The 72,089-nt window shown below is 33.2% G+C and overlaps 5 protein-coding genes across 12 annotated transcripts; 2 read left to right on the plus strand and 3 right to left on the minus strand.

Moving 5' to 3' along the window:
* Positions 1 to 2,195: 2,195 nt before the first annotated feature.
* On the minus strand, positions 2,196 to 9,894 carry LOC142551419 (uncharacterized). Of its 5 annotated transcripts, none has more exons than XM_075660652.1 (14): positions 9,763 to 9,894; positions 9,549 to 9,636; positions 8,169 to 8,268; positions 8,000 to 8,073; positions 7,790 to 7,861; positions 7,583 to 7,660; positions 6,898 to 7,022; positions 6,451 to 6,523; positions 5,912 to 5,973; positions 5,456 to 5,833; positions 5,075 to 5,177; positions 3,701 to 3,933; positions 3,421 to 3,495; positions 2,196 to 2,347 (listed from the first exon to the last, which is right to left on the minus strand). In XM_075660652.1, exons 1-12 carry the CDS (start codon positions 9,849 to 9,851, stop codon positions 3,733 to 3,735), a joined length of 1,443 nt encoding a protein of 480 aa, XP_075516767.1. In that variant the 5' UTR covers positions 9,852 to 9,894; the 3' UTR covers positions 2,196 to 2,347; positions 3,421 to 3,495; positions 3,701 to 3,732. The 5 variants fall into 5 exon arrangements, with proteins under 5 accessions (XP_075516767.1, XP_075516768.1, XP_075516770.1 ...); XM_075660653.1 differs by lacking the exon at positions 2,196 to 2,347 and adding an exon at positions 2,387 to 2,670; XM_075660651.1 differs by lacking the exon at positions 2,196 to 2,347 and adding an exon at positions 2,682 to 2,941.
* A 1,133-nt stretch (positions 9,895 to 11,027) lies between these two features.
* On the plus strand, positions 11,028 to 16,166 carry LOC142551421 (uncharacterized). Its single transcript, XM_075660656.1, is given in 8 exon segments — positions 11,028 to 11,213; positions 11,831 to 13,347; positions 14,041 to 14,096; positions 14,243 to 14,333; positions 14,335 to 14,474; positions 14,628 to 14,919; positions 15,437 to 15,633; positions 15,898 to 16,166. Coding segments are annotated over 7 exon segments (2,337 nt in total). The 5' UTR covers positions 11,028 to 11,213; positions 11,831 to 11,940; the 3' UTR covers positions 16,052 to 16,166.
* Positions 16,167 to 17,047: 881 nt separating this feature from the next.
* On the plus strand, positions 17,048 to 44,899 carry LOC142551422 (heavy metal-associated isoprenylated plant protein 24-like). 2 transcript variants are annotated; one of them, XM_075660658.1, is made up of 3 exons: positions 17,048 to 17,249; positions 43,636 to 43,803; positions 44,170 to 44,899. In XM_075660658.1, exons 2-3 carry the CDS (start codon positions 43,638 to 43,640, stop codon positions 44,463 to 44,465), a joined length of 462 nt encoding a protein of 153 aa, XP_075516773.1. In that variant the 5' UTR covers positions 17,048 to 17,249; positions 43,636 to 43,637; the 3' UTR covers positions 44,466 to 44,899. The 2 variants fall into 2 exon arrangements, with proteins under 2 accessions (XP_075516773.1, XP_075516772.1); XM_075660657.1 differs by lacking the exon at positions 17,048 to 17,249 and having other exon boundaries at positions 43,273 to 43,803.
* LOC142551423 (uncharacterized) lies at positions 44,659 to 47,355 on the minus strand. Of its 3 annotated transcripts, none has more exons than XR_012821573.1 (4): positions 47,178 to 47,355; positions 45,535 to 45,670; positions 45,032 to 45,093; positions 44,659 to 44,898 (listed from the first exon to the last, which is right to left on the minus strand). XR_012821573.1 is itself a non-coding variant. In XM_075660659.1 (3 exons), exons 1-2 carry the CDS (start codon positions 47,271 to 47,273, stop codon positions 45,536 to 45,538), a joined length of 231 nt encoding a protein of 76 aa, XP_075516774.1. In that variant the 5' UTR covers positions 47,274 to 47,355; the 3' UTR covers positions 44,659 to 44,898; position 45,535. The 3 variants fall into 3 exon arrangements, 1 of the variants encoding a protein (XP_075516774.1); XR_012821574.1 differs by having other exon boundaries at positions 44,659 to 44,936; XM_075660659.1 differs by lacking the exon at positions 45,032 to 45,093.
* An 800-nt stretch (positions 47,356 to 48,155) lies between these two features.
* Positions 48,156 to 59,063, minus strand: LOC142551424 (low affinity sulfate transporter 3-like). Its single transcript, XM_075660660.1, has 12 exons — positions 58,682 to 59,063; positions 58,564 to 58,612; positions 58,266 to 58,473; positions 57,996 to 58,170; positions 57,056 to 57,121; positions 56,741 to 56,971; positions 56,211 to 56,337; positions 55,591 to 55,877; positions 50,972 to 51,168; positions 49,859 to 49,941; positions 49,160 to 49,236; positions 48,156 to 48,445 (listed from the first exon to the last, which is right to left on the minus strand). The coding sequence occupies exons 1-12, from the start codon at positions 59,012 to 59,014 to the stop codon at positions 48,293 to 48,295; spliced, it is 1,986 nt and encodes a 661-aa protein (XP_075516775.1). The 5' UTR covers positions 59,015 to 59,063; the 3' UTR covers positions 48,156 to 48,292.
* Positions 59,064 to 72,089: the final 13,026 nt, after the last annotated feature.

Below are 72,089 nucleotides of genomic sequence, written 5' to 3' on the forward strand. Positions count from 1 at the left end.
CCCTCAACCTCCTTATCTCTTTCCACATCTCTCCCATCTCACTAATCTCCCCACTCTGGAGGGGTTGCGTCTCTTCAACCCTGCTATGATGGACCTCAACATTTTCCTCCCGCTCCTGATGGGCGGCTTGTTCCTCTACAAACATAGACTCTTGATTCCTCTTCATGGCCTCATCCACTGTTCGGGTGATAAATTGGCCCAGCTGTTCCAGGGTCAAGTTTCCCACATTCTCATTGGGACGGGTTTGCTCGGCCCTCGTCTCGTGGATGGGCTGCTCAGTTCTGGCCTCTTGACGAGGTTGTTCTTGTCTCGTCTCAAGATGCGGTTGTTCCTGTCCCGCCTCAGCGCGAGATGGTTCGGGTCCCCTCCGAGGACGCGATGATGCTGAGGTGGCTCTTCCACTCCCTCTCCTCCCTACCATCTCTACGTCTTAACTCAAAAGTTCCCACAGACGGCGCCAAGTGATACTCACGGGAAATTTAGGGTCCGATCCACGCAAGCGTCACTAATCCAGACACGGGCTCCAAAATTACCCTGGGCCTGAAATCACAAATAAGACCGTTAGGAGGGGGCCAGGAGGGTATCCTGGCGTAGCCCCTCCGACGCTCAAGTCAGAGACTGAGGATATATGGGGGAGCAGCTAAGGGCGCTGCTGAAAATAATATAGTGAATGCCATATCGTACGCTCAAACCTGGTATTTATAGGAGAATACCTGGGCTTGTCATGGGCCCTTCACCTGTGGGCTACCTGTGGGCCTTAGATATGGGCCGGGGGTTTGGGCCAGATCTTGATGGGCTCATCCATGGGGTATCACATTGAAATTCGAAGTTGTATGGAAATTTTGGACTTCCATTAGTATCCATATCCTTGGTCATCAACAATTGGCTAATGTTTCGACGGGTACTATTGGCTCATGCTCGAACTCAAACTCAAGCGGTCATGACTAGCTTGATCGTTGGCCTAAATTCGACGCACTTGGTTCGAGTTTGATACTAACTTGAAAGACAGTCGAGATCTCGGAGTTCGAAACTGAATAGTCAATTAGTCTTGTCAAATCCTTGGACGTCTTATCTCGAGACATGGGTCTTTTGAGCCAAAGAAAAAAAGATAGTATCGGTGTTATTGCAATTGTACTCTGAAAGGGAAATCACTAGTAAATGAAACTCAACCATTGATGATGCTCTTTTGAGAGGCTTTACAATGAATTAAAGGAAGCAAAATGTATGACATTTTTGGTCCCCACAACCTATCAAAGAGTGAGCAACCACGCACATAAATAATACAAGAATCTAAATAAATACCAATCGATCGATGATGAAAAGTTACAAGAAAGAAAAATGGAATCATACGAAATTTGGAGCACGGTTTTTATTACCAAAGTAAGAAACTTAATCGATTAACCTGGATGATGTCGGAGTAAAAGATCATCAACTGTGAAATATATAGTTGTATGTATTTTACTTGTGAAATTCAGAACCTTAGAGGCCAAGTTTTTCCCCCAGTTTTGAATTAACTATATATCGAAAGTTTCCACCTAAATGATGGTGTCACTAACTGAGAGGAGGTTTGTCCAAGTCTGTATATGCAATTCTTATGGATTTTATTCAACCGATGTATGACAACTAATATACCCTCCTGACACTCAAAAATGAACAATTTGGAGCGTGAAACGAACACGTGGTCCAATTATGGACAGTTCAACACATAACTGTGGAACATGAGCTCCGATATCATGTTAAGATGAAAACTTGTATCTAATTCAATCACAAAAGCTAACTCAATAGAAGACGATTGTCCTACTCCATATATGCAACTCTCAAGAATTTTATTCAACCGATATAAAACAATTAACAACTAGAAGTATGATACAAAGATTTGTGCATCAGATAACATATTCTGATAAAAATGTATAAAGAGATGAAATAAAAAAAAAAAAAGATTGATGGGAAAAGGGGGGAAAACTTTAGGTTGTCCTTTCGCTGCATTATTCAATATTATATGGGATCCCGATTTAAAAAAAAAAATGATTATCTACGTCCAAAATAGGGATGAAATCCTTGCTATATTTAATGTTCCAAATTGTGCCTATATTTTGCTCAAACAAACTATGTTTACACACATTATTAAAAATTAAATGTATTAAATATCATGGATGAACAAAATAAAATTACTCATTGATAAAATATTTGATTCAACTATTTGAAAAATGCCATGTTTTTTCGTCTGTTACTAATAAAAATTAATCTTCGTACATCATTTGGATTAATGTATTTGAAGAACGCTCGGGTCTCGTAATCCTAAATGTTGAATTTCGATCAATATTTGCTGGCACACACGAACCAATTGCTGCAAAATATGAAGAAACTTAAAATTACAAACATCTTGCTCAAGAAAAGGAAGGTGAGTAAACAATTTAGTAGAACAAATATATCTCATTGGACATTCACTTTTTGTTGCTAATGTTACCATCCAATTAACCCAACCCATACAAGCATGCATTTTGTGACCATATCGGCCTGCATTGCTTCAATATCATATTTGTGTTCCAGTTGATTTCTTGTTTGTTTACAGGAAGCATAAAAAAAGGTTAAATTCGATGCCAACATGGGCACGAAGATACCAACTCAGAAGAACCAGTTCAGAAGCATAAAAAACCTCCTTCCTCCAATCTAGCAAGCCAAAATACTTCATTATACCATCTACAAAATACTTCATTATATATAATCATAAACAATAAAACCCATTTACTATAACATTGCACTGAATTTTCAATCTGCAATGCGTAGTGGCTTTCTACAGATTGATGAGTACGTAATAGGTACATATTACATTGCTATTATCCTAGAATAACTAAGTGCATCTACAATCAATGAACACTGAATCACTTTTAAGAACTTCACAATATCTTCATATCACATAGCCTCGTCGGTAAACCAATCTCTGCATCTCAAACACATGAGAGGCAGCGTGTCACAGAAGTCAAATATTTGGTTCAGATCAAATTCATTCGAACATGGTCAGCATCAATAACTCAAATATTTAGTTTATGACCGACCACTCAAAAAAAACTATAGAATCACATTCGTAGTTAAAACTGAATTAAACTAAATGCAATATGATTCTTAGAATAACGACGGACCAATATGTTCACAAAAAAGAAAATAGAGATGCCTAATTGAAGAGATCATGGATCATTTTGCAAGTTCACGGTTGTCTTGAGTACCCACATTTCTGAAGCGAAAGAAAATATATTGTGTTGTGTATGATGAAATTATATGGTAACATGAAAGCAAAGAAATTTCAAAAACCATTTGGTTTCAAGGGAAAAAGAATCTGCAACAATTTAGAAAATTCAAGAATACCATCACTTTATTTTTAAAACTTCATTTAGAAAATATACAGAGGTCAGTTAAATTCACACATTTGAGGACAGGTGAGTTCTGCAAAGAGGGATTGAGCTTCTGCGGATTTTAGGACTCCAGAATTTTCTATACCTGAAATTGTCAAGGATAAGAGAGAACCAAGTTATCTCTATCGTACTCAACAGTTTCTTAAATAGGAAGCTGAATTAAGAAAAACAGTATGCGTTGTCTTCATGTCCTTGATGAAAGGGATTTCCAAGATAAAGCAAATTTGTGAAAAACCCCAATAAAACCAGAAAATCAAATTATATGGCCATTTTAAGAAAAAATCACTTACAAAATTAGGTTGACCGTTGACCAAAATTCAAATCATCTCTTTGTTGCATCAATAAACATAGCTCGAGTCCAGTGTTCCACATCTTCATTTTGTGATGGAGGAGGAGGAAAAGTCGGGTGTTCAATGATATCCCATCCTTCAATTAAGTTTTCGCTCTTTCCCGTATCAAAAAACTCATCACCATAAAGAAAACTGGCAGCAGAGCTTGGAAGATAATTATCATATGCAGTTCTCTGCAATAAAGAAATCAGCTTCATGTAACTTGCAATACACAATGAGCTACACGAGACCCTTCCATAGAATCATTTTCATGGAACTGAAGACAACATAACTTCTTCCATTCAATCAGCATCAATCAAAAAGACTGAAATGTCAGAAAGACTAAACCACATCATTCCATTCTCTACATTTACGACACAATAATATATATCCTTAGGATAGATATTTTGACAAAAGAATCATAAGAAGATATGCATTTCTAGTACAACATTGATTTTCGCTCAACTACATTTTGCAGTTGAAAACAAATCCACCGACGAGGCAAAAGACTAGATGACGTGCATGACCACTTATACGTTCAATCATCCTAGAACGACCATTTGTAACCATAAATCCTATTGTTGTAGAGGAACTATAATTTATATTTTTGTCTGCAATTTGAATGATAACTGTCAGCAAGCTAGTAAAGAGATTGGAAATGGATTACAACAGCATGTTACGAATCTGTGTCCACTTGTGAAAACAGGATCTGATCCATTAAATACATGGAGTGTAGGTTACTAGATATTAAAATATCAGACCCTAGATACATTTTGCTAGAGTTCCTTGACCAAACAATAAGCTGCAGAGGAAGCAAACGTTAAATGCATCCAGCTTTAAACATATTAATGAACCAAGCTACATCAACTCTTTTGTCGGGAGGCGAACTTGTGACAAGCAAGGAAAAAACCCTACATTCTTCTTGGCTAAATAAGAAAAACGGAAAAGGGAAAACAAATTCAACCCCAATTTAAAAGATGGAATAAAACCAAATTTATAAAGCAAATATAGGAAAGTCAGCAGTAGAAGAGTTGGCTTGTGATATCTGATTATCGAAATCATAACAAACTTACTTTAACACAGAGCTTACTCGCAAGCAACTTAACGTGGTTGATCGTAAAGGTTAACAAAGAAGCATGGAATACAAAATGAAGAAAAAACTCGCGAGCGGGAAAAAGATTATAAATCTGGAAGCAATTACTGGCAACCAATATCACATTTCCTACTATCTGCATGATGTTGCAACTATAGACTATAGCTATACTTTTCTCATTGCATATTGATCAGAATAAGTGGAAACATCTGGAAAAAATCAATTGATACTTAAACACATACTGTTACAGGCACCCCATGGGCACTTTCTATTAACGTGCTTGCCGAAACAGCTGACTCCACATTCCACACGGACTTGCCCACTTGTTGGCCTTGCTTGGGTGATCTGCAAATTGAATTAAAAAAAAGAAACATAATGCAACTTTTTCCATTACATTGGCCAAAAATTAAGGATCGTGTAAACAAAATTCGTTGTGACAATATGATTCTGCCAAGTTCATATTCACATAGGTAAGTTTTAGGTGTAAATGCCATATCAAGAGGTTTCATGGGCTAATATTTGATCAGAACATTGAGAATATTGACAGATGAATTGAACTTACTTCAGTTTTCTACACGAGGGTAAATAAATCGATAACCGAGAGGAAAGTGCCAGTCTTGTACCTTGATGATGCTGTTCTCAAAGATAAAACAGCTCGAACCTCCTTGGAAGAAGAGAGTGTAGCCAGCAACCTTGCAAATGCCTCAAAAGTAGAGACTTCCTGGGGAACTTCTAACGACAATGAATTATAACAGTATGCAGTTATGCATGCCACACTTCTCTTGAGAAGTGATATGCCTTTCTGTAAATCCTTATGCATTTCAACTGAATGAGGAAAACCAGATGAATATTTGAAACTATTACTGCCAGAGGAATCTAAACGAGGTCTCCTCTCTGACTCCATTGAAGCTACACCAAAACTACTAGAGCTTTTCTCAGACCATGAAGTGTCACCACCAGTGGAGCAAAATTGTTGGCCCGGAATAAAAAGAGGATATTCACTGCATAATAGAAAATTTTGAGTTAAGGATAGCAGTTATCATTTTATTTAGTTTATTATATAAACACAAAGCTAATACCATCTGGATGATGGACGAGCGTCCCAATATGAGTCCCGCTGCCATATTCGAGAACATGAACCCTGACACAATAGTCAATAACCAAATATAAGAACTCCTGTTTCCCGCCAAAACATAAAAATAACCCACCCTCCAAATAAATGAGGTAAGAAAAAAAACTCCAAGATTACAAATAACAAGTGCATCTGGTAGCTTTCAAAAGAAAACCACAAGAATATCGAAAAAATCAATCATCATTTTTAAATCTCAGATTTGAGCAAGCACCGATTTTTGTATCTCAGGTTTGATCGAGCACCATTTATCTCCATGCAAGATTTGAACAGTTAAGTATTGGCCATGCAAATTCATGCAATGTCAGTAGTTTTACATGCTTTATCAATCATCCACACCCAATTTTTCCAAGCACAATTTAAACTATGATCATTATGATAGGTATTCATAAATTTTGAAACTTTGCTATACGCTGTTTCAATGATGAGCATACATCAATTAAATTTCCTTAAAAGATCAGAATGCAGAGAAAGTACTTCTGAACATACCGCAAATCCTGAGTTATGAAGCGCGGGGACACAAATGCAGCGAACGAGAAGATTTATAAGATGCACCATGTATCTGGGTCATCAAACATTGAGCAAAACAAGTTGGTAAATCACAAAACATTAAGAAACCAAACTATAATGCCATTTTCACTTCAGAATATAGTCGATTTCCTACAGATATTTGAGCCATGCAGATTATTATTTTTTTCCCAAACAAGCATTCATAGACAGTTGGAAACTCAAAAACCTTATTCTGATTTGATAAAAAAACTAATTCCGGATTAGCCAAGAACCTAGTTCTCCAATGGTTTGACATTGCTTTTATGACCCATGGAAGAGAGAGAGAGACAGAGACAGAGAGAGAGAATCTACTTAGTAGTTATAACTTTCATTGTGATTATTTCGGTAATATATACATGGATACATTGCTTAGAATGTGAATTTTACCCCAAAGAAGCAGCAAGCTCTGCAGATGGAACTGAATGAGGATCTAAGCCTCTTGGCAAACGTGCATTGCAAATAGAATCATAATCTTCTTTGTTTCCATCTTTTCTCTCCTCTTCTACATTCACCTTATGTAAATATATGACATCTAATTGTTAAAAAAATACCAACTTTATGAAGAAAACTCGGATAGAACTGTTGCAATTGCTTGGGCATGATATTGACAGCAACCACTGCATATATTTAGTTACTGACACAAATGCAAAAGAAATACAGCTTAGCAAAACAAATATATAAAATTTATAGGTAATACTGCTGCTGAGTGTTGATTAACAGAACCTGAAAAGGTAGGACAACTAACTAGGATTCAAGAGTTCATATAAATTATACAAACCTACAAAGTTGACAATAACAAGACCATATAACATATCATAATCGATAGACTTTAGAAGACAATCACACATAAAATTACAGTCTGAACACGGTAAAAGGGACCATCGGGGCACTACTGTTCTAGAAAACGGTAATCTTAAAATGTTTACAGGTTTGGATGTTAGTGATTGAAATCAGTATATAAAATGCCTAAGCTGAATCCTATATACGCTAATGACTGCCTCCGCCAAATGAAAGACCTATTCACTCATAAGAAAAGCACAACAATGTAGCATAAAATAAATTCTCGAAGTACCCGGCTTTGAGGAAACAACTTGCATATCTGTTTTATGATGACGGCTTGCTTATGAAGGCGCTCAGATGTAATAGCCATCTGAAATTCAGAAATCTGGAGCATTAATCTTAGTTCATATACAGCATGTTAGCTAGAAAATTTTGATTGAGATTAAATAAAGAATGAATCATGAAAAATTTATTGAAACCACTTTAGACTGAGTCTTACATGTCCCAATTTCTGTGTGCAGATAAGGTTAGGGTAATATTTTTCAAGTTGATCCACCCGATTCTTTTCCAACTGCGATTACATGTGAAAATAAAATTCACTTAATTAATCTGGTAAGTAATTCTAATAAGTTGAGAAGGAAAGACTTCGAAAAGGATATCTCAACTAAAACAGCCATCAAAGGTACAGGAAGGAGCAATGCTGGCATACCGTATTCTTTGCTGATTGAAGCAACTCATATTTGACTTTAAGATCATAAGATATCTTCTCCATCTTAGCCTTTCCTACACATAATCATTTACTATTAACTGTAACATGACACAAGTTCAAAAGCATGGGCAACTGACATTACATGTTATCAAAATCGAAGACAATGGACCTGTTGAAACTTGTTCTTTACAAAGTCGAAGATTATCACTCAACCTCGTCAAGTTCTCATTCTGAAGGACCCTCCACCTGTGTTGATCATCAGCCTTGCCCTGAAAAATGTTTCATTTCAGTCAAAATTTGAAGAACAATATAAGGTGTCGCGAAAGTTGCTAGCCCAGTAAAATAAGACAAGAATTGCAAAAAAAAAAAAAAAAAGAGAGAATATGTTATGACTTTACCTCTTAAGATTCAAGATCCACGAAAGTGTTCATCTCAAAAGAACTAAGTTTTAGGCAGGTGAATTTCTTGAACTTAAAATTTTAAAGTCACCCACCTATTAGAAGCCAACGCCAGCGCGCTGTTCTGGACTGTTTTCACTCAACTACAAATATTAGGTGCATACACCTTAATTCATTTTGTAATGTGAATACCAAAATGATTATAAAACTGATCTGTTGTAACTCTTTGCATATAGTCTCTTCTGTTACATCGGCTTCCAACAACTGAGTTAGCGATAAACCTTAAGCCCAAGAAGAAAGGCCTCTCAAACTTAAGTCACGCTCTATGGTTTTTTATATAGCCGGAAAGGAAAGATAAGTTAACATGCGACAAGTCATGAAACATGAACATACAAAACGAAATAACATCACGCTGCAGTTATCTAAGTCTGGACAACTCCTTATATAAACTTTTCAAATTAGTTGCATCCCACCATGTTCTCCGGTCATGAACCTCACGTTCATACAGTTTTGCCAAAAATTAAAATAACAATTGTAGCTTTTCAATCTAGCTTCTCATCTATGCATTCATTTTTCACACTATTCGACATGTGTTTGTTGATACCTAATCATTGATGCACAGGACCAAATCCTTTCATTGCCACAAACATCTTGATCTAGTGGCACCAACTCTCCCAAATATGATAGAGGTCTCAAGTGCAAGGCCCATATATCCCGACCCAAAGCTCAAAAGAAGATAAAAGATCAAACCCATTCATTACAGAGCAGATAAAGATTTGAACATAGTCATATCACTGATAAAGATCAAAAAACCATAACTAAGGAAATAAAACAACAATGATCAAGACCGTGAACAAAGCTAATAAAAAAGGAAAAAATATTATGTGGTCGAGTAATGCTATTGGACATAATTTACATTCCAAGTTACACATTTTAAAGGGATTTGTCAGTCGATCCTTTCTCACTTCAACAAAGGATATAATTTTGTGGATTTTGATGCTTACGTTTACAAAAACATTATTAAAAAAAAATCAAAGCTAAACTGTACTTTTATAAAAATTAAAGCTTGGCCACAACTATGTTAATTCACATCCGTCAATCCTCAGTCAAAATTATTTCTTGCATGCCCACCAGTAAGGGTCAAAACATACCTTGGCCACGAGAACTTGAGTCAATTTCGAATACAGAGCGTCCCTCTTACTCTTCAACAATCTCACATGACAACTGTACTCATTCAATCTGAATATATCGCACCAAAAACCAATCGATTCGAGAATAACAATTAAACGCAACACCCCAAATAAAACAACTAATTTTTTTTTTTTGTTTTGTTCACAAAAAATGGAGCATTTGGTTGAAGTTCACCTGTAATTAACGCAAATAGGGCAAATTGAAGCGAGGTTGGGGTTCTCGCAGAGAGCACAGCAACTCGATTTCCTCGTGGCCTTCATCATCTGAAGGTTTCGTAAGGTTCAAGGTAAGCGAAGCTAAATTACGTAAATGTGTTGGGTGCATAAAATTATAATCATGTTACATTTTTTTTAATTTTATTAAATACTTAATTTTATGTTTAATTCAATAATAATTAAAAAAAATTAATTACGAGTCATAGTTCAATTTAAGAGAGGTAATATTAAAAATATTTTACAATAGCAAATTTGAAAAAAAATGTCAGTGCAACGATAATTTGAGAAATAAAATATGATATTTTTTAGGTGACAGATTTTGTATATAATAATATTGTATGAAATATCTGAGGATCAAACTAAAAACAACTCGAATAATACAACAAGCAAGAAAATATATATATCAATATTTTGACATGTGAAAAAGGTTAGAAAAATTAATTATTGAAAAATTTATTAACTTTAAAAAAGAAATGGAAACAATACCTCAAGTCTCCAACAACAAAATTTGTTGTTTTTTAAAATACCTTTACATTTTTTTATTGATTTAAATAATTTTAAACTCAAATTAACATATATTTGGTAAAAAAAAATTGTTTCCAATTATTTTATACTAGATGTTTTTTTTTTTTAAATTGAAATCCTATTCTAAAGGGTGAGAGGACTCGAATCTGAGTCATTACAAAAGAGAAATAAGGTGAGACCATCAGAGTTAAAGCTCGGTCTCTATTTTACTAGAGGTTGATTAATAATGAAAGTGATTAATCAAATACCATTTTTATTATGAAAACTTGATCTCGAGAGTTTTTTTAAAATTTTATTTTATAAATTTCCATATTCTCTAATTATCCTAAATTATCTTTTTTACAACTTCTTTTATCAATATTTTATTGTATTTAAAACAAGGGGCCCAATCAAAACATTTTTTTGGGTTCACTCCCTACCCACAAAATTGTGGTAGTATGTAATACAAAATGTGGTACACTTCATGTGGAAATGTGGTACTAAAAAAGTACACAGGGACTGAACACAAGACTGAAGTCAATTTCGCGTTAAAAGAAACTATTTTTTTTTCAAAAATTAAAAAATAATTCAATGACATTGTAACAAAGCAACTCTTTTGGGCAAAATAATGAAGTTCAGAGGCCAAATTCGAATACAGATATAGTAAGGGTGGATCGGTAGAATACCCAAAATTTTGCAAGTACAGGTACTTCCCGCTTCTGCAGTGAAAGGCTTGTTTTCCTCTCTCTTCTTCAAGAAACGGAAGACCCATAATATCAAACAGCGGTTTCTATTCAGCCTTCATTTTTTAATTCCAATTCTCTCCGTTTTCCACTATAAATTTTTTTTTTCCGAAATATTACTTTGATTAGAAGCGGTAATCGGTTTCGTTTCTTCTGAATTGAGGTGGGTCAGATCTGAGTGAGTTTTTTAATTTTGTAATCGATGATTGTTGGGGAAAAGAAAAAACACCCATTTCATTTTGATTCTCGATGGTGTAATTTTTTCTAAAAATTGGTTAACCATCGTATATGTGGTGGTTTTTTCTCCCTTCTGTTTTCTTGATGTTTCCTTTGTTATGTCCAAGTTCCTGTGCTGATGTGTTTTTGCGTTGCCATGGATTATGGATTCTTTTTTTTTTTTGGTTATTTCGGTTCCTTCTCTTTCTCGAATTACTTCTTTAGCATGTTGGGTATTATATGTTGTTTATGGATCCGTTATTTGGCCGTCGAGTGCATTGATGGATAGTTCTTTTTATCATTTTTCTTGCGCTACTATGCTGAATAGTTTGAGCTTGCATAGGGGTATATGGTAACTCCTAAATTAGCCATTTATCACTCAAATATGTATTTGCAGGACATAATTATGTATATATTTTGAGTTCTTTGAGCTTGGATAGAGGAGTGAAAAATGAATGTCACACGTTGAAACTTTGCTTGTTGAAACTTTAAGTTTTGTTCCAAGCAAGCAAAGTTTTTACAGTTGAGAACTCCTCCCAAATACTAATCTCGTTTTTATTTCAGGAATGTGCAGATAGGATCTTCAACATGCATTCTTCGGCATAGGCAGTCATAAATTCTTTATTTAGAACAATGTTTCAGCTGGATTTGCATAGTTTATAGGTTCTTGTATAATGGAGAAAGAAGGCTTTGAAACAAAAAAGGGGATTCTTTTGGATTCTTGTGAGCGTGACAAATCGGATGGTGGGGCAGAAAGTAGTGATATAAAGGAATCCTCAATTGTGAATAATCAAACTGCTCTGTCACTGGAGGGCAATAAATGTGAAAAGGAGGAACTGAAAAATGTAAGTAGCCATGATGGAGAAGTTTTGAAATTGCAATCAGAGGTTAGTGAAGTGGATGTGCCTCAGGTGCTCAAAGATGGTCTGGAAAAAGAAAGTTTCTCTGAGGTTAGAGAACTGGATGCTCCAACTGATAAAAAAATGGGGGAAGAGACAGTTGATGCTTATGACAAAAATCAAGCGAAATTACCAGGTGTAGGTAATTCAGTGGACGTCAGGGAAAAAAGTAGTGACCCAGAGAGTGGAAAGAGATCACATGAATTGAAGGAGGGAGTGCATAGTGATACAGATTCAGATTCGAAGATACTTGAGCAAGGTTTTGATGAGGGAGAAGAGGAACCCGTATTTGATGGGACCGAGGTATTCGAAATGGAGGGTGAAAGGAATACGTTTTCACAGTCCTTGAACAATGACTCCGAGGGACAGGTTTCTGCTTGGCCTGAAAAAGCTGTGGCACTTACAAACTTTGTCAGGCAAAAGAGTTTAATTGCTGTGTCAACTGTTCTGCGTCGTCTATCTGGGAAAAGTGATGATGGTCAAGTTGATCCTGATGAATATAATAACTGGAAAAGAGAAAATTCTAGCAAGGAAGACGGAAGTTTTTTGGCAGAAAGTGATGCCCAAAAAGTTTCCAATAAATCTGCTGAGAAATCTGTCTGGAATCCTCTTAACCTTGTCCGAATTTCACGGGGTGCTAGCGGAGAAGACAAATCTTTGCAAGTGGAATCCATAGAAGATTTAACACATCCGATTGCAATGAAAGGACGAATCATCTTGTATACAAGGTTACGGTGCCTGGGCTGCAAAGAGACAAGAAGGTATCTGCATGGAAAAAGACTTAGATATGTTGAAATTAATATTGATGTCTACCCCAACAGAAAGCAAGAGCTAGAGAAGATTTCTGGATCTTCTGCGGTTCCCAAAGTGTTCTTCAATGAAGTTCTCATCGGAGGCTTGATGGAGCTGAAAATTTTAGAGGAGTCTGGGAAACTTGATGAGAAGGTTGAATATGTTATCACTGAACCACCACCATATGAAGCGCCTCTGCCACCACTATCTGGTGAAGATGACTTGTCAAGTAGTGGAGCTATTGACGAGCTAGCTCTAATTGTTCGGAAAATGAAAGGATCAATTTCTATTAAGGATCGGTTTTACAAAATGCGCAGGTTCACTAATTGTTTTATAGGTTCAGAATCTGTAGATTTCTTGTCACAAGATCAATACTTGGAGAGGGAAGATGTAAGTTACATTACGCATTGCTGTCACTTTCATCTAGTTTTCTCTTTAATGTTTCCTATTCTGTAATTCTAACCATTCACTACCTCCGTGACTCCGTTATTTTCGTCCTTTTATATAAAGAGAACAACATATTTACATGTTATTATTATTTAAAAAAATTCATATTGCAGTCTTATAATTTATAAGTGCCTTGGAAGTTTTGAAGGGTTATTTAATTGCATATAATAAATTTAGGGAAATATGTAGCTGTATGTACATGCTTTGGAATTAGAGCTTAAGTTTACTCGCATCTTTTTCTTGTTTCTTGGGTTTGGACTTTATAATTTGTTGCATTAGGTTTTTCAATTGTTTTTAGCGATACATCATGTATTTTGAATATCATGCTAGAGTTAAATTTTGATTCCTTAACAATTTTTGGCTGTCAAGCATAACTTTCACACCGATTAATCTTGTAAAACTTATTATACGTTTCTGTTATATATTCTCAAGTAATTTCTTAATTAATTTTCAAGAAGCCTGAATGGCTAGAATCCTGAAACAATTAAATCCAGTTGTACTACATCAACGAGCTTCACAGTGGCAGGGGGAAAAACTGAGCACAAGCATTATTAGTTTATTATTTTGTGTAATAATGTATTTGGGTAGCTATCTATTTTTTATTTTTTTATAACTGTTTATTGTCGCTTGAAACAGGCTGTTGAATTTGGTCGAAAGCTGGGAAACAAACTCTTCTTTCGACATGTTACCGAGTGAGTTTCCTAGCTTTCTTCTTCTTTGGATGTTACTTGTTTTCTGTCCTTAGTTTTCTCTGCATTTTTTGTAATATAATACCTATGTTCTTACTGATATCTGAACTCTGTTAGTCTTTTCTCATTTTATGGTGATAACACTGTAGTGAAAATACCTTTGAAGATGGAAATCACCTGTATCGGTTCTTGGATGACGACCCATTAGTCTCTCAATGTCAAAATATAACAAGAGGCATCAGCTGAAGCGAAGCCAAAAGCCATCACGGAAATTTCATCAAGGCTCAGATTTTTGTCTTGTGCAATATTGGAAGCATATGCTTCGGAAGATGGAAATCATCTTGATTACCGAAGCATCCATGGGAGCGAAGAGTTTGCTAGGTTAATAAAAAATTTCAAAATTCTCGCCATGAGATACAGTGAAAAGTATTCAATGGTTTTGTTTTTTTCTTTATGCATCGAGTTTCTGAGTTAGCTCTGCATAAAGCACAATCGTGATCTAGGCTTGGCACTGATTATTATACTCATTTCCAGGTATTTGAGAATAACTGAAGAGCTTCAACGAGTCGAGTTGTCTGATATGACCAGAGAGGAGAAGCTGTCCTTTTTTATTAACCTATACAATATGACGGCCATTCATGCAATACTGGTGTCTGGTCATCCTTCCGGAGCTCTGGAGAGACGAAAATTTTTTGGAGACTTTAAATATGTCATTGGTGGATCAACATATTCGCTTTCAGGCATTTACAATGGCATTTTGCGGGGTAATCAGAGGCCGCCATACAATCTCATTAAACAATTCAGAATGAACGATAAGCGCTTAAAGGTAGATGCTGGCCACCTCTCAGTGCTACGTATGATATTTTGTTGACTTTTGGATCGAACTAAGTATTCTCATGTTAATTAGCTTCAGGTGACGCTCTAGAATTTGTCCAGAGACCAGGCTACACTATATTGCATACTTTGATTTTTAATCTGACACCAATTAACTTTGGCTTGGGTCAATCCGCTAATCTTGCCGCATTTGTCCCATCTGGTTCTATTGTGCAATGAGAACAAACTTTTATTGTTTCTAAAGTGTAATGAATCATGACTTCCTCGGAGATAGTATATTATGGTACTTTGTAGAATGTTTAACGGTGACATATTTTATCTTGCTGGCTGATTTGACTTATCCAAGGGCGATTCCCACCTTTTGAAATAACTTTCATGAAAAGGCATCCATAATTGAGTTAATTAGGTATGAAAAATCCATTTGTCTTTTAGCCATATTGTTTCAAGTAATTGTGATTATATGTTAACCCAAACTTACTAAAGCTCTTCTATTCTCACTCGTATTTCAGGTAGCTCTTCCTTATCCAGAGCCTCTTGTTCACTTTGCACTTGTTAGTGGAACACGATCTGGACCAGCCCTTCGATGCTACTCACCTGGAAATATCGACCAAGAATTGATTGAGTCTGCCCGCAATTTCCTCCGTACTGGGGGGCTATACATCGATTTGACTGCAAACGTTGCATATGTCAGCAAAATACTGAAATGGTAAGCTACCATCTACTTGAATTCTTTTGGTAATTCCTTTCTCCTTCACTTTGGCACTTGTGAATAAGAGAGCCTCTTGCCAGGGCCATTTAATGGATCCGGGGAGGGGTGGAATTCACATATTTTAAATAGTTATGTACAACAAAGTTTATTGTTTGAAGCGGTCCGACACCCCGTTGAATCCATCTAGTCTGCCAAACATATTAATTCATCTTCAGACGACTTGGTTGATTTTTCAGCGTTATGTATGTTGGTGGTTTTCAGGTATGGTGTAGATTTTGGGAAGAATGAAATGGAGGTGTTGAAGCACGCTGCCAACTATCTTGATGCTACTGAGTCTCAGGCACTGCTGGATTTGCTCTCAAAATCTCAGCTTAAAGTTATATACCAGCCTTTCGATTGGGGATTAAACCACTAGAAATTTTCCTTGGTCAACAAAAATTTTCAATGGCTGGAACGTAAATTGTCAAAAGAAACATAGATATTTGTTTAAAGCAGAAATATGATCATATTAATGATCAAAATCATAAATAAATAAATATCTTTAATGTAGGTTTCATATACTTTGTTATGAGGTAAAAAAATAATAATTTCTTGCCTTTTTATGCCATTGGTGAATGCATGGTTTTAAATATGCTTCGAATTTTTTTATTAAAATTTAAGATTTTTATTTTAACGATTTCACTTTCATGATTCTAACCATGCTATCCATAAAACTACCAATATTTAATGTATGTATTTCGTATAAAAAATTAGATAAATAAGAAGTTTTTTAACAAAAAAATGAAAGTTATTAAAAATTATTCAACTTGCATATTATTAAGGGGAAGTTGGTGAAAAATCCTCAATCAAAACATTTCTTTGGGTTCACTTCCTACCCACAAAATTGTGGTACTATGTCATACAAAATGTGGTACACTTCATGTGGAAATGTGGTACTAAAAAAGTACCTAGGGACTGAACACAAAAAAAATCGACGGCTGGGGACTGAATGCCAATTTCTCATATTTTTAAATGTTTTTCAAAATATTTAATTTGTTTTTATGAAAGATTATTTTTGAGTATCTTCCACTTTATTTGAAAACCAAACTCAATTAATTAATTGAATGTCAATATTTCAAGCTTATATCCTGGAACATATCAAACAACATTTGAGATATTACTTATTTCTTGAAGAGAACGGAGCTATAGCTTATTTCCTCATTTTGTTCCATAATTAATTATTTGACAATTAAATGGCGTATAAAAGTACCTTAAGTCCACTTTACTTGAGCAACACAACATTTTCCTTGCCTCATCTTTTATGCATTCTCAACTAACTCTCCCCATTCTTAAGCTCTCTAATATACCCCAAATGCTCTAATTTGGTGCTTTAAATATTCCACTTTCTTTTTTAGAGTTACAAACCCAACACTTTTCTTTTTTCATTGATTTAAGGGAAGTATGAATTTTATGTTCATTGAATTGATAATTTGGATAGAAAGATTGTTAGTTTCTTGAATACTGACTTGAGGATGCTTTTGAACTCTCTATCTATATCGTTGAGATTTTTCACCTTGAAATTCAAACTTCAAACTAAGCTGATTCTCTAAACCGTTGAAGAACGATGATTTAAGGTATTGTTGGTTTCTTAACTTTGAGGCCAAGAATCCCCAGGATATATTCTTGGCTATTTGGTTTTATAGTTGATGATCATCGATGATATTTTTGGTCCTTTAGCGTTGTAGTCATAGATCTTCTGCCATATACCGAATTTTCTTTGATATAAAATGCATTCTTTCTCTTATGAACATGATTCCATATGCTAGTACTTTTTTTGTACCTATCATTCGCCTAAAATTTTTTATCTCTAGGCATCCAACATTTTTTTGTGGATTTCTTGAGGCAATGATTAATTTCCCACTTTGAACACGAGTAGTATTTTGTTTCAAATATCATTTTTTTGGGAAATTCAATACATTTTCTTCATATTTCTTTTCCTCCATCTTTGTTTCCGTTACAATTTTTCTTTTTTCCTTTGATTAAACAATGTATCATTTTTTTTTTTGCCCATCGAGCTATCAACATCACTCAGTAAAATCTTGGAAGCATGCAATTCTTCATTAATCTTATTTACTTAGACTATCTTTTTAAGCAATATTTTTTCATATTATCATTATCTGAATTTTGGACATCTTCTTCCAGGTTTGTGTGGCTTGAAAATAGTGGTGATGAGAATTTCTTGATAATTCTCCTACCTCAATATTTTGTTTGTGATCATTATTCTGGTCTTCTTTGCTATTCTGGTCGTCTTTGTCTTGACCAAAATTCTTGTGGTATCCAACAACTTCTTCCAATCCACTCTTTCTTTCAAACAACTCATGACTCGTTCTAAACACCTTATGACAAAATCAAAATTTTCCGAATCTGAAATAACATGAAGTACTTCATAGTGGATGTGGGATATCCTCAGTTATTGGAGGCCGAGGATGACTAAACACACACTTCATCGTACGGCTTAATCGTTCGCTTCGCTGTACATGCTTTAAATAGAAGAACAATCTCACTTTCTTTGATGGAAGATTCTTCTCATAATTTGAAAATTTGGGCCTTTTTTTTTTTTTTGCAAAAAAATGTTAATATAGGATTAAGAAATTGTGGTTCTCTGTGAAACGGGTAAGGTCAAAGTTATTATTCAAAATTTTCGATTCCCAATGCTTCTCGATATATTATTGGGTTAATTTGGAATCAGTACATGAAATGAATAAAGTTAGTATTTGGAAAGAGAAATTTTATTTAAAAATACCAAAAATACCCTTATTTCCTATTTGATTTTAATTGATCCCCGCGCTTCATCAAATGGTATCAGAGTCTAAAGTTAATTTATTTCAAACACATGATTTATTATTTATAAAGAAACAGAATGTTTGAGGAGGAGAATTTCGAAAAAATTATGAATCCGAACTTAGGTTCGAGAAAAATAATTTACAAGATCTATTCCAATATTTTGGAATATATACAAGTTCATCTAACTATTGTTAGATATCAAAAGCAGAAAGGGAAGCATCAGCACCCTCAGGTAAATTCTCAGGTAAACTTATGATTCAGACAAATATGTTTCTGGAGATAGTGCCAGATTCCTCTAAGCTCTCTTCAGATCTTAGGGAAATCCAGAAAACAGTACAAAATTATGGCAATATGCTATACTTTGTACCCCAACGAGTTGAAGAAATCCTTAAAAATCAGGAAGAAATTCTAGGAATATTAAATGATATTGAAACAAGAATTCAAAAACTAGAACAACAACCAAGTTCTAGTAAAAGAACTTCAGGAGGATGGTTACCACCATCATTTGGCACCGAACCTTTGTTACATCAACAAGGGAAGGCCAGAGTGGTGTCAAAACCATTGACTGAAGAAGAAAAGATGATCAATCTAATTAAATCTGTCTCAGAAAAGAAATTAATCTGATGACAACTTTGGAAAGGATTGGGCTGGAGGATCTACAAAATTTGGCATAATCTTTCGCAAATCTCAAAGTTGTAGATCTAAAGATGAACACGGCAGGAGGTGAAATACCTGCTATAATCTGGTCATCAACTCAGGAACCACCAAGGGAAAGTGTCGGATGTCAGAATGTTAACATGAGAGAACCCCAATTTGATTTCCATACTGGTGGAGGATCACACCCAGCGGGTATAAGGACAAGGAGAAGTCAAATTTCCTTGCACCAAACACCCTACGGGAAGACTGTTTTAGATCCTATACATCCTTACGGGGTTATGCTTAAACTTGATGTATTAGATTTCAAAAACAGAGAAGATCTCATAGATGATTGGACATCTGCTATGAGAATCGCAGCATGAACATTTGATCTCAACAAAGAAGGATTCATTAAATTTTTAGAAATGAGTCTTATGGGATCAGTGAAAATTGCTTGGGACATGACTTCATTAGAAATGAAAGAGTCAGTCCTGGCCGGAGAATCTCTGAGCGAGATAGCCGAAAAAATGGCTACCCTATTTAAAGCACAATTTATATGGGTAGACTATTTTAACAGTCAATATACAGAGAAGAGGAAGAAATATACTCAGGCTCTGTATGGTCTTGAATTACATGATATATGTTTAGTGGATGAATACATTATGTTATTCACTAAATATCGATGGAATTCAGGAGTCGAAGAAGATATAGCTATGCAGCTTTTCTTCGCAAAAATGCCAAGTCCCTGGAGAGAAATGCTCATAAGAGAATACGTACCTGGTAATCCAGATACGTTGGCAAGAAGAGCCTCTTTCCTTAAAGGAAAATTGGTAGAATGGTGTCATATGACAGCATTACAAAAGAATTACAAACGCTTAAGGGGTATCAACAAAAGAACTCCTTTGTGTTGTAAAGAAAATGATCTTCCAACAATTATTGGAAGTAAACCACAGAAGCATAAAAGGAAAAGTTTCAGAACTCATCTTATGCTCGAAGTGGAAGAAGTTGTTGGAAACTAAGAACATTATGGTCTAGACAGAAAGCCAGGTCTTACAAATCTGGACAAAGAAGTGGATCATCAAAAAGTAGGATATCATCCCAAGCATCGAATACATCTCGAAGCACAGGAAGAACACCTACGAAGAAAACTTTCAGAAGAGCTCATACTAGAGCTAATGAAAGTTTCAAGGATTGTAATTACTGGACATGTGGAGCAAGAGGTCATATCTCGACCAACTGTCCAGAAAATGAAAAAAGAGGTACTAAACACTTCGATCCAACCCCGGATATTGAAGAAGCAGGTTATTACTAAGATTTTATACAGGTATACCGATTCGAGGATATTGCCTCATATGAAAGTGTATATGAAGAAGAAGAAGTCTTAAGTCAGGAAGAATCCGATGGAACAGAATCGGAATCTAACTGAGGACGGGGTGTTTCGACACGAAACACATGAAGATTTGTCTGGGTTTTTTAGCCAGACAACAATATCCCATAACATGGTCCAAAGGATCATGAGAGAAAATCCTAGTCTACAGAGATATCAAGGATTCTCTGCGGGACATGTAGAAAAGTTCTTAGGAAGTCTTGGCCTAAGAAACAGAAAGCATCATCTAATCTATAAAGTCTCTAGAAGGGAAATGGCAATCCCGATGGAACTTACAGGAAATAGAATGGAGATGCGGTTAATTCCTTCCGAAGAAATTAAGGAGGAATTACAAAAACTCAAGATAGAAGTAGCAAGGACTATGTCCTGGATTCATATCGGAGCCATCCAGATTATGATAAAAGCTACTTTCAAATAAGGAATAGATTCGCCTATTGATATTGCTATATGCGATAAAATAATGGAGAATCTACAAGATTCAGTACTGGAAACTATCTCAAAAAATCTCTGTGCAGGAAAAATTGTAGGAGTAATATATCCAAGGATAGCCTACAACCTGGCAGATCGAGATTTCAGCCGAGCCTTGACATTGCATCAAAATTTCAAGGAAAAAAGGCTGATGAAAGAAGGTAATAGACCATACTCTATTACTTATCAGATTTCATATGCTCTATCTAATACACATCATTCTGAGTTGTTTATTAGAAACGAGTTCATTGAATACCCGAGATATTCGGAAAATTTGCTCAGGCAATTTATCCAGAACGAGTTGAGTTTCCTTTAATACAGGAAAACAGATATCCAAATACAAGACAAACCGATTCTACAAAGGAATCAAAGTCTTAGATTGGAATCAAGAAGACTATCTTTTCAGGGAGATAGAATTACGAGTTACAGATGGGGTGTGGGGACCCGGACGCTAATTCATTTCTTAATAATCTTTGGGAATAATTGAATCAATTAAGATAAATAGGGTCTAATTTTTTTTTAAAAACAATACAAGTGCGAAAAACATAATGGAATCAATTTGATATACATATCAAAAGTAAAAGTACATGTCTTGTACTAAATACATTTCTGTCAAACTAGGGTTCAACTACTATATATCAAGTAATGAATCCTAATCTATTTCTGGGCCGGATCTCTACGCTAACTGTAATCTCTCATCCTCTTCTTGACCCTGATCCTGTCCCACCTGTTGTCATGCACACATACAAACACAACAACAGCCGGATAATTCCAGTGAGAAATACATTCCCAGTATAAACAATGTGTACATGCAATCATATAACAGATGTAAAAGCATGAAACAGATATCAATAACATGTATCAAAATCTGAAAGACATGAATCGATATAAATCTGTAAATCAACTAGTGACTCATCATCTCAGACTCCACTCATCTCTAATCTAGGGATCCCGGTTCCTGGACATTGGCACAATATACCGAATCTCAGCGATAGAAGCTGGTCCGCTCCTAAGCAAACATCGATATAAACCAACATTCAGTGTCTTGGCATCTCCGCCAAAGACTTGGCACCTCCGCCAATGACTAGGCACATCCGTCCATGACTCAATACATGCTATGCTATAAATCAATAGACTAAGCATATCAATCTCATGAATTGCAAATATCAATGTAATAAAGTAAAGTATGTGGTTTTTGGGAAACTCAAGTCAAATCAAACTCGAGTCGTATCTTCCCGGTTCGACATTGATTTATACATTTCTTTTGTCGGTTTCTGGTTCTGTCGAAGTCTTGAATTCGAATCTGTCAATTACTCAATCTGGCAATGACAATATCGAGGAGTACAATATCAATATACCACTCAAATCAAAACTCGATATAATCAGAATTCAATCTAATTCTGTTTCAACGGCATAACTGCACAATCTCAATATACCCAGCAATACAAATCAACTGATATCAATTCCCACAACTCATAATCGATAATAATACAAATCTGATATCAAATCTCAATCAATTTCATTCTAAAAATCATAACAATTTCATACGGTATCTGTTCTTTAATCCGGTTTCGATTATACGATGTCTAATATCGCAAGAACACCATATATGAATCATATCTGATTCCTTCAATATCATATTTTCAAATCATAACAAAATGTAGTAAAACTTACGTCCAGTTGAAGTCTTTGTCGATAGGAACACAGTATTGAAGTCGGATTGAAATTCTGACGAGCGGATCTTGCACAAACTTCAAATTCCTAAAATAAAAGGCGTAAGGATTTCTGGCAATTCCTCTGAACCTTTCTCGATTCTTTCTTCTGTTTGAGGGGAATGAAGGCTTGATACATACACACACACACACACACACACACACACATATATATATATATATACATATATATATATATATATTGCATGTTAAGGACCAAATGGCTTCATCTTGGTGCAACACGTCTCGCGCATATGTGCGACCTCTTTCGGCGTATATGCGCGAGGCACTTTCTTGGCATATTCTGAAATCCTCAGCCTCGCGCATATGCGCGCCCCCTTTCGGCCCATATGCGTGAGGTTCTCTGCCATACTCGCGCATATGCGCGGGTCCTGGTCGAGCATTTGCGCGAGGTTCTCTGCCTACCTCGCGCATATGCGCGCTCATCCTCTCCCATAATTCCAATCTTCTTTCATGCTTTTCCGTTCCGATCCATTCCGTCTATAATCACATCAATTATCAGTAAATCATTTCAAATTACAATAAGAAAATTCTCGGGCATTACATGGGGAAAAACGCATGTCATAGAAACCCAACAGGAGCCGAAATTTTTTTCTACAATGGGAAAACTTAGATGCCGAGAAAGGTGGAAGGAAATAGAAATAGTATTTAATATTACAAAGCAAATGAATCAATTTCCTTGTAATTCAATATACAATTTGGAACAACCTGTGATAGGAACTTACCAAGGACTGATCAAAATCAGAGAATTGGAGGTTCATATTCAAGGAATTCCAGCGAAAGAATCAGATCGACTGATTCTTGGACTAGAGTTTCTCGAGGAACACAAACCTTGGAAACGTCTAGAGTATGGAATGGAGTTTATGGCAGATGATAAAATGTGAAAAATACAATGACCACAAGTCCATTCTCCATATACATTCCAGTAAGAATGTTGTATGAACAATATAAGGCAGAATATTTTGCTGCTTATATTGATTCCGGTGCTGGAATATGTACAGCAAAACGAGGAGTTTTTCCAAATAATTTGGAAGAAGAATTACCAAAGATTGCTGGAAGAGATTTTTCCAGAAGAATCTTAATTCTATGTAAAAGAATTAAGATGACTGAAATCATGATTGGCGGTGCTGGACAAACACCTTGGCATAAGGTAAAGAGACCACCAATTTATTTTGGTGATTCAGGACAACTTCTGAACCCAAAAATGAAGGATTCTAGACGATTTGGAGAAACAATGCTTCAGTTAAGAGCAGATCAAGTACTCCAACCAGAAGATATAGAGTGCCTCAAGATAACTCTACAAATGAATAAAGTAGAGTTCGAATCTAAGGTATCATTGGAAGATGTCAAGAAAAGGATCAAAGAAAATTACAATGAAGATCCCTTGGCATGGTGGGACAGAAATCAACTCAAAGCTTGCCTTAAAATTAAAGAAGGCAAAGAGTATGAATTTGTCCGTTGCAAGCCTATCCCAATGAATATCATTGATCAAAGGGATATGCTGATTATAATCAAGGAACATTTGGACCTTGGTTTAATCAAAGCAGGGATGTCACCATATAGCAGTCCAGGTTTTCTGGTAAGAAATCATGGTGAGATAAAACGAGGTAAACCCAGATTAGTTATTAATTATCAAGAAATTAATAAGATTCTGGAGTTTGATGGGTATTTTATACCTAGTAGAGAACATTTGATTAGTTGCATTCGCAATGCCAAGATATTCTCTAAGTTCGACTGTAAGTCTGGATTTTATCAAATTCGGATGCAGGAAGAAAGCAAGAAATTCACAGCTTTCTCCACACCTCAAGGACATTATATTTGGGAAGTATTACCAATGGGATTGGCTAATTCATCCCAGATATTTCAAAGAAAAATGGATAATCTTTTTAAAGATTATTTTAAATTTATGTTTGTTTATATTGACGATGTTTTAATAGCATCTAAAAATATGGATGAACATGTTAAATACTTGGAGATTTTCTCTAAGGTTTGTAAAAAAGAAGGACTGGTTTTATCTGAAAAAAAAGCAGTCATTGCAACAAGAAATATTAAATTCCTCGAATTGAAATCGATGAGTCAGGAATAATTTTGCAAGACCACATAGTCGAAAAAGTGCAGAATTTTCCAGAAAGTCTCAAAGACAAGAAACAACTTCAAATTTTTTTAGGAGTTGTTAATTTTGCTGGGATGTTTATTAAAAACCTAGCAAAACACAGGAAGGTGTTCAGTCCATTATTGAAAAAAAATGCAAGATTTATGTGGACAAAAGAACACACAGAAGGACTTGTCTATTTAAAGGAGATTTGTAAGAATCTTCCAAAAATGGCTATTACTCAAGACGAAGATGATCTGGTATTATATACCGATGCCAGTGATCATTGGTGGGCAGTCAGTTCTTACTAAGCTTACACCAGATGGAGAACAACCATGCAGATATTGCAGTGTGTTATTCTCAGATGCAGAAGCCATCAGATGGCATATCAACGAGAAGGAATTCTATGCAGTAAAAATGGCTTTTGAAAAATGGCCATTATTTTTACTCGCAAATAAATTTACTTTGAATGTTGAGAACACACAGGATAAAATCTTTCTTAAGGAATAGAATTGAGTCTAAACCTGAGAAGGCCAGATTATTAAGATGGCATGCACTATGTCAGAATTATATTTTTGATATTGTGATAATAAAATCTCATGAAAATATTCTTGCAGATTTTTTAACAAGAGATGGACAGCGGTGATATCGATGCCATCATCAAGATGCAGAGGCATTTGAGAGAACACCTTGAAATGCTTCAAAACGAGTTTAACAAGTTGGTCTTAAACACAGAAGTTGCGGGAAGACTACAACAAGCCGATAAGAGAGTTGTCTCTGATCGAATTACAGGATGTTTACAGGCTTATACTCAGTTATGGTTTGTAACGCAAAGGCCTATCCTCCAAGGCATTGAGAAGCCATTGGTTTCCCAAATAGAGAGTTTTCGAGTACATGACTCTATACCTGGACCAGGGGATTCAAATACCCCTAGCACAAGTGTTAAGTCGTGATCATCTCCAGATGAGTCGGCTGAAACAAAAATTGAGACTCAAGTCAACCCTCCACCTCGGGGATGGAAGAGGGAGAGATCAACCTTATGCATCGTACTAATAAAGGCAAATCTAAGGTTGGTACTAATGAAGTTGCAATTTCTCCATTTCAGGTTTACTAACAGAACTGGGAGAAACTAAAAACAAGAGTTGGCATTAACCCAGCTACCAATAGGGTTGATGTTTTAGGAAAATATCATAGGATATTGGATGAAACCTAATTCATATCCCAAGGAGGTCAAAGTCTGGTATGAATTCGGGGCTCTTGCCTCAGTTTATACCACCTCACTCAGCTTTCCAGAAATTTCAGGACTACCTAAATGGATTCAGGAAGCTGTTCATGAAACTTGGGCGAATAATGATTATTTGTCCAGATGAGATGTTTTGGAGCTATACTTTTTCAGTGCAGCACCAGAACCAGCAGGAAAAAGCTCACATGAAGCCTTTCATTTCATCAAGTTAAGGAGGCCAAATACAAATATTCAGAAATTTATCAAGGACCCTCCGACAGAAGAAAAACCCCTGGTTGCTTCAATAACTGAAGACGATATTTCAACTAGAAGAGCATGAGGTTTATGAGTCTGTCTCACTGAGTTGGACAAAGTCAAGTTTCCATTCAAATTTTATCAAAACACTTTGAATGGATCGTTCCTGTTAAATACAATGACAGGAAAAACCACAAGTTTTGCAGAAGAAATATTTGAAAAGAAAAGAAATCTTCTGTGGAACAGCAAGCTACCGGCAAGTAAAGAAACTCGTCGGAAATTCTGCAATATGGCACATGTAGGAAGATGGTTAGAGAACATCTGTCCTGAATGCCAGAATCAGAAAGAACCGGAGTTCAGTAAAGGTTTCAAACCGAGATCTGATCGGAAACATTTTACCGAAACAAGGACAAGCATGGAGGGACCACAATCACATTTTCCTCGAGGAAGCAAAAAGCCAAAGATTCCTCGACAAAGTTAAAAGAAACATGTGATCATCCCACCAAGAAAAGAAGGACCACCACGTGAAAAATCATATGAGTGGAATTCAAGGACCACCAATAATCGGTGGAAAAAGAACAAGGATCACCAATAATAAGTGGGTAATGACAAACGACATTGGATTCCTTATCTTTAAAGATAATGGAAATCTGATAAAAAGACAAAAAAACTGGACCCAAGCATCATACTATAAATAAGGGTAAATGGGAACCAGTAAACCACATCAGAAAGAAACCTAAAGAAAATGTATTACACATATCTAAAGGTTTTAAAAAGAAGAATCAAGTATAAGAGAAAAGAGGCGGATTCTCTTAAATGGATAGTCCAACGTTTCCAGGAAAAAGGAGATGAGATTACCGTAGATCTCTTACAAACTCATCGTTACTATTATCTCGGAGAGGTAAAAGAAGATGATAAATTAATTTCTAGATTAATAATCTAGAAAAAGACATGAACATATCAAGGGACCACTCAACCACTACATGGTCCATGAGCAAGCTGTAAAGGTTTATGAAGATTTTAAATCCGAAGTTTAAATCTGAAGAAGCCTTCTATAAATAAGGCAGGAAGAAAGAAGTTAAGATCATCGAACATTTTTCTCATTTCTTTCTACAATAAATTGTAATAGTTTTTCTTTCTAGTTTATGTGTTTAGCAAGTTCAGCTACTATCAGTAGCTAAACAAGTTCCTTCTCCTCTACAGGAGATCTCAATGTATTAATAAATGCGTGTGTTTGAATAAAGAGATCTTTGCTCTTAGCCTCTCTCATGTATTATTTTCAAAATTTTATTTTCTACTGTACACTCTAAGGTAGGAAACGAATTAGAGTTGTGCCAAGTGCTGCTGAAGGAATCTGCGTCAGTAACCATCGGTTGCGATCGCGTGGTTGGACTGTGAGGAGCAGTTCGTAAAATACAGTGGATATAACCCGTTGGTACTCCGGTCAAAGAGGTATAAGATTTAATTTATTTTACGGAAGCATGATGGACCATTATTTTAAAAAGAAAAAATCAATTACTTAAAAATGGGTTGAGGGGTATTTTGGGAAACTGGGTATTGAAAACAAATTTTTGAAGATTCGGGTACTGATAAGTAAGTTACCCATTATTGTTCAAATGTTTAGATTCCCCATGCTTCAAATTCTCGATATATATCTCATTTACATGTGTTTTTGAATTAAGGATTCTGATGGTCGTTGTAAATATGAAAATATGCCACAAATCTGAAGGTTACTAGTTTTATGTATTAACTAATTTTTCACCCGTGTGATGCACAGACAATTATTTTATATAATTAATTATTAAAATTAATATGCATGATAATTTGTTTACTTTCTCTATATCGCTATCAAAGTGAAATGTTTATTGTTTTCATATACATATATATCTTAACAATGAAACACTGAATAAAAGAGCTATTTTTGTATTTCGACAGAAAATTAATATCACACTTGTATTAGACAATGAATGACATAATGTGTTTATCAATTATATTGTATTCACATTTAAATTTATGTATTATGTAGAAAACAATAACTGTAACAAAATAAAATGATAAACATGATACAAACTTTTATTGTGGTTTTAATTTCAATAAATAGTTTAAATTAAAATACAAATAAACTAATCATACAATTAGAAAAAAAAATAAATTACAAATATTGAAAAACTTCCTTAAATACAACAGTTGTCGTTGAATTTTTCGGGTTGCTATCACTATCACATATCAGAATTTTTAAACCCTTAGGATTCGTAACTCTGGATACAGCAACGTACAACTGACCATGACTAAAAACAGAGTTCTTCAAGAAAAGTCATAAATGAGACAATGATTGTCCCTGACTTTTGTTGATTCTCATTTCATATGATACAATCAAAGAATACTGTCTTCGTTGAAATTTAAAAGGAAGCCTTAGATCAGAAGACATCAATGACATTCTTGGAATAAGCACTTTATGACCTGAATTACTTCCAGTAAGAATTTTCCTTTCAAAACATGGTTTCCGAGCCTTGTCACTATCAATCTAGTGTCATTGCATAATATAAGAGAATGATATGTTGGAGATAATGTACTTTATTTAATTAAAAGAAATCATACCATTTCTAATATCACTTAACATAGATATTGATGTTGGAATCAGCAACTTGACTGAACCATGAAAACTAAATTGTTGAGATACTCTGGCTCTCAAATCCATATTTTCTGTTTAAATATTTACAACAAAAAATAATTAAAATAAATGGAACTAATTTTAAAAGAAACATTTATAATGATAACCCACAAGATAAATGTATTAAAGTATTAAAAAAATAGTAATTGATATTTAATATAAATTTATTTAACAAAGATTATTAACAATAGCCTACTGTACAACTCCATAATCAATTTTGGTCTTGAAATAATTTAACTAACAAAATTTGCATGTTGAGCATGTCAAATTCCATACATATATTTTAATTCTAAATATGTTAATTAACAATTTTTCTTTGTTTATATTATTTTGCATGAATAAAAAAATAATAAAAATGGTAGTTTATGTTAAATTGACATACGATTATTTTTTAATCATCTATAACAATTCGGGAATTGTTGGTCTAAGATTAAAGTTAATATATTGAAGTGAAAAATAATTTATACTATCATTGAAATAAATATATTAAATCTCAAAAATAAAATAAAATTAAAAATTAGTTCATCTAAAATATTGATGAAATTTTTTAATTATAATAACCTTATAATATCTATATATATGTGTGTCATTAATTTTAAATTAACAAAATGATTTCAATACAATTTTTGAAACATGTTTCAAATTTTCAGAATTCATATTTAAATTTTGAGTAACAATTTGAATTTGGTTTATAATTCTCAGAATAAAATTTAATTTCTGGATTTGAAATTTGAAATGTAATTTAATTTGGTTTGTAATTTCTACGAGAGATTCAATTTTCAAGCAATTATACACACATACATTAATATACAGTTTTAATAATGAATTGAATATATTTAGACATTTATTATAATATATATTACCACATTTTTCGTTTAGTTCTTTTTTTAGAATGTCATTTAGGCGGGAACTTATTAAATTTAGCAACAACTATACAAAAAACAAAATTATAAAAATAGAAAAAAAACCATAAGATATATAGATGAATTTATAATATAATAAAAAATATGTATCTATCAGATAATCAATTACGCATATTGTGTAAGGATGTAATTGAATCAAGCTGATCTGAATTCTTGAATGCTTGAGTTTGACTCGTTCATCATCGATTCGAGCTTTAATATTTTCTTGACTCACAAGCTTATTCGAAATTTTATCAAACCTAAATGAGCTTAAGATATATAAAACATAAATTAAAGCAATCATTAAATTCAATAAAAATTAAATTATATATTTAGAGAAAATAATAATATTCTTATTTAAATTTGTAATAAATTTAATATAATTTTCTATATTTATATTTGTTATAAGTAAAAATTAAAATCTGTAAATCAAATATAAATATTTTATTTATTTTTATCTAAGAGTTGACTCGTGAGTCTATCGACGAACTTGTTCACGTCTATCGAAGAACTTTGTTCACGTGTTAACAAGCCGAATATTGAAAAATTTGAGGTTGATTTGTGTATCTTAACGAACAACTGATCTCAAACAATCTTTTATTCAATCGATCTCTGAGTAACTTATGGACAACTTAGTTTATTCACATCTTTAATGCTGTATTAAAATGCATAACAACGTCACTTCAGGAATAACATAGAGTGACCCGAAGACGTTGATGTTGCACAATATATCGAATGTTGCAGTACATAAAGATTTTAATAAAGAAAACCAGCGATCAATACAGTGAATAAAATAGTAGAGAAAAACTTAAAATAAACCAAACTGAGGCCTGTACGAAGTACAATGTCCTTAAAACAGATTCGTCCCCTCCTATATGTGCTTCGAAGATCGTCTTGGATGTCTGTTTTCCAGGTTACAACGGAACAACCAGCAGTGACTTAGCACGAGACACTACTACAGGCGAACTGAAAACGTACATTTACTTTATCATCGAGATTTAACGGAGGCCAAATGAAAGCTAACAATATGAAATGTAAGAGAATACTTGAAAGAGATAAGATTTTCATAAGTTTGAAATGAGAAAATGAACAAACTATTTATAAGCCCCAAAATGCACACCAAGAGTCATGCAAGATTAATTAACTCAATTAATCTTCTCATTAACTCAAAAATATGAAGAGTCAAAACTCTTCAATTAACTCAAGAATGTGGAAAGTCAAAAGACACTTCCACAATAATGAGTCACAACTAACTCAAGAATGTGGAGAGTTAAAAGACACTCTCACATTCATGAGACATAATTTTTATTCAAACTCTAAATTTGATTCAAATTTCGAACAGTTGAAGAGGTCAATTGTATATCACAATCCAAGTAAATATGAAAATACCTACGAAGATCACTGAAACTAAGCAAGTTTAATCCCTCACCATTTTTCTCGATTACAGTCTGACCCTAGTTTAAATATAAACCAAATCTTTTATAAAAAAAACTGTACAAGCACGCAACGAATGCCAAGAGTCATTAGTTTTTATTATTGTAGTGGAGCTGATTCTAGCTCGCATGTTGTGTTGAATTTTTTTATGCAATGAAACTCACATAATGATATAATATTGTCCATTTTAGGCATAAACACTCATGGATTTATTTTTAACTTTATCCAAAAGACTTCATATCAATGAAATATCTTACATCTTATAAACTCATGGTTTCCTTAAGGTATTTCTAATGTGAGACTTTGGTTTCATTCCCAACAATTATCCCCTCAAACAAAAGGACCATCATTATGGTCAGACATCAACTCAATCACATTTATCTATCCTCGAGGCCACTCCTCTACGCCGCATTGGGAGCACACGTCTTACGTGAAATATTTGTAGCACTTCCTACCACGATCTCATCACGGATTTACTGGGGATCCTCACTTTCTTCGTTTAAATATCCGAGGATTCCACCCATATAGCCCGATCTCAAATTAGCTCTGATATTACTTGTTGTGCAATGAAACTCACGTATCTTCACAATGGTATGCTATTTATTCACTTTGGAAATAAATCCTTTGAATTTATTTATGGACATTCTCCAAAATCTCATATCAACGTAGAAATCTTCAATCTTATTATAATAGAAATGAATCAAGCCACTAACGAGCTACTCACAGCTCGTCGTTCGTTAAGTTTATTGAATCGAGATTGATCTTAAAAATATTCGGCTCGTAAGCTCGCAAGCCTGTTCGCGAGTTCGAACTCAGCTCGTTTATGTCTAACTAGATCTCGACTAGTTTGTTTGCTCTTGAGTGTACAATAATAACTTGCATTATCCCACAATGAAATTCGAATGTAAAAAAAGTCATTGAAAAACTATAAAATGAGAAGCCTACACGAACAATGAAAAAAAGCTCGTTTAATAATTTTAAAATGAATTGAGCTTGTATATACTTTAAAATGAAAATGACTAATATAATCATTATTATACCAAAAATATAGAATCAAGTGAAACAAACAAAATTTCTTTTTTTTAAGAAAAAATCCTAATGAAAAAGTTGGTCCTAGTTCAAGCCACGTTGACAATTTTAGGGTGCCCAGCTGTCTAAATAAATTTCAGATTTTTAATGGGAAAATAGAATTTCATGCCACATATTGGTATACCAACAATTTTATTCACCAGCCTCTCGATGGCGGTTATTCAATAAGTCGAGCTTTTTTTGTTTTTTTTTTTTTGTTTAATTAAATTTGATATGATATATTAATTAATAAATTCGGAGATAATAAATATGAGTATGTTTCTTATGAGATAATCTCATGAATCTTTATCTGTGAGACAGGTCAACTATATCAATATTGACAATAAAAAAATAATATTTTTAGCATAAAAAGTAATAATTTTTCATGGATGACCCAAATAAGAATGTGAGATCGTCTCATGCAAATTTTTGTCATTATATTTTTAACTTATTTTATCAATTGTATTCGAAATTAAGAGACAATTTAGTAAGCTTATAAGAAAAAATAATATATAAAGTTGTAATATGTCATTTATGTTATCATTATTAATAAGCGGAACACACAATCAATAAATCTACCATGAGTTTTAGATTATCACACAAATCAATTTTCGTGTGACAGATTTTTAATAATAAAGATTTAAAACTTAAAAATATTACTTATTAAATACAAATCAAGTTATCTTATCTCACGAAAGTATATAAATAAAATCGTCTCATGAAAAATTTATTCATAATAATAATTTTAACTTATTTATTATTTATCAAATATACAAACATTAAACTAATTTTTTTTTTAAAAAAAAAAAGAAAATTTGGGGGATTACGCTGTACGAACAGGCCTCGAAAAAGGCAGCAGGTGAACCTCAAATCCGCCACAAGGTTTTACTTTTATCCCAATATTGTTATACTTACTACGCTCCACCGTCGGATCATCCATCTCTTCATCCCCGCCTCTAATTCCCTCGCCCAATTTCTCCTCCTGGTCCCCTTCAACGGCGTCGTCTAACGGCACCAGATCGAGCGTGAGTCGGCCATCGGAACGGTGTGCCTGCAAATACTCGTGGCGCTTCACCTTCTCTTCGGTGATTATCAGCCTCCCATCGCCGGTGTAGTACTTGTGCATCACCCACGACGGCAGCTGCTCGGTACTCGCTAGCGATGGGATCGGCGGTGGGTACTCCTTGCCCACCGCTCCCCGCCTTCCCCCGCTCCGTCGGATATTGGTAGCGCCGCCGTGCGACGGCTCCACGTCGGGTTTGAGATCGACGCAGCTCTCCAGCCCAATGTAATCGCCCATTTCAGGGATCCTTTGTATGTAGAAGATTAGATTTTATTACAGATCCGGGATCTTAATTAGGGCTTTGCATGCGAAATTGTGTGTGTTGGAAAGCGGAGGATTCAGTTGTTTATAATCGAAGAATGGCAGAGACAGCTGCATGGGGTGAGTCATGCGATCTCTCGGATGATTGGGTCTCAGTTTTGCGGTGGAGGTGTCAGAAAATGTTTTTAGGACAACTTGGGATTCAGTACCCAATTTTTATCAACTTTGGTTTTAATACCCAATTCTCTAAAATATCCTTCAAACCTATATTTTAATAATTGATTTTTTTTTTAAAATATAAGGCACATTATGCTTCCGTAAGATAAATTAAATCTTTTATCTCTTTGACCAGAGTACCACCGGGTTATATCCTATCGTATTTTACGAACTGCTCCTCACAGTCCAACCACGCGATCACAACCGATGGTTACCGACGCAGATTCCTTCAGCAATACTTGACACAATCCTAATTCGTTTCCTACCTTAGGGATGTACAATAAAAGATATAATTTTGAAAATAATACATGAGAGGGGCTAGAGCAAAGATTTCTTTATTCAAACACAAACATTTATTATTAGATTGAAAAAAATGAGGAGAAACGTGTTTAGCTACTTATAGTAGCCGAACTAGAAAAACACATAAACTAGAAAGAGAAAATATTACAATTTATTGTTGAAAGAAATTAAGAAAATGCTCGATAATCTTCACTTCTTCCTTCCTTACTTATTTATAGAAGGCTTCTTCGGTTTTGAAATTCGGATTCCAAATCTTGATAAGCCTTTACAGCTTGTACATGGACCATGTAGTGGTTGAGTGGTCCTTTGAGATGGTCCTTTCTTGAAATGTCTTTTTCTAGATTATCAATCTAGAAATCAACTTCTCATATTCTTCTATCTCTCCGAGATACTAGTAGAGATGAGTTTGTAGGATATCTGTTGTAATCTCATTTCCTTTTTCTTTGAAATGTTGAACTAACCATCTAAAAGCTTCCAGCTGATCCCTATTTTTCTTGATTCTTCTCTTTAAAACCTTTAGATATGTGTAATACATTTTCTTTAGGTTTCTTTCTGCTGTGGTTTACTGGTTCCCATTTACCCTTATTTATAGTATGAATTTTGGGTCCAGTTTTCTTGTCTGTTTATCAGATTTCCTTTATCTTTAAAGATAAGGAATCCAATGTTCTTTGTCTTTTTCCACCGATTATTGGTGGTCCTTGCCTTCCACTCATATGGTGGGTTTTTTTTTGGTTAGTGGGTTGATCACATGTCCACTTTTAACTTTGTCGAGGAATCTTTGGCTTTTTGTATCCTCGAGGAAAATGTGATTGTGGTCCTTCCCCACTTGTCCTTATTTCGGTAAAATGTTTCCGATCAGATCTCGGTTTGAATCCTTTACCGAACTCCGGTTCTTTCTGATTCTGGCATTCAAGGCAGATATTTTCTGAACATCTTCCTATATGTGCCATATTACAGAATTTTCGGCGAGTTTCTTTACTGGCCGGCAGCTTGCTGTTCCACAGAAGATTTCTTTTCTTTTCAAATATTTCTTCTGCAAAACTTGTAGTTTTTCCTGTCATTGTATTTAACAGGAACAATCCATTTAAAGTTTTGATAAAACTTAAATGGAAACTTGAATTTGTCCATCTCAGTGTGACAGACCCTATAAACCCCATGCTCTTCTGGTTGAAATATCGTCTTCAGTTATTGAAGCAACCAGAGGTGTTTCTTCTGTCGGAGAGTCCTTGATAAATTTCTGAATATTTGTATCTGGCCTCCTTAACTTGATGAAATAAAAGGCTTCGTGTGAGCCTTTTCCTGCTGGTTCTGGTGCTGCACTGAAAAAGTATAGCTCCAAAACATCTCCTTTGGACAAATAATCGTTATTCACCCAAGTTTCATGAACATCTTCCTGAATCCATTTAGGTAGTCCTGAAATTTCCGGAAAGCTGGGTGATGTGGTATAAACTGAGGCAAGAGCCCCGAATTCATACCAGGCTTTGACCTCCTTGGGATATGAATTAGGTTTCATCCATACCCTAAGATATTTCCCTGAAACATCTACCCTATTGGTAGATGGGTTAATGCCAACTCTTGTTTTTAATTTCTCCTAGTTCTGTTGGTAAACCTGAAATGGAGAAATTGCAACTTCATTAGTACCAACCTTAGATTTGCCTTTGTCAGTACGAGGCCTAAGGTTGATATCTCCCTCTTCAATCCCCGATGTGAAGGGTTGACTTGATGACTCAAGATAAGGATCAGGAGTCTCAATTTTTGTTTCAGCCGACTCAACTGGAGATGATCCCGACTTAACACTTGTGCTAGGGGTATTTGAATCCCCGGCTCCAGATATAGAGTTCTGTACTCGAAAACTCTCCATTTGAGAAACCAATGGCTTCTCAATGTCTTGGAGGATATGCTTTTGTGTTACAGACTATAACTGAGTATAAGCCTGTAAACATCCTGTAATTCGATCAGAGACAACTCTCTTATCGGCTTGTTGTAGTCTTCCCGCAACTTCTGCGTTTAAGACCAGCTTGTTAAACTCGTTTTGAAGCATTTCAAGATGTTCTCTCAAATGCCTCTGCATCTTGATGATGACATCGATATCACTGCTGTCCATCTCTTGTTAAAAAATCTGCAAGAATATTTTCATGAGATTTTATTATCACAATATCAAAAATATAATTCTGACATAGTGCCTGCTATCTTAATAATCTGGTCTTGTCAGGTTTAGACTCAATTCTATTCCTTAAGAAAGCTTTTACCTGTGTGTTATCAACTTTCAAAGTAAATTTCTTTGCAAGTAAAAATAATGGCCATTTTTCAAAAGCCTTTTTCACTGCATAAAATTCCTTCTCATTGATATGCCATCTGATGGCTTCTGCATCTGAGAATAAACCACTACAATATCTGCATGGTTGTTCTCCATCTGGTGTGAGCTTAGTAAGAACTGCCTGCCCACCAATGATCACTGGCATCGGTATATAATATCAGATCATCTTCATATTGAGGAATAGCCATTTTTGGAAGATTTTTACAAATCTCCTTTAAATAGATAAGTCCTTCTATGTGTTCTTTTGTCCATATAAATCTTGCTTATTTTTTCAATAATGGACTGAACACCTTCCTGTGTTTTGCTAGGTTTTTAATAAACATCCCAGCAAAATTAACAACTCCCAGAAAACTTTGAAGTTGTTTCTTTTCTTTTAACTCGTTCAGAAAATTTTGCACTTTTTCAACTATATGATCCTGCAAAATTATTCCAGACTCATCGATTTCTATTCCTAGATATTCGATCTTTCTTGTGGCGATGACTGCTTTCTTTTCAGATAAAATCAGTCCTTCCTTTTTGCAAATATCAGAGAAAATTTCTAAATGTTTGACATGTTCTTCCATATTTTTAGATGCTATTAAAACATCATCAATATAGACAAACATAAATTTAAAATAATCTTTAAAAAGATTATCCATCTTTCTTTGAAATATCTGCGGTGAATTAGCCAATCCCATCGGTAAAACTTCCCAGATATAATGTCCTTGCGGTGTGAAGAAAGATGTGAATTTCTTGCTTTCTTCATACATCCGAATTTGATAAAATCCGAACTTGCAGTCAAACTTAGAGAATATCTTGGCGTTGCGTATGCAACTAATCAAGTGTTCTCTACTAGATATAAAATACCCATCAAACTCCAGAATCTTATTAATTTCTTGATAATTAACAACTAATCTGGGTTTTCCTCGTTTTATCTCACCATGATTTCTTACTAGAAAACCTGGACTGCTATTTGGTGACATACCTGCTTTGATCAAACCAAGGTCCAAATGTTCCTTGATTATAATCTGCATATCCTTTTGATCAATTATATTCATTGGGATAGGCTTGCAACGGACAAATTCATACTCTTTGCCTTCCTTAATTTTTAGGCAAGCTTTGAGTTGATTTCTGTCCCACCATGCCAAGGGATCTTCATTGTAATTTTCTTTGATCCTCTTCTTGACATCTTCCAATGATACCCTGGATTCAAACTCTACTTCATTCGTTTATAGAGTTATCTTCAGGAATTCTATATCTTCTGGTTGGAGTACTTTGTCTGCTCTTAACTGGAGCATTGTTTCTCAAAACTGTCTAGAATCCTTCATTTTTGGGTTCAGAAGTTGTCCTGAATCACCACGCTTGCTGCGAAACTGGATCGGCAATTTTCTGTAAAATGCCTCTCGTAGTCTCTGGACTATGATTTTGTGATTATAGGGTGTTGTGAACACTAATCGTCTAGTCTCATTTTCTTGAGTATAGGAGTTGAACATTTGTAGGAAATTATTTCTTAACAATATGTCAGCTCTTGTATCATGAAAATAAATTGGTGGTGTTTTTACCTTGTACCAAGGTGTTTGTCCAGCACCGCCAATCATGATTTAAGTCATCTTAATCCCTTTACATAAGATTAAGATTATTCTGGAAAAATCTCTTCCAGCAATCTTTGGTAATTATTCTTCCAAATTATTTGGAAAAAACTCATCGTTTTGCTGTACAGATTCCAGCACCTGAATCAATATAAGCAGCAAAATATTCTGCCTTATATTGTTCATATAACATTCCTACTGGAATGTATATGGAGAATGGACTTGTGGTCATTGGATTTTGCACATCTTATCATCTGCCATAAACTTCATTCCATACTCTAGTCGTTTCCAAGGTTTGTGTTCCTCGAGAAACTCTAGTCCAAGAATCAGGCGGTCTGATTTTTTCCCTGGAATCCCTTGAATATGAACTTCCAATTCTCCGATATTAATCAGTCCTTGGTAAGTTCCTATCATAGGTTGTTCCAAATAGTATATTGAATTACAAAGAAATTGATTCCTTTGCTTCGTAATATCAAATACTATTTCTACTTCCTTCCATCCTTCTGGGCATCTGAGCTTTCCCATGGTTGAAAAACTTTTCGGCTCCTACGGGATTTCTTGGATAGGTGTTTTTCCCCACCTATAACTTGTTATTCTATCTTTTTGAAAAGATAGTCTTCTTGATTCCAATTTAGGACTTTGATTCTTTTGTAGAATCGGTTTGTCTTGTATTTGGATATCTGTTTCCTGTATTAAAGGAAACTCAACTCGTTCTGGATAAATTGCCTGAGCAACTTTTTCGAATATCTCAGGTATTTCAATGAATTCATTTCTAATAAACAACTCGGAATGATGTGTATTAGATAGAGCATATGAAATCTGATAAGTAATAGAATATGGTCTATTACCCTCTTTCATTAGCCTTTTTTCCTTGAAATTCTGATGTAATGTCAAGGCTCGGCTGAAATCTCGATCTGTCAGGTTGTAGGCTATCCTTGGATAGATTAATCCTACAATCTTTTCTGCGCAGAGATTTCCTGAGATTGTTCCCAGTATTGAATCTTGTAGACTCCCCATTCTTTTATCGCATATAGCAATATCAATAGGCGAATCTATTCCTTATTTGAAAGTAGCCTTTATCATAATCTGGATTGCTCCGATATGAATGCAGGACATAGTCCTTGCTACTTCTATCTTGAATTTTTGTAATTCCTCCTTAATTTCTTCGGAAGAAATTAACTACATCTCCATTCTATTTCCTATAAGTTCCATTGGGATTGCCATTTCCCTTCTAGAAACTTTATAGATTAGATGATGCTTTCTGTTTCTTAGGCAAGACTTCCTAAGAACTTTTCTACATGTCCTGCAGAGAATCCTTGATATATCTGTAGACTAGGATTTTCTCTCATGATCCTTTGGACCATATTATTAGATATTGTTGTCTGACTGAAAAACCCAGACAAATCTTCATGTGTTTCGTGTCGAAACACCTCGTTCTCAGTCAGATTCCGATTCTGTTCCATCAGATTCTCCCTGACTTAAGACCTCTTCTTCTTCATATATACTTTCATCTGAAGCAATGTCCTCAAATCGGTATACCTGAATAAGATCTTGGTAATAAACTACTTCTTCAATATCCGGGGTTGGATCGAAGCGTTTAATATCTCTTTTTTCATTTTCTGGACAGTTGGTTGAGATATGACGTCTTGCTCTACATGTCCAGCAATTACAATCCTTGAAACTTTCATTTGCTCGAGTATGAGCTCTTCTGAAAGTTTTCTTCGTAGGTGTTCTTCCTGTGCTTCGAGATGTACTCGATGCTTGGGATGATATCCTACTTCTTGATGGTCCACTTTTTTGTCCAGATTTGTAAGATCTGGCTTTCTGTCTAGACCATACTGTTCTTGGTTTTCAAGAACTTTTCCCACTCCGAGCATAAGGATGAGTCTTAAAACTTTTCCTCTTATGCTTCTATGGTTTACTTCCAATAATTGTTGGAAGATCATTTTCCTTACAACACAAAGGAGTTCTTTTGTTGATACCCCTTAAGCGTTTGTAATTCTTTTGTAATGCTTCCATATGACACCATTCTGCCAATTTTCCTTTGAGAAAAGAGGCTCTTCGTGCCAATGTATCTGGATTTCCAGGTACCTATTCCCTTATGAGCATTTCTCTCCAGGGACTTGGCATTTTTGCGAAGAAAAGCTGCATAGCTATATCTTCTTCGACTCCTGAATTCCATCTATATTTAGTGAATAACATAATGTATTCATCCATTAACATATATCATGTAATTCAAGACTATAAAGAGCTTGAGTGTATTTATTCCTCTTCTCTGTATCTTGACTGTTAAAATAGTCTACCCCTATAAATTGTGCTTTAAATAAGGTAGCCATTTTTCCAGCGATCTCACTAAGAGATTCACCAGCTAAGACTGACTCTTTCATTTCTAATGAAGTCATGTCCCAAGCGATTTTTACTGATCCTATAGGACTCATCTCTAAAAATTTAATGAATCCTTCTTTGTTGAGATCAAGTGTTCCTGCTGCGATTCTCATAGCAGATGTCCAGTCATCTATGAGATCTTCTCTGTTTTTGAAATCTAATACATCAAGGTTAAGCATAACCCCGTAAGGATGTATAGGATCTAAAACAGTTTTCTCATAGGGTGTTTGATGCAAGGGAATTTGATTTCTCCTTGTCCTAGTTCCCACATGCTGTGATCCTCCACCAGTATGAAAATCAAATTGAGATTCTCTCATGTTAACATTCTGAGATCACACACTTTCCCTTGGTGGTTCCTGAGTAGATGACCAGGTTATAGCTGGTGTTTCACCTCCTGCTGTGTTCATCTTTAGATCTACAACTTTGAGATTTGCAAAAGATTCCGCGAGCTCTTGTAGATCCTCCAGACCAATCCTTTCTAAAGTTGTCATCAGATTAATTTCTTTTCTGAGACAGATTTAATTAGATCGATCATATTTTCTTCTTCATTCAATGGTTTTGACAACACTCTGGCCTTTCTTTGTTGATGTAACAAGGGTTCAGTACCAAATGATGGTGGTAACCATCCTCCTGAAGTTCTTTTACTATAACCTGGTTGTTGTTCTAGTTTCTGAATTCTTGTTTTAATATCCTTTAATATTCCAAGAATTTCTTCCTGGTTTTTAAGGATTTCTTCAACTCGTTGGGGTACAAAGTATAGCATATTGGCATAATTTTGTACTGTTTTCTGGATTTCCCTAAGATTTAAAGAGAGCTTAAATGAATCTGGTACTATCTCCAGAAACTTATTTGCTTGAATAATAAGTTTACCTGAGAGTTTACCTGAAGGTACTGTAGCTTCCCTTTCTGCTCCTGATATCTGACAATAGTTAAATGCTCTTGTATATATTCCAAAATATTGGAATAATTCTTGTAAATTACTTTTCTCGAACATAAGTTCAGATTCATAATTTTTTGAAATTCTTCTCAAACATTTTAGTTTCTTTATAATAATAAATCATGTGTTTGAAATAAATCAACCTTAGGCTCTAATACCATTTTCGGGATGCGCGGGGATCAATTAAAATCAAATAGGGACTAATGTCATTTTTCGGGATGGGCGGGGATCAATTAAAATCAAATAGGAACTAAGGGCATTTTTGGTATTTTTAAAAACATTTTATCTCTCCATGTACTAAAACCAAATTCTTTTTATAATGTGTACTGAATCTTAATTAACTCTTTTTATTATTAACACCACCATATATTTCAAAGTTGACTCAATTTTTTTTGAAAGCAATAATTTTAATCTCAATATATATATATAATTTTTAAAAAAATTGTTGGTTTTGTTTGTTATCAGAAATTGTATTATTACTTTTAATTATTATTTCACTCGAAGGATGCAGAAAATGTTATTTTATGTAATAAATGATTAAAATTAGTAAATATTAATATTTGAATAATTATTTAAAATTATTGATATAATATAATGAATATATTTAAATTGTAAATATTAGTATAAAAAAATTATTATATCAAAATATTTATGTCATCTTAAATAATATTTAAATGATAATAACAATATCATAGTAACACAAAATCATATGCCAAATAAATAAATTAATACAAGCAATGCAAAATTTTAAAGGTATTTTATGTTTTCATTGAAGTCCAGTTTCAATTTGAATAAAGAAAATAAAAAGATATAATTCATAAATTACATTTGAATGTATATACAAAAATGAATTAAATTCAAATTTGAACTAATAAAGGAATTGATATAATCGATGCAAGAAATAATTGAAATTATAATTTATTGCATTACACCTATTTCGAGATTTATGATATATCTTTCTTTTTTAGAATCTTATTTTTCGTTGAAACTTACTATTTTATACAAAAACTCAGTTTATATATATATATATTACATGATATGTGGAGGACTTGATAGCTTGCTTATTCAAGCTGAGGATGGAAAGGTTGTATGCTGCTGCATACATTAACATCATGTTAGCACTATGCTCGAAAAAAATGGTTGAAATCGAAAAAAGGAAAATAAAGGAACATACTGAGTTTTAAAATCGACAATAATAAATGATCAAAAGCAATGAAAATCTAATGAGTAAATAAGAGATTGAGGGGTTTAAATAGCTAATTAGTTGCAACTAGAATTGGATTAGAAAATTCTCAGGATATATGTGATGTAAATTCATGCCATCATGAGTTTGAGTAACATAAAATATTTCATATTGAGTAGATCTCTTGTGAAACGCTCTCACGAATCTTTATCTGTGAGACGGATCAACACTATCGATATTTACAATAAAAAATATTGAGTATCCTTTTGCTTTATTTTCCTCTTTTGTTTTTGTTTATATTTATTTTTTACACAGCGTATTCTCATTACATGATCTAAATAAAAGAGTGTTGATGTCAAATAAACAATATTCGAAGGAGTTAATGATTTTTGACCAAAAAAAATCAAAATTAGTAAATGAAAACTGAACACCGACAAGTTACATGATTAAAAATCAAAACGAGTCAAATTACATTACGAAAATTATAATTTTCTCATGGCAAAAAATTGTGTGAGACGGTATCACGGGTCGTATTTTGTGAGACATATATCTTATTTGGGTCATCCATGAAAAAATATTACTTTTTATGCTAAGAATATCACTTTTATTGTGAATATCGGTAGAATTAACCTGCCTCACAGATAAAGATTCATGAGATCGTCTCACAAGATACCTACTCTTTTATCATATTTCTTCATTAACCAAATTAAAGAATCCAAAGATCAAAGGGGTAAAATATCTTGAATACAAACTTCTATATGTATATATATAAACATAAAGATCAAAGTATATTTCCTCTAACCAACTAAATTGACCCCTAAGCTCAATTTGTAGCCTGCCACCAACATTGACGTGTAAAAAATGAAAATTACCAAAGAAAGTGACCAAGTCACCGCCCATTGGTTTTCTCCTTGCAAGCGAAGAAAGAATCCCGCAAGTAACACACTTTTATTCACACACACTACACACATATTTAGTAATATTGCATATATCTATATATTTGACTTGTGTGTGTGTGTGTGTGTGTATATAGTGTCACCACATAAGCCCATAATATTGATTTGTCTGAAATTATTAGAGATGGGAGTTTCGGGGACATTGGAGTACTTGTCTGAATTGGTTAGCCTCCCCAAGAAGAAGAAGAAGAAGCAGCAGCAGCAGCAAATGAACACAGTAGCTGTTAAGATCAGAATGGATTGTGAAGGATGTGCTCGAAAAGTCAAGAGTGTACTCTCCGGTGTTAAAGGTACTTGATTACACCACGTTTATTACATTTTATTTTGCTGAACAGTTCCATAATTCAAACGATTTAAAAAGATTTCTATCTACACTGAGAAAATTCATACAAAATCAGTTAAACCCGTTTGCTTGAATCGATAGATTTCGATTTATTTGATTTGTTTGGATGAACGAAATTCAAGAGAATTTCAAATTCACTTCATATCGAGTTAAACAGTTTCAATAGTAATCATAATAGATTTGAAATTCACATGATAGATGAGTGTCACTTGAAATCTATTTATCAAAATGTTTTTTCTAAATCAAATTTCTTGTGTTTTGTACATATATGTGACTATACACCTAATTCATTGGGACTGACGCATGGATGCAGGAGTAAAATCAGTGGAAATAGATCTGAAAAATCAAAAAGCAACAGTGAATGGGTTCGTGGAGGCTAAGAAGGTAATGGAAGCAGCCAAGTCAACCGGTAAGAAAGTGGAGCTATGGCCTTATGTACCTTACATGCTGATCGCACACCCTTATGCCTCCGGAGTTTACGACAAGAAAGCCCCTCCAAATTTCGTGAGAGGTACTGATGAACCCGGAGTCGCAACGCTTAACCCTGATGAACAACAATACACACAAATGTTTAGTGATGATAATCCACGCTCATGTTCTCTCATGTAACCCTCTCGACTTCATGCATGTGTCTGTTTTTAAGATAAGTAAATTATAATAAGAAGAGATCATTCTTGTATGTAAAATAAAAGAAATAATAAAAATATGGCGCATTCAAAGGAATAACACTTCAGTTTCCTGGCCTTCAGTAAAGGATATAAAATGAGTGAATGAATATGATCCATAGTATGATTCTTAGATTAAAATATTATATATATATATAGCAAAAAAAGCTCGAAAACGACTTTCTGGATAACTTCACTACAGATTCTGAAACATAAATATATGAAACCTATATCAGGTTACAATATGAAGGGTCCACAACATAATATGGATCCATGACTACAAGCCAGTCTTCAGTATTGTTTTTTCCAGAGGAAGAGTCGCTCAATGCCCAGCAAGGCCACATTCGTCCCTCTCCTCCGAATTTCACATTCCGCCGCTGCATTAATGTGTGTTAGAATAAAGGTAGAAGGTTTTCTGTAAATAAAAAATTTCATTATTTAAGAAACACTGGGAAGGACAAACAGCAAAAATTGGGTAAAATACTAAAATATAGGAAAAAAATACTTCACCAAAATAATTGAAGATAACCCCTAGCAAACTGACCGAAATATCAGATTGAACACAATTTTACCTGGAATGAGGAATCAGATTTGAGGAATTAGATCAAGGAAAAATGGGTCTTGAAAAGAAAGAAAGTCTCTAGTGATTTCCAGATTGGGTTATTTATTTTGCAAAACTAAAACCAATAGCAGTCTCATAGAAAAATGGGTGAGTTACAATCCTTCAGACCAATATACAAGCACAGATAATCTTCCCTGCTACTACCAATTTATTTGATACTTTATTCTAGCTCATCATAAAATATGCAACAGAAAAGAGAACCCATTGCTACATACTACAAAAAATAAATACAAAACATACATAATGATGATGAAATGAATAAATTAGACATCTTAAAGATTTGTCATAATCACAAATACATCATCAACACATAATTTACATTGTTCATCCACTTCAATGTTTAAGGATTAGAAAAAAATCATGGCTTGACAACGGTATTAAAGAAGCTAACCTTAGTAACGTGAATTATCAAACACCCAGGGCTCCTGCACGAAAAGCTCACGACCATTCATTTGAACCAAGCCAGCAGCTATATCCTCTGCACGTTTTCTTGCTGCTTCAGCTTTTCTCGCGGAAGCATCAGCATCCTGTAACAAGTAACATAACGGTTCATACTTACACAGAGTTTCAACTACTGCATCAGAGCCTGGGCTTCAGTTCTGACCTTAGGTGTGGGAAAATTACGATGTCTCGTAAAATTCTTGTTTTCATAGCAAAAGGTCCTAGTTCTTTAAAGTAAAGTTCGTGTTCCTATTAAGTAAAAATTTGAAAAAATCGAAATTTTAACTAAACAACTGACATAACTTAATAATAGACATAAGCTTCTGTATTAAGAAATCAAAAGAGCTAGTCATCGGTATTTGCTACGTCCTAAAATGCCACCGCATCACATTTTGAAAGTAATGCTGGTATTTTTGCAAATTCTTACTAAAACTCATTCCAGAATTCAGGGGACCCAAATATATACTACTCGAAAAAAATATTACCGTAAAAAATAGCAATTTTACGATAGAAGTGAAGTTTATGTGACAAAAATATCTCTAATTTTTTGTGACAAAGGGTTTCAGTCCTTTTGATCGACTCATCAGGCACAACACGAATTTTATGCGACAAAAATTCCTCTAATAAAAGGGAAGTTTTATGGATCAGTTTCCTGGTCAGCTACTATATGACAATGTTGAGCTATGGAAATACTACACAATCATAAAACTGGTGTGGTTAAAAGTAAAAAAGTAAAAACTGAACGAGTATTTACACAACTGACTAAATTAAAAACAAGCATATGTAAAAATATATGGTGATACGATATAATATAAAATCAACGCTGAATGTTTACCATTGTAGGTTTTTGTTTTTAACATTTGTTACAGGAACCAATAAATAAATACTCGTGAAAGCGTGAAGCAGGTATAGATCCTAACATCAAAGGAAAGGGAGAGGTACAAAACGTTATTGAGCATCACTGCTGAAACCACTTAAAGCTCAAAAACGAATAATGAAAATGAAATAATCATCATATAGCCATTCCTAATTTGTTCGGAACTAAGCTTAGATGGATGAATCGTGCTTCACTTTATCCAAGACCAAAACCGAACATACTAATGAAAGATGACACAATTTAACGGTATTTTACCGAAAAATCCGATGTTGACTAAGAAACACGAGGTATTTTGCATCAAGACCCACTGTGCTATTTTAAATGGACATAAACAACCCCACATGTTTTTCCAATGTGTAGCCAAATCTCGCAATACAAAGAATTGTTTTTTCTAGTCACACATGTACTTGTGCAACTACGAATCAACCAACCTCAAGGAAGCATAATCATTTTGACAACACTCAAAATCATATTTTTACTTTTGAGTATTCTAATTTCATAAGACAATTTTGATGAACATGTACATCCACGCAATTCACTCAACAAACACGGAAACCAGAACTGTAAAACTCCCGTCCCCAGAACAGAAAATCGAACGAAATTAAAAAACCTCAATCCATGAACACGAATCCCAGCATAAATCACAACAATCACGATCCATAGCTTCTAAAAGAGATGAGAATGTCATAAAACACGGAGAACGGAGCGAGAAGTACCTTCTGGCGTTTCCAGGCGAGAAATTGGGATGCTGTGATGGAATTAGGGTTTGAATTTCGGGCAGGGATTTGATACAAAGATTCGTTCGGCATCATTCTCAGCTTCCTCCCCCATTTTCGAGTCGTTTGGATTCGAGAAATCAATCTCCGAATCTGTGCTCATTAATGAATTGTGTTGAATATTGGGCCGGGTCGGCCCAAACGGACCTGTTAATATGGTCCACAGACCAATTGACAGTATCTGGTTCCGGATCCAAAACCGGTTTTCCAATAAACTTGACCAGCTGAGGATAAAAAACATAAAAACTCACCTGACTTGATCCGACGAATCAATTTTACGAAACAGATATCCGACATGACCCAAATAATAAGAGATTATCTTTTCCGTCAAAATTTATAAAATATTACTTCTGATGGTAAATATGGATCAAATCGCCCTCTTCTTAAAATATAGACCCCTGAAACCGTCTCATAAGATACGTAGTAAAAAATAGTTTCACAGCACATAATTGCAATAACTCAAATGTTTCTTTTTAATGTTGTTCTAGAGTACCTGAACGGCCTTGTATTTTAAAAGTGTGGAGCATTTGTATATATATTGGTTCAAAGTAAGGTCATCCACAACAAGTATACTCGGTACGAAACCGTGGATGAAAGTTGCCTTGTAAACTCTCTTCAAATTTCACAGGAAAATCCTTGCACACCCTCAAAGCTATCTTCAAATTTATTCAAGAAGCTCAAATTTGGTTCGAAACTGGTATCGAAGTTGGCGCTCGTAGCAGCAAACGATTCAACAACCTAGCTAAACTCATCTTTGAAGATATACTCGGTTTGGGGCGACGTCTAGGATCTAAGGTTGGATTTAGAGCGATAAGGATGCAACTGGCTAGCCTATGGGATTCGAAACGAGATTTATCTGCACCTTACTCGTCTTAACTCATAATCGACACACACAAATGTATTTATCATATATTGATAATTGATTATTGGGAAAAGTTTTCCATTTTACATTCTTCAATCTTTCACACATTAAACTTGTATCACACACACACGCACATAGAAAATTCGACACAACACTTGTTTATTCCATGGAGGAAATGGAATAAAACGAGGATCTAACAATTATTGAGAGCATTGATTTTGAGGAGGATGGAAGCATCGACGGCATCTCCCACTGATAGGAAAATCCAGCCATCTCCGATTTTATCCACAAATTTTGAAGCCTTCATTTTGGCGATCACTTGCCACTTTGGATTTGTTACCGCCATCTGCCCAAATCGATTTTTCGCGTAAAAATTTACATAATGTAAAATTATATTTTCTATTAAAACTATAAGCATGCAACGCGTGCCGATATTTTCCAGTGCTATATATAAAAAAGATGTTATTGATGGTACTTATTTTTAAGTGTGTGAACAAACACATATCACTTTATTTTTTTTTTATAAAATTTATAATAATATTTACGATGCAAAATTCTTAAACTTATTCATTTAAACAGAAAATATCACATAATTTGTTCCTAATTAAATTTTATCTCTCAATTCAGTATTATAAATAGCTTAACTATGTTTAGTTTTACTATTATTCTATGCATTTAGTTGATTTAACTATATATTAATTATTTAAATTATGAAAAATTGTATACATGTACCAATTAACTAGTTTTTAAGTTATAAATTTCTCACATCTAATCACGATTTTCACAAATATAAAAGTTTATTATATTTAGGAAACACGATATTATAGTGTATGATTTTTTCAAAATATCAAATTTTCTCACATAAAATATTTCCAAACATATTTATTTTTTTCATGTTAGAAAATAGAAACTCATCCCGCATAATTGTACTCGATTAATTTTTCTACACAACCTAAAAGATGATTGCATGTGAAAATTAAACTTCAATTTTCTTGAAGTAAATTTTTTTTATATAAAAAAAATGAAGATTTAAATCGAAAAATAAGGATAACATGCTTACGTCAATCCCTCGCGAGATGAGGTCCCTATGGAGTTCTTCCAAAGCTTGAATGGCCGAAGTGTCGATGTTCATCACATCTGCCAAAGATGTTAGGGATGAGATTTTATTTTGATCTTAGAGAAATTATGTTATGGAAGATGCGATGGACAAAAATGTCGTCAAAGATGCAAATATGTTTTTATCTTGACATAGAATTAAATAATATTGTATGAAACGACAAGGTCAAGCTTCAAGATTTATAAATTTAAGCGAATTTAGTACGAGACTAAACGGGAAAAAATATTTTTAATTTTTATTATAATTTTATTTATATCAAGTCAATCAATAGGTGAACACATAAACAAACAAAATTAAGAATAAATTTATAAATAGAAGAATATTTTTTTTACTATCAAGAGCAACCATTCAAGAACATTTAGCTGTCTTAGGGTTTTTTGTTTAAAAATTTTATATTATCAAATATTTACAAAAAAAAAATATTAAACTGAAAATTCAGAAAATAAATTAAATTAAACAATATTTATCTATAATATTCATGCTTAATCGTGCTAAATCATGTTCTACTCGAATCGAAGTTTTTTCTTCACGCTTCGCGTTTTTTAAAACACCGATATATATATATATATATATATATATATATATATATTTGTACATGCAACGTTTTCTTTAATTACTAGGGCAAAGAACATTACTACTTACTGGTCATGTCGAGTATCAATACTCGAAGCCCTCTTTTTGTATTTTTTTCTGTTCCGTTTTCCACCTTCACCAGCTTCATAATTCTGAAAGAGTCAAAGCCACAGAATATTGTCATATATGGTAATCAAAGGAATAAATTTAAAAATTTATGGTGTATTTGGATCTGAGTCATTTCATGGATTTTAAATACATTTCCATTTTTTAAATAACTTAAACAAAAGAAACTTAAATACATCTCGTGTTTATTTGCACTACAACAATATATTTCGAATCCTTATATAGAATATTGCAGTCATTTAAGGCATAGTTTGGTACACATGATAGGATAAACACGTGATATATAATATAAGGATAAGTTAAGGATAAATAAGATGTAGGATATTAAATGTTTGGTATGATTTTAATAAGAGTGATTAAATTTATATATTAGATTGTAATGACAAAATTAATTTTATCATAATAAATTTTATAATTTCAAAGTTGTTGCTTGAGTTCATATTTTTTATATGTTCATGCGCCGATAGTGCTTGAATGATTTATTTATTTTTATCTAATTTTATATATTATATAATATGATAATTGAGCCCTTGATTTTATGAGTCAAGTCAAATATCAATTTTTTAGGTTAATCGAGTGATACTAATAATTTTATTGATATTTATAAAAAAATATTTATATAATTATCTCGAATTCATTTATATAATTATCATATTATATAATATATAAAAATATATAAAAAATATTTATTTAATTTTAATTTCTACCTACTAGCATAGATTTATAAAATCATTTATAAATTGAGGTTAATTAAGTCATTTGTAGTGTATTTTATCATTAAATTAAAATTATCAAACCTAATAAAAGAGACATTTTATCCTTCTAAAAAATTATTTATCAAGGAATACCATGTGCTTTTTAAAAATGTACCAAACATGAGATAAGGAGATTATTTATCAATCCCTCCCTTTATCTACCAAACTATGCCTAATAGTAATAGTATGATTATACCTGTAAACAAGTAGGAGATTAATTTGAGTTTTTTTTTTTAAATATTAAACTGACGAAAATAAATTCGAAATCATGGATTTCAATTTACTCAATCCAAATGATTACCTTTCTCGAATGGAATCAGCATTGGCGAAACAAAAGGTCCCGGAATTGATTCGAACAATTAGAATGCCTGGAATTTTGGTGGCCACAGGGTATTGCACCAAGTTGCAGAATACATTGTCCGCGCCCGGAATTTTTCCTATCTCTTCCACGCGAGGCATTATGGAATTCAGAGTTATCTTGCTAAATGAGATTCCTATCTGCATTAAATTTCAAGAATATCATGTTAATTATATATTACACAATTAATTTTTCATTTCAAATAATATATCTATACAAGTTTTCTATTAGAGTAAGTGTTCAACGAACCAACTTGTGGCTTGAGCTTTATTGACTCTTATATGAAAATAATATTTATTTTAATAATATTTTATAGTTTTATCGAATTATGACACTTACTTCATCTACATATCATACAAGCTGCACAGATAAAATCTTTGAATATACAATAGGTATCCTGAGGTCTACCTCTCAACATAAGATCATGGAACTCATTAGGAAACGTATTGTATATTATAAACTGGACCTAATCGATTCAGCTGTCCTAAACTAAGAATAAATGTCCATTGAGCTTGATACTAATATCTACTATGTAAATGTCATGTATATCCTAGAGGTTGGTTATATGTCTTATATCCCGGCCACATGTATATAGGGCTGTAGCTAGGTCTATAGATAGAATGATTTAGGTATATAACTTCTAGGATATACCAGTGATTGGAGATTCAATCGGGATATATGAGTTGAATGGACCGTACTACACGCTAACTTTAACTTATGGTTCTTATAGCCACTATCAATGATACATATAGGATCATGAGACGATGCTACTTGACACTATTATCATGATCTGATGGGTGCAATCACACTTTAATTCCGATGTTCTTGATCAAGAGGTTGATGAAAAGAACAACCTAATTAGGGTAAGTTCGAATATGAACAAATGTTGATCTGAATCACATGAACTTGTAAATCTATGGTTGGCTGTATATCTGAATCATAGAGGATCACACAAGTATTGGATTCTAGATTCCCGTTGAGATAGTCAAATTCAAGGTGTTGAATTTGGCAAATGTAGTTTGATGGAGATCAAACAAATTACTTATAAAAGAGTTTATAAGTTGATACCATGTAATTGAAGTTGTAAAAGTTAGTTTAAATGCTAAAGTGAAGAGATTGAAACTGTCTATTTTAATGAAAAAGTTTACAAAACTGACAGCTCCAAAAAATAGATCAATGGAAAATCATCCTTCGAAATTTTTAAGATATGTATTTTCGATATATCGGTGCTATCTGATTATCAATCGAAGTTATAATGAATTCTCAATTATTTATTTAATAAATTTAGGACATAAAAATTAAATAACAAGTTATTAGTAGTGACTACTAAGTTATATATATATATATACATATGAGAGTTTTGAATAATGGATACACAGTATCCTGATTCAAGAATAGTTATTATAAGATTAGAAATTAAAATTTATAAATATTTCATTAAAAGTTATATGATTTTTCTAATTTCGACACAAATTTCGCGTAGATTTCTAGTGCAGTATACATGAGGAACAAAATTTTTGATCATGGATCTGATCAGGAGACTGAAGAAAATTAATAGGAATTCGCAAGAAGAGCTATTGCCATCTAAATACCGAGAAAGTTGGAGCTGGCGTTAACTACACAAAGATAAATCAGACCTAAACACTAATACGATGTCCAAGGGAGTTTTGATCTTCAAAACACAAAAATAGTAGACTTTCATTGCTCTTTAGATGCAAAAAAAAAAAAAAAAATGGGTATACCAACACTCTGTGTCCTAGAATATCGCATATAAAACACCTAATTATATTATGTCACAGAGATGCATTAGCTCATCACCAAGTTATTAGAATCAGAGAAGTAATTTGAAATCTACCATAGTAATCTAGCATTTCACCACAGAATATTGTTAGACAAATTTATTGACATGACATCTGAAATTACTGATTTGTTTACTGTAACGTTACCAATTAGACAAAAATAATCGAAAATTTAAAATTAATATACTAAAATCAAAATTTAAAAGTTTAATGAATAAAACTTATAATTAGACAAGTTAAAAGCGTGATCTTTTACAAACATTTCTTTATTTTTGTATATGAGATTTTATCCGGAAAAAACAATGTATATATTCCAACTACATGCTAAACTAGGACCATAATAAAACATCCAAGAAGTTTGTATGATAATCAATATTTTCCTGTCCTTTTCACCATCTAAATTTTCACTTGTTTTCTTTTCTTGTTCCTAAAATATTGAAAAAATAGTCAATTTAGTTCTCTCAGTTGTATTTTATTCCTACAATTTATGTTTTTCTGGTTTTTAATTCAATTTCATCACATCGTTGATGTGACATCAAAAATGTTGACGCAACACTAGAAATACTAACGTGATCGAAAAATCGATGTTTTGTTTGGCATTACGTCAGCTCTTCGACAAAATATGACTAAAAAAAGTTACATAACTATAACACAACTCGATAAGTTAGAGGCAAAAAAAAAAAACGATGAAAATTTATTTTTGTGGTACTAAAAGATAACGATGAAACAACAAAAATAATTCTTTTAAAATACCTTCTCCCTCAGTTACTCCGGTGACTCGACCTTACAATATATATTAAATTTTTTTTATTTAAACTAAATAGCATGACGGTGGCAAGTCAGTTTTTTTAAAAAGGTACTATTATTCACCGTCTTTTCGGGCGTTAGGTGGTGGGCGCTCACTGCAGAGTTCTCCTTGCCCACACTTTTGTTTTATTTTGATAGATGTATTCCGGGGCATCCGCTGTTTTGTTGGCTTTTTGTTCTGCTGTATTTCGGGTTGCCATGTTGTAGTATGTTGTTTTGTTTGATGTTATGATTTTATAGCCTTTTGGTGGAGGTCTTGGCATAGTTCCCTCCCATTAGGTTTTATTTGTACCTAACCCCCCGCTTCCGGCGGTGTTTCTTAAAAAAAAAAATTAATTGACACAGTTCCACGGTCGACTCCGCCAACTTTAAACTATAATTTTGAACAATTGTATTGTTTTTATCATATATAATTAGAGTTGAAATTATAGTTTTATAAAAAAATTCAAATTATCAATAAATTAAGAGGTAACTGATATTTTTGATAATGTATATTTGTCTGATTTGATCACCGTCTTGTCAAATTTAAATCTTAGTTTATTATGTTTTATTTATATATAATATTAGTCAATGTTCTGACATGGAGTTGATACGACGTCAAAATGAGTTTGACATGTATAGTGTTATATTAAAACTCCAATGGTAAGGAAATAAAATTATCAAAAATTTAAAGATATAAGATTGAAACTGAATTTATTAATGAGATAGATAATCAAAATTACGTCGAACCGGAAACGATGTAAACATTATAAAAGAGTTAAATATTATTATTTAAATATAAAGATTGAACCATGTTGGACAAATATTGAATGTGGTGAATGCCTTTAGCTTTAGTGGTGTACTTCCTATTTTCGAGTCTTGGTAACTCCATTATACATATATGTCTCTCGCAACTTTGTCCTAGTACCTAGCCTCTTTTTCTACTTCAACACCACTATAATCAATTTTTTATTTATTTATTTTTCAATTATGGGATCCCAATTCAATTTTAACTCAATCAAATTAACTCATCTTAAATTCGAGGTAGAATTCAAGTTACTGCAAGGGTATTACCCTAACGATTGATCTAATGATTCATGTTTTTCCACGTTAACACTTTCAACATTAATATATTGTTCGTGTGTTGAGATTTGAATATTACTTTGAAGGTAGCATCTCATCAACCCGAAACAAGATAGAGTTTCCTAAAACTCAACATATCAAAAAACAAGCATTTCTCGACTTAGAAATTATCTTGGTGTTATCGGCAAGAAAACGTATGCATTAAATGACAGGGTCAGCAAAGTCAGCATATTGAAAAAATTGGGCAGACAAAATTGTTGACGAGGAATTTTTAGACAACGCATTTTATACGTGTTTTCGCACGGACAAGGTGCTCTATAAATAGAGCTCCACTCTCATTCTGAAATCATCCCTTCTTCGATTTTTCTCTAATCCTACAACATTTGAGTGCTTAGTTTTATAATATTTGTGAGGTGTTTTGTTCTCCTGTATTAAGAGAGTGTGTTATCTTTGGAAATACAGTGAGTGAAGTTGTACATCATAAAATATTATAGTGAAAATCTTTTCATTTTACCCGTAGTTTTTACCCTAATAATTTTTAAGAGTTTTTCCACGTAAATCTCGGTGTCCAATTTATTCTTTATTTTTATATTTATTATCTCAAATTACCGGACGTGAGATCAACATGCTACCCCTTGGGTCTTTCTGAATAAGGAATAAAATAACAACTCATGGCTCCTGAGTCCTGTTTCTATTGCATTAGGCCTATAAAGCGCTGTCTCAGCTGGGAACATTCGCTAAAGTACAAGCGCTTTAAAGTAGGTTTAACTTCACAGTCCAAAGTTTGCTAGAGGTCTGGTAGTTGCTTTTGTTGGTGCCTTTTTTTCCTTTTAAAAAGTGTTTTGTTTCATCTTTCCTCAAATAATTCACCGTGAAACGAGATTAATTACATACCGCGACTAGGAGGCCGATCTCGACGGACCCGAAAAGGACGCCGGAGAATGCACCAAGGCAGACCAAGAAATCCAACTTGTCCACCTTCCAAATATTGTATGCTTCATTCAGATCAATAAGCCCAGGGAGTGCGGAAAGGATTATGGATGCAAGAATGGCTAGTGGGGTGTAATATAAAAGTCTGGTGAACAGCAGAAGGGATATCAGCACTGTGATTGACATAACAATATTCGACACTGCTGTTTCACACCCTGCACTGAAATTTACGGCAGTCCTCGAGAAAGAACCTGCGGTACGCGAACATATGGTAAAAATATTTCATTTGGGTGTTGACACGACAATTTTTCTCTGTCATATAAATGTTCGAACAAAATATGACTGAAAACCTAAAAAAAATATAAGAGTAGATCCTACTTTGACAAGTTAGTTGATAGAAATAGAAAACCTTATGACAACTTACAGAATCAATTTGACAAATTTGCTTTTCATTTAGTGATGATTTTAATCGTTTTTCATTAAATAAACTGACGTGAAACTGAAATTTGACAAAATAAATATCAAAATTATATAACCAAATCTACAAGTTGAATACTAGGCTGAATGTAAAACCTCCAAAGTACCTGTTGCGGCATAGCAGGAAGTGAAAGACCCGATTACGTTCATAAATCCCATGGCTGCCATTTCTTTGTCCCCATCAAGGTGATACCCTTTAACAGTGGCAAATGATCTGCCAACAGCAATTGCTTCCTGACACACAAAAAAAAAGAATAAGGTTCCCATTAAAAAAAAAACAAACAAACAAACTTAGATGTATTTATAAATAAAATCTTGGAAAAATTATTTAGATAAAATCCCCTAGTTATTTAAAAAATGCATCATTTTTTGTGCACCATTATTTTTATAGGACAAATTATATAAAGATTTCCATATTATTTTAAACATCAGTATTTCCAAAATCTATAGTTTAAGGTAAAATTGTCCATTTCATCTTATAAGTTGATCAGCACTCCTCTCGCAAGAGGTCTGAAAGTGCAAAAGAAACAAAACTATTGCACTCATCAGGGAATCAAAATAGGATTTAAACCAACTTATACGACCAATTTTGTTATTTCCAGTTCGCGATCAATAAAAAGTATAAACTGATCATCACTGTGAGAGCTATGAGTGCACAAATCAATCCGATCTTTGCCGATTCTCCAAGATGTTCACCGCCAAAATTCAACTGATGCAATGAACTTGGATTGATCCCTCCTTTGAAATGTTTGACGATTTTGACGCCATGCTTCTCAGCTTTGGTCAAGTACACTATCAAAGTGGATAATATGACTGAAAATAGAGGAGCAATGGCTGGTAACCAGAAAAATTTCCTGTTCCTTTTTCCCTGAAATTTTAATAATATTTCTTGAATTATATAAAAAAAAAAGCTAAAAAAACTTCGAATTAACTTGAATATGTGCATACTTACAATGAATCGGGTGCTTAGAATGAAGATCAGGAATGAACAGCCAAGGACAAAGTTCGTGGGATACCACTGTTAAACAACACATTAACTTTGTAATTACATGGTAATATATAATTTTTGGTATATATGACATATGCAACACTTGAATGCCCCTAATAAAAATTTGAAACTACTGATTGCTCCCTAGTTATATTTTTTATAACACTGTTTTTTTCCCCTAAAAAAAGAAATAATCAATTTTCTTCTACCAAATATTTACTATAAAAATTATCACATATGGACTAGTATTTTTATTAATATGATCATAATTTTTTTAAAAAAAATCAACACATTTTTTTCTTTCGAAACATTATTGTTATTCGTGAAACATATATAGTTAGAATTTACTATTCTGTCATGTCCCGAGCTCTATCATGTACAAGCGTGACTGCACAATGAGCTCCTATAACAACTACTTTTTATCCGTTCTGACTTTACGAAAATGATTAAATTAAGTTTTGCTATAAGAGTCAATTATCTCTTATTATAAACACTTTTTAAATCTTCAATTTTTCTCATACTATATATTTTAAAAGATTGCGCTAAAATTATAGCACGTATGTGATATCTTGAAAGTTTTTATTTGGGATGGATAAGATTACAATAAACACAAATAGGGGTGAATGCTATATTTATAAGATATTACAGATAAATTTGAATTTTATTTTAAATAAAGGTGGGAATGAAAAATAAAATATGGCAGATCGAACGATTCCTCGTCCATTATAAAATAAAAATCCAGCTTCATTTCCACGATTGAGGATACTAAACACAAAAGCATCTAGTTAATTAAATTGATAAAAAAAAAGAAAATTAATTTAATAATCTCAATCAACGGCACATTCAAAAACATGTGATTAAACTGAATAAATAAATAAAGGAAAAAGTGACTCTGAAAGCTTACTTCTTGACGAAGTGCTTTGACGACAGACTGAACCACAGAGACGACATCCGTATGAGAGCTCATATTCTTTATTCCTAACAATCCCTTCAACTGTTGGAGCCCGATAACAATGGCGGCGCCACCCATAAACCCTACTATTGCAGCATGCGACAGGAAATCCACAAGAAAACCCAACCTGCAGTTTATGATCATGTTAATTAAATACATTATTTCTGGAAAAACCCATCGAATTTCTGGGAAGTTTTTTATCATATAATCATGAGCAATCACCTGAATAATCCAAACAGCGCCTGGAAAATACCGGTGAAGAAAGTGACAGTGAAAACCATTCTTCTGTAAGCTGTAGGATCAGTTGAAGGGTCTACTACTTTCGAAATAGTTGCAGATAATAAAAGTGAAACTACAGCAACTGGACCGATCGCTATCTCTCTTGAACTTCCCATTAAAGCATATATCAGAGGTGGCACCACACTTGTATCTGAAATTAAGAAGCAAATGATTGTTTTAGTTGGTGAATTCAGCAGTTGAAAATTGTTTGAGAGGATTGTTAATTATTTCGTTCACTTACATAGACCATATTGAGGGTCAAGTTTCGCCAGATTAGCATATCCTATACTCTGCAAAAATTTCCGTTTCAGTTTTAGAAGGAAATTTCAAAATTTTTTTTCTTGATGTTTAACGCAGACCTGAGGAATGCAGAGACTGGCAAGAGTTAGGCCAGCCATGAAATCGTTCTTGAACTTTGTAGCTTTGTAATTCTTTCCCCATTTTAGTATCGGAAACAGGTTTTGCAAGAAGAGGAAACAGCGATTCGTCCGGGTTAGTTCCTTCGCTTTTGCTCGAGGAAAAAGGTTCTCCTTGATGGAGATGTACAGCTCCTGCCATGCCGGAGGTGGGTTTGGAGAGCTGAGCAGCCATTTCGCTCTTTCGGACCAGCCGCAGACGACGGGGGTGGCTGCGGCATGGACATCCATCTGCTGTAACTCCATTGTGAAGTTTTTGGCAGGTGGAGTGCTCATGGTTTCTTTGAAGTGTTTGGGTGAACTCCCGAGGAATTACCCAGAACTGTTGCGATCGACTCGCTATATATACAAGCAAAACAACTTTTCAGCAAAAGTTTTATTATTATTATTTTTTTTTTTGAAAGAATTTTATTGTTTCTTGTATCGTGCATATAATTAATTGGATTTAGATCTTTGTATCTACGAGATTATCATGTGATCATCTCGTTTAACCAGACAACTTTTTAAATTTATCTCATATAGTATGATATCCACAAGATGATCATGTGATCATCTCGTGTAAAAAATGCACATCATCAAATGTTGTATTTTTAACACAGTAGATGATCCAAATCCATAAATAATTAGGACAATTTACAGTATTTACTCTATATATTTGTCTTTATCATTCTTTGAGTTGTATATTAATACATTTCAATCTTATCCAGTTATCATTTTGATTTTAGTAACTTTCCGATGTGTAATTTAAATTATGTGACACCGATAAAGCTTCGATATTATATCAACATGATAATGACGTGCACAACACCACATCAATGCCATAATAAAGCACTGATATGATACAAACACTACAACACATCAATACTACCGATTAATAAAAATGGCTAAAATTGCTGGAATTGAAATATAGAAACACTATGTTTCTTGTCTTAGACATTTATATCTTTGCGATTTTGGTTATGAAAGTTGTCAAATTTCAGTTTAAACCATCTATCTTTATTTTTTCGATCCAATGTTAGTCATTTTTGCGACGTGGTACGTACTGATGTGGCTGTGATGCGGCCCTGATGTGGTATCGACATGGTATTGACGTGTGCAGTGTCACGTCAGCGTTCCCAATGAAAAATGAATAAAATTGTTAAAAATAGAAATTCACAATGCTAAGATTGAAATTTAACAATATAGAGACTAAAATCGCAAAATGATAAATATATAAGACTAAGAATGTAATTTTCCCATTGAAATAAATACACATGCATAATTAAACTGAAATTTGACAACAATAATATCCGAAATCACACATACATGACAACAAAATGAAATTTTTCCCATGTATTAATTACACGTGTAACATGTTTAATATTTTTATATTAAATAATTATTTTATAAAAATATGTAGAGTTTACATTAAAATTAAGAATGGTAATTCATTATTTCTTAATTACTTGAATAATTATTTTAAGTAGATGATTTTTAAAATTTTTTAATTTATGATTTTTATAAATTCCTCGAATAAATCATATGATTTATTTGAGTTTTTAGATTATAATTATCACAAAATCGTCCGAGAAGATGTTCACAAAGAAAATCGAATCAATGATATTAATTGGTCAAACACTCATTTATTCTACCAATTTAGACACTTTTTTAGAACTTACCGGTTATGTTGTTGTTATGGGACAAAAATTAAAAATGTGTCAAGTGAGTAGTCTATTTCAAAAAGAACAAAGTGGGTTGTGAATGGAAACATTAAATTTGAATCCAATCCAATTAATTAATCACAAAAATATTTGTCAGACCATCTCACGATATTTTCGGTCGTCACACGAATCAAGAAATATGCCAACTGCCCAGATTTTGTAATGCGCAATTGTGCACCACATGAGATAAAGACATCACTATATGTGACATATAAGATAGAGTCACACGAGATTACACTTGCCTTACATTTTTTTCTTTATTTGGTTAGAAATCATAGTTACGCAAATCCTTTGTGTTTGTTGAAGGCTACTACAAAATTCGGGCACGGAATTTAATTTTTAATAAGTAAAAACTATAATTTTAAACCTATAATTTCGTCATTTTCAATCCACTAAACCGATCGTAAAAATTCATTGACAATCCAATATCATCGTATATAAGAACTCATCTATTTAACTAAGACTAAAATTTGATAAATTTCATGATTAATATCGATAAAAACGACCATTTTACATGATTAAAATTGAACATTCGTATGAGACGCAGGCCAAAAACTCGAGCATCACTAATTCCATCGCACATGGATGGTGGTTATAACAAGACCCGATCATAAAATGTCGTCGTGTGTGTGTGTAGGTCACTATTACTCGACATTTAACCTCGTTTAAGAAGTCAAACACCAAAAAGAGAGAGAAAAAAAAAAGACAAGGAAAAGGAAAAGGCATGCGCCACTAAACACATGGGGTGATATCAGGTGAGTTTATGTTACAACAGAAGTTTTACTTTCGACGTATTTGTATCAGATGATCGGTTGATCATCACATTGCAAAATAAAGAAAAATCGACGAATCTCGTATTTTTTTTGTTTTCAAATAAGATAATAAGTTGTACAAAACATAAATCGAGAGATCTAATCCAAATGTCGGATAGACTCACCCGAGTGGGATTTCTTAGTTTGACGGGTCACACATTTGATTCGACGGTCCACATTGCACAGCACAGAGGGATATCTACTTTAATTCTGGTACGTATACACAAAGTGACAATAGGTAGGAAATTGGATTTTCTCTTTTCATTTTCGTTTCATTTTACATATGTATATTTTGCAAAATTTGTAAACAATGTCAATTTGGTACTCACATCGGTAACCAAATTTAACGTACCTCAAAAAAAAAAAATCAAAGTTACCTAAATTTTCGGTCGAGCGATATCGATATCGAAATTTTCGATACGATAACGATATATAATTTGAAAATTTTCATTATAAAACAAAATACCGAAATAATATATATAAATTTAAAATTATAAAATATTTTTAAATAATAAAGTATTTTTCTGTATAAAACGATATATATCAATACCGTACCGAATCTCAATATACTGCAACATTTCGATATAATTGGTATTCTAATTATACATACGAAAATTTTCAGTATGATATATGTATAAATATTTTTAATATCATAATTTTTCATACGATATACAAAATGTATTTTTTAAAGTATATAACCATATCTTTGACTTATGATATTTTCAATTTTAACTAGTTCGATACACTAGTAATTTGGTCCACGCCACCTATTTGATATAATGGTTGTCTGTATCACATCGATTGCCATTTGCATCTAGGTCTAACCAAAGTTCTATAGTCGATCATAATTTTGGTAAAAAATTGACGGTTTCGGTTCTAACGAAAGATAGAATCGAAATCGAACCGCTTAGATATGATTCCAGTTCCTAATAATTAGGTTTATGGTTAGAACCAATTTGAGATATAAAAATAAAGGTACAATACGGGGTAAATAAATTAATTAATCAACTATTACACTGATTTTTTTAATCAATATTTAGTTTTTATTTGAAAAATTAAAGGGTTAAATTTAATTCATATAAATAAAAGTTTAATTCTACAGTTTAAGTTGTATATATATTTATATATGACAATATTTTGGTGGCAAAAACTTGTGTGAGACGGTCTCACGGGTCGTATTTTGTGAGATGGATATCTTATTTAGGTTAACCATGAAAAATTATTACTTTTTATGTTAAGAGTATTACTTTTTATTGTGAATATCGATAGGGTTGAGCCTCTCACAAATAAAGATTCGTGAGACCGTTTTATAAGAGATCTAACTACTCTATTTTGGTACTAGTTTCTAGTGCTTCCAGTTATGATTTTGGAACCAAAGAAGAAAAAAAAATCTAGGTTTTGGGTTTTGAAAAACGATGGAGCTGATTGCACAAACCCCTTGTAAAAAGTGTAAAAGAGAGAGAACTCTCTAAAAATATTAACACAAACTTTTGTTAGATTTAAGGCCACGGATGTAAGTTTAAGTGGAAGATACACTGAAATGAAATAATTGGCGGAGACTAATGTCTACCATATGTCTTTTTGCTCCCGAAACCGAACTGCTTTGGTCCCTATTTTTTGTGACCAAATTTGTTTTGGTTCTTCGGTTAGTTTTCATTGATTATGATAGATACTAAATTTTTTATGTTAACAAAGAAAACTGCTAAATCAAGATATTTGTCTTGGACATTCATCTCTTACAAGCTTCAAAGACCAAATTCATAAATCAAGAGATCAGTCGAGTAAAATACGTCTACAACCAAGGACAAAGGACATGGTATACCTTTGACAGAAAATGGTATGGAGTCTCGAGAAGATTAAATATGATCGTTGAAAGATACTGTTATAAAAGAGAAGAATTCCATAAGAAGAAGAGGAAATCGATCGAGAATACATAGTGAATCACCATGGATGTCCATAATCTGAAACATATATGCATCCATATTCAAACTCATACCTCACCCGTGGCGAAGCAAGAAATACGGCTCCGTCCTGGCTGGAATTTTAAACTTATAAAATTTTTTAATATTTTAAATTGATCTACCCGAATTAATATCATATTATTTCAAATTTATACAAAATTTACATATACATTTTTTAAAAAAAAAAATTGGGCCACCCGGACAAGAATCATGTGGCTCCGCCCTTGTACCTCACCACATATCTATTCAACCAAGGAGCATCTTCGATTATCACCGTGACTTCCACATTTACATCATATCATTAAATATCAACCTTCTGACCGTGTTCGATTCACTAGATGAAGAACAATTGTAAGAAGTGAGAGTTGATCTCTAGATTTGATATTTGGAAGCTCGGTTAGGGCTTGTCGTCCTGACTGAATGAGTGTGCTAGGTATTTTGTCAGAGAGTGTTGCTTTAGTTAGATTGGATTTGTACAATATGATTGTATAAATCAAAGTTTTCTAATGAGCCTTCCAGAAACGGAGGAAATAGATGTGTTGATGGATTTGATCTTCGAACTTTCATAAACAAACTTGTATGTTCATTTAATCACTTTCATAACCAGTTTTGACACACCCACACACACACACACCCACTCACCCACACCTAATATATATTTCATGTTTTTGTATATCAGTTTGACCAAAATATTCACTGCATCAGTTCGAGTTATTTCCGTACTTTATAACAAAGTTATTTGATCGACCAATTTAGATAAATAATATTTTTATTAGTTGTTAATCCAACCATGAAAACACTTTGGAAAAGTTCCAAACCGATTCTCAAAGATTAATTAATATTAGAACCAAATGTATCAGAATTTTGTACAAGTCCTCGAATTTTGCCTTGCACGTTGTAAATAAAAATCACAAAAACGGTTTGATCCAAACGATAGCGACAAAAAAAGTAATTTACCCAAACTTTTAATATGCTAGATTTTCATTTCTAAATATTAATATAACTCTAAAAATATTATAAATTTTAGATCTTCGAGCGAAATCGGATTATAATTCCACTGATAAATCACGATAGTTCATGAGCAGTGTGTCCAGGCTATAAATTCATTAAAAATAATAATGCATTTTTTTCTGCAAACATTTCTGAATTTTTTTTTTTTTGTTTTTGTGGAGACTATTTTACATATGTTTTCACGCCTTATTTTGAGTATTAAATAACGTTTTATTGTATTTTTGTGTCCTATAGAAGAGATGCTGAACAAATAACGTGTAAGATCACTCCTGCGTAATAATATTTTGATGTAGTATTGCAAAATGCAATTACTCTTCCAAAAGAAGTCAAGCAATAATGACTTGCGTACACGAAACAAATTAACACATGCAAGGGGGCGTAAAGGGATTCTCCCGATGAAGCACCTTCGAGGCTTGAGTCAAGGAACGAAAATATATTGGAGAACAATAATTTTCTCCACTATATAGATTGGTGTAGGTAATTAAAATGTGGTTCTTGCTTCTATTAGTTTAAAATATTCGAGTTGTACAATCGTCACTAAAATATATTTCGGTTAAAAAAAAATAGACGTTTAATCTTACAATTTGTGTCAGAACCATCGTCACATTTTCGTTTTCCATGAGTTGTATGTGGTACTATTGTTGAGAGAGAATGTTGGAGAATATAATTTTGTATTTATGTAAAGCCCCAGATTCGACGAATGTACTCACTGGACCAAGGCGAGTATTTCCAGCGTGCTTATGTCATCACTCACAGGCACCCTAAGAAACTTCCCTGGGGTCACTCATCTCAAAATTTCCCAAAGTGAAGCAAGCTTAACCTTTGAGTTCTTATGTTATGAGCTATCGAAAAAAGATACACATTTTTTATATGAGTAGTACCTATCAAATATTTTTAAGCATTCCTCAACTGCACAGTTTCATACCTGAATAGTTTTTGAATCTCTATTCTTTTCGTGTGAGGTCGGTTCATTCATATTCTCTTCGGCTAGAAGCTTGCCAAGAGCCGCTCATTGTCCGTGCAACTTCATGGAAGCGACGATAACCCCCCACCCTCTTCGGCCTTGATCCTCACATGCTCGCCATCTTCCGCTTGGCTCATCACGAACCACACCGTACTAGGAAATGTCGGCTCTGATACCAACTTAAATATCATGTCCCAAAGCCAGTGTCAATTAACCCCGACTCCGGGGCGTCACAATCTCTCATGAGAGTGATAAAAAAAACGTGATGTGAGATTGATGTGCTGTTTAAAATATTTGAATTGTAATATCATCATTGGTCATTGTTTTTGTTACAGCGATAGACGACCAATCCTATAAAAAAAAAAAAGAATTAGGGATAGGCTAATACATGCAATGAGAGAAATGTATTGTATGAATATTATTGACTTCGTGTACGTCTGAGTTGATCGAAGCATAAACTAAAAGGCTTGAACCTATTGAAATACATAATTATTTGGAGGTTTCTATGTACCTACAAGTAGAATGGGCAGTGGGTACTTAATTCTCTTTCCGTCCACTATCGACGGCCGATAAAGAGAGAATTTTTTTAAACAAAAAGAAATAGCACCACTTTTCTTTTGAAAGAGAGATTCTGACTAGTGATTTCAGACTTTGCAACTTGCATGCCATTTTTTTCACCCTATAAACAATTAGTCTTTGATCAATAAATTAAGAATGTACTTATGTACAGTTATAGGAATTTTTTGTTAAAAATTTTGTTTCTTCACTCAGTTTGAACCGAACTCGAGCTCTAAATTAGAAGGAAAAAAAAAATCATTGTTTGGATGCATCAATAATCTATTTAAATTGTAATTAACAGTACACCACATGTCAAATTCTAACATCTGTATTACCTTGATACAGTCACTGATAACAAGATTAGTATGCGACATCTCTTGCGTTTTTCAGTTTTTGTAAATTTTAGTTATTTTTCATCGAAATGGTTGATTTCCCATAAAGTTATATTATTAAAACGACTATGGTTTTCGATAATCCGATTTGGTTGACCTACTGTATGCCAACCATTGTAGTGGAAGCCATGAAATGATGGAAATTTGAATAATCATGGACCTGAGACAAGACAAGTTAATTAAGTAATGAATCTGGATGGCTTTCCGGTTGTTGTTCCCAAACTAATTGAATCTTGTTCTAACAATGGCTTTGTGAAAAGTATCTATTGTCAGTGTTAATTACCACCCAAAATCAGAATGATGCTAAAATAAATAAATAAAGATAAAGAGTAAGCATCCATATTTATGAAGTGGTTAATTTTATAATCCCAAAAAAAATTGTTCATGTGTCTAATTTTATAACCCTAAAAAAGTGACCTAATTGGTCTTTCAATTTGACTTGACGAATAAACTGATTTTTCTTGAATTCGAATACTAGAGATTCTCAAGTCATTGGTCTATGGCTTATTCAATTTATCTGACATTGATATCTGAAGATTAAAATAAAATCTCGAGTTCGAAATTCAATTGTAATAAACTTCTCCTTCGATTCAAAATTAAAATTAAAAAAAATCTTTTAACTCAATTATTGGAGAAATATCTCACAAATTTGATGCATATTTCAAGGACCACTTCATTTCTTTGTGCCACTTGCTTTTGGTTAGGAGGAGTCAAGGAAAGTCACTTCATCTCATTTGCAAATTGCAATATTATAAAATAATATAAGTTGTACTTGGAAAGATGTATTTAATTTGTATTGAGGATAGTATAATATAAGAATTGGTTTTCAATTTGAATTTGAAAAGATATCTTTATTGGCCACATTTGAAATCTACTAATTTTAATTAATATATTTGTCTAAACTAATAGAACCTAGATAAAAATGTATCCAATAAATTTAAACGGAATTGTAATTCATGATTTCAAATACCTTAACTTAGACGCATTCTTACAAACTCAAAAACCCTAGTGGTATGTATTTGATTATAGAATATGTTTTTTGTTAGACGGTCACATATTTACATGAGACGAGTCAACTCTGCCCATATTTACATAAAAAGTAGTTATTTTTTAAATTAAAAGTAATATTTTGAAATTAAAAATAAATTGATTCGTGATATCATCTCACGTGATCTTTTGTGTTAAACTAAAATCCAATAATAAATTGGATTTATTTTCTAAATTATTTTATCTGGTATCCTCGAGAAATGAAAAAAAAAAATTGGGGTAAGTATAAAATTTCTACGTTTTGAAATATTTTGCTCATCTTTTTATTATTTCAATTTTTTTTCAAAAAAAGAAAAAGTTTAATATCATTACTAACACAAACCGAGCTAGAGTTGGGTATTTAGAGTTTGTCCAATCTAGCGTCCGGGCCAGGATTTAACTTGGGCTTCCAAAGCCACCTCTTTCATTTGGGTAGTAACCTCGGGCTTCGGCCCATTTATTGTAAACGGATCTGCCATTTATATACGATTGGCCACAAAATAATGTTTAATTAATTACCTTTTGGAATTATTTTATATTCATCTCCACGTGTGAAGGCAATATCAACTTGAATAATCCTAACTTTATTTATTTTTTTTAAAAAAAATCTTTGGCTATGTAAGTTTTGAGATCATGTATATTTTAAGATTATTTTGACATTATAATATTGATTAATATTTTTTTATTTATAACCTTTTAACTTTATGTTTTTCCAAGTTAAGATCAATCCAACTATCTATTGAAAATTAAATCAAACGAAGTCTTGAAATTGAAAAGGTTATATATTTAAATAGAGTAGGTCTCTTGTGAGACGTTCTCACGAATCTTTATCTGTGAGACGGGTCAACCTTACCGATATTCACAATAAAAAGTAATATTTTTAGCATAAAAATTAATATTTTTTCATGGATGACTCAAATAAGAGATCTGTCTAACAAAATACGATTCGTAAGACCGTCTCACACAAGTTTTTGTCATTTAAATATTGGTTAAACAAAGACTTAAGTTCTGAATTTTCTCTATTTCTTCTTTTCTTTTATAATGGAAAAGAAAACTATATTTATTAGCAACATTTATGTCACTAATTACATGATAAGTAAAGAAACAAAAGTTAACAAGAAATTATTGGTATTATTTAATTATTTCGGGCAACATTGTGATGTAATAAAACAGAAATCTTACAAACAATTTAATGTATCACGACGAGACATTACTTCCCAAGAATTTAAACTTAAAACTCGAATCCCCCGAATCCCAAAACAAAGAAATACTATCACCCGCCTTAAGCTTCCTATCCCTCATTAATTCCATGCAAAAAATCACACTATCATTGCTACCCAAGGGATCAAAATAAATATTACCCCTCTCGTATTTCTTTGATTTATTTTCCTCCGTGACATCCCACAACGTCGCGCTGACCCTATAACCTCGCACGACGAGATTCGCCATGCTAAGATCCCATTGCCGAAGGATGTACTCAAATGTATCGTGGAACGATACCAAAATCCTGCCCGAGGCGACTTCCGAGTGATCTAGGGTTTTGTAGATCACCCAAGGGTTTCTTCCGGGGTCTCTGACTGATAACGGGATCGGTGGATAAATGTCTCGTATCTCTAACAGCACGCGTCCGACGAGGCATCCGGGACGAACTCTTCTTGCCTTTAAGTAATCTTCTTCTTTCTTGGATGGCAAGAAGTTGTAATAGAATGTTTTCTTTATGGTTTGGAGGGGTTTTAAGGCCATCGTTCGGGTCTTCAACCTTTTTTTTATATATATATATTTAATTTACATGTCATGTATAAAAAGATTTTTGGTTATTTATAGGGATGAATGAATGAATCCCTTTATAATCCAATTTTTTTAATAATACTTTTTTTTAAATTATTATTTCCATTTAAGATTTTGGGTGTAAAATTATGGAAATCATTAATTATAGTATGGAGATTTGTTATTATTTTATTTGGAAAAATCACAAACGTAAAGGAAAATTGTTTTTCCATTAAGTTCGAAGGATCTGTTGAGATTAATGGCAGGTAATCGTTATTATTACAAAGTAGAATCGATTATTATACTTTTTTCTTCATTTAGTGTTGAAAAGATTTTACACTTACTCGTCGTGGTCAATATATACATAATCGAATACTATCAATTTTCTAAAATTAAATAAAATATTTTGGCCACAATCATGCTTTAGAAATCCTTGACTGAAATTTAGTTGAACAAGTTTGAAAATATTTCAAAGTGAAATCCAGTCAAAATTATCAGTTCGATTGCCCGCATGCATAAATTTGTTGAATCGTATTTTATAAATAAATTAGAAATTGAATTTCTATCTATATTTTAAGCCTTTGATTGATGAAAACATGATGATGACACTTTGAAGGATCCAGTGCGGAAAAAAATTTTAAAAAAAAATTGTATCCACATAAAAATAAAAATAAAATTGGTGCTATAAAGATAATTTTATTAATTGAACACATAAACTGAGATTTATAATGATGAAAAACATTATATTCAGCATTGATAATAATCAATATCATTATATTATAGAAAGGGAAAAAACTTATTACAATTATCTATGAAAAAATGAATTTTTTTATTTTTTGTTTATTTTGCATTTTTATATGCAAGATCATCTATCAATTTTTCATAAATAAGTTTTTCTAGAAACTCATTCGCAATTGAAATCATAGCTAATGCATTCAATTTTGTTTGAGACATGGTTGATCTCAAACACTATGATATCAAGCAGATTATACAAAGTCGGAACTCAAGGTTCTCTTTCGAAGTTATCAGGGAAATGGAAAGAATGACATGACTGATGCCAAGATAACAAAAGGAAGAAATAATTTGGATGGGTGGAAGTGGTGTAGATGACCGAGCGCTCCTGGAATAGCTGAAAGGTGAAGGTGATCAAACTCGCGATTAGAATAAAGGAATAGACCACTTTTAAAGATTCCAATCTAGAAAAAAAAAGATTGGGTATCTTGTGAGACGGTTTCACCAATCTTTATCTGTGAGACGAGTCAACCATAACGATAGTCATAATAAAAAGTAATACTCTTAGCATAAAAAGTAATATTTTTTCATGGATGACTCAAATAAGATATTCGTCTCACAAAATACGACCTGTAAGACCTTCTCATGCAAGTTTTTGTAAAAAAAAATAAATTGATAGTTTGTATTTTAGTTGTATCAATTATCATTTCAACGATGAACTTCTCCTATAATGGAGTAGGTCTCTTGTGAGACGGTCTCACGAATTTTTATCTGTGAGACGGATCAATCCTACCGATATTCACAATAAAAAATAATTCTCTTAGCATAAAAAGTAATATTTTTTCATGAATGACCCAAATAAGATATCCGTCTCACAAAATACGATCTGTGAGACCGTCTCACACAAGTTTTTGTCCCTATAATCATGATATATATGCTACTTAGTGTAGTCATAATATCATCTAATTTCATTCTTTTAAATAACTGAAGAATAATTTGTAAGTTGATAAAACTCGGCAGTCGAATTTTCCATCGAAAAACACTTACAAATATTTTAAGGTGTAGGAATACCCAAATTTACAACAAACTAGAAATAAACCAACATATGCTTAATTAAAGAAAACAGTAATAAAATTACTAAAAAAAATTAGGGGCCTACTCCTGTGAGAGGAGAGGGCCTGTGTGACAGCACCTTGACCGCTTCTGGGTCGTCCTGTCTAAATCAATTGTCATACATAAATTTAAATGATATCATTAGGCCCGTAATTTGCAAACCAAAATAAGCAACAAATCGTTAAAAGGATTAAAATTTTTAATTTAAAGAAATAAAGTTTTTAATCGGAATATTAAACCACCTCGACCGGATTAGTGTATATCAAAAAACAAGTTTATTTGCTAATATACATAATTTTGAAAACCTAAAAGGTGATGTAGCATCAAATGGTCGAACCATATGTGGAGTAGAAGCCGGATCTAAGTTAATCTGCAAGAAAACATCAGAAAATATGTTAATCTGCATCAAAATGCCAAAAAATTGAAAAATAGCAAATTGTCCCTACCAGAGAAAAGGCATAAAACCCTAATGAAAATGAGGGGAGAGTCATTTATATAAACGAAATAGCGACGATTTTATTTAAAAACGTCGTTATTTATTACGACGATTTTCTTTAAAATCGTCATTATTTAGTGCGACGGTTTATCACGTTCTATGCATTTATTAAATTTGAAATCATTTTGAATTATAACATAAATATCCAATTGAAACTTTGTTTCGGCTTTTTTGATGATGAATTTGAGTTACATTAATCTATGATTTTGTTGTTGATGTATAAATTATTGATTTAATCTGATGACCATTTGTTTCATAATCGCAAAAGAAAATAGTGAGAGTACATATATTTCTCTATGTTCATAAGTATATTTCTAAATAAATTTTTCCCACTAGATTAAAAGTTTCCGGTGTTACTCCTATATAACAACGTTTTACATTAGACATCGCGATATACGCGATTTACAAAAACCGTCGTGATATATATAAACTGTTTTCTTAAATTGTTGGAGGCCGTTTTAGGAAAACCATTGCTACATGCCAATAGTTTACATAAACCGTTTCTATGACTAGAGGCATCTTAAATGAACTATCACAAAATGACTTAGGTTTACACGAATCATCTCGAAATTCAAAATTTGTGACGGTTTTTCAAAAATTATTCTTCTAGCTTGTTTTTGGTATGTTCGTTGTAGGAAAGACCAGGGTTTGAGACAGAAAATCTACCACAATTTTGTAGTTTAAAAACAAAAGGGGTCATCTAAGTTGACTTATATACTTTTAATCCTCTAAATTGTTAAAATTTGGTATTATTGCAATAAATTTGTTTTGAAAATTATATTTTTAGTCTCGTAATTTGTATTTTTTTTTTCAATTTCA

The sequence above is a fragment of the Primulina tabacum genome, chromosome 7, assembly GCF_025594145.1.
Source record: "Primulina tabacum isolate GXHZ01 chromosome 7, ASM2559414v2, whole genome shotgun sequence".
Taxonomy (NCBI): domain Eukaryota; kingdom Viridiplantae; phylum Streptophyta; class Magnoliopsida; order Lamiales; family Gesneriaceae; genus Primulina; species Primulina tabacum.

What these genes read in the sequence shown, in the direction of transcription:
- LOC142551419 (XM_075660652.1), bottom strand. Translation starts at nt 9,851, where the DNA reads ATGATGAAGGCCACGAGGAAATCGAGTTGCTGTGCTCTCTGCGAGAAC. An exon ending in GCACACAGAAATTGGGACAT is followed by an intron (nt 7,661 to 7,789) that starts GTAAGACTCAGT and finishes TCTGAATTTCAG; the next exon opens with ATGGCTATTACATCTGAGCG. An exon ending in GAGCTTGCTGCTTCTTTGGG is followed by an intron (nt 6,524 to 6,897) that starts GTAAAATTCACA and finishes TTGATGACCCAG; the next exon opens with ATACATGGTGCATCTTATAA.
- LOC142551422 (XM_075660657.1), top strand. Translation starts at nt 43,419, where the DNA reads ATGAAAATTACCAAAGAAAGTGACCAAGTCACCGCCCATTGGTTTTCT. An exon ending in TGTACTCTCCGGTGTTAAAG is followed by an intron (nt 43,804 to 44,169) that starts GTACTTGATTAC and finishes GCATGGATGCAG; the next exon opens with GAGTAAAATCAGTGGAAATA.
- LOC142551423 (XM_075660659.1), bottom strand. Translation starts at nt 47,273, where the DNA reads ATGATGCCGAACGAATCTTTGTATCAAATCCCTGCCCGAAATTCAAAC. An exon ending in TCGCCTGGAAACGCCAGAAG is followed by an intron (nt 45,671 to 47,177) that starts GTACTTCTCGCT and finishes TACTTGTTACAG; the next exon opens with GATGCTGATGCTTCCGCGAG.
- LOC142551424 (XM_075660660.1), bottom strand. Translation starts at nt 59,014, where the DNA reads ATGAGCACTCCACCTGCCAAAAACTTCACAATGGAGTTACAGCAGATG. An exon ending in TGACCCTCAATATGGTCTAT is followed by an intron (nt 58,474 to 58,563) that starts GTAAGTGAACGA and finishes TCTTAATTTCAG; the next exon opens with ATACAAGTGTGGTGCCACCT. An exon ending in TCATCTCGCGAGGGATTGAC is followed by an intron (nt 48,446 to 49,159) that starts GTAAGCATGTTA and finishes CGATTTGGGCAG; the next exon opens with ATGGCGGTAACAAATCCAAA.